Source organism: Dermochelys coriacea, chromosome 7, assembly GCF_009764565.3.
Source record: "Dermochelys coriacea isolate rDerCor1 chromosome 7, rDerCor1.pri.v4, whole genome shotgun sequence".
NCBI classification, from domain to species: domain Eukaryota; kingdom Metazoa; phylum Chordata; order Testudines; family Dermochelyidae; genus Dermochelys; species Dermochelys coriacea.
This window is the reverse complement of record NC_050074.1, coordinates 21,736,985-21,809,073: the sequence shown is the minus strand read 5'-3', so window position 1 is coordinate 21,809,073 and position 72,089 is coordinate 21,736,985. Positions and strand designations below refer to the sequence as shown.

The 72,089-nt window shown below is 42.4% G+C and overlaps 1 protein-coding gene across 2 annotated transcripts; it reads left to right on the top strand.

Moving 5' to 3' along the window:
- Positions 1–27,542: 27,542 nt before the first annotated feature.
- On the top strand, positions 27,543–61,494 carry TXNRD3 (thioredoxin reductase 3). 2 transcript variants are annotated; one of them, XM_043519691.1, is made up of 16 exons: positions 27,543–27,788; positions 36,123–36,183; positions 37,913–38,020; positions 38,628–38,744; positions 40,631–40,698; positions 41,808–41,927; positions 42,461–42,603; positions 46,285–46,400; positions 46,513–46,738; positions 47,012–47,104; positions 47,619–47,695; positions 49,055–49,211; positions 49,505–49,612; positions 54,923–55,018; positions 57,419–57,553; positions 57,924–61,494. In XM_043519691.1, the coding sequence occupies exons 4-16, from the start codon at positions 38,674–38,676 to the stop codon at positions 57,984–57,986; spliced, it is 1,473 nt and encodes a 490-aa protein (XP_043375626.1). In that variant the 5' UTR covers positions 27,543–27,788; positions 36,123–36,183; positions 37,913–38,020; positions 38,628–38,673; the 3' UTR covers positions 57,987–61,494. The 2 variants fall into 2 exon arrangements, with proteins under 2 accessions (XP_043375626.1, XP_043375627.1); XM_043519692.1 differs by lacking the exons at positions 27,543–27,788; positions 36,123–36,183; positions 37,913–38,020; positions 38,628–38,744; positions 40,631–40,698 and having other exon boundaries at positions 41,822–41,947.
- The last annotated feature ends 10,595 nt before the right edge of the window (positions 61,495–72,089 follow it).

The following is a 72,089-nucleotide window of genomic DNA, read 5'->3' as shown; positions in this document are numbered from 1 at the left end:
TTTTAATTTGGTGGGTGTCATTCCCTTTCTCTCCTCCCTGCCCCCATCCCCGACAGTCACAATAGCGTTGGACTTGAGCACATCAGTTTCTGCTTGATCAAGTGCAACCAGGTGCTGTATCACCATTCAGTGTGTGAAATCAATGGGGAAATGCAACCAGGAGTGTGAAATCCTTTACTCAGTAGATGAGTCATTTGCTGTTATTTTGGATAGGATCAAAATGTGAGCTGATGAGATATTGCGATAACTTTATAAGCTGCAATTTTTTTTCCTTTAGAAGATTTTCAAAGTATTTGCGGGAAGCGACAGAGGGGTGCTTATGTCAGAGACTATAGCACCCTTGCATGTTTCATTTTATGACATCCCAAGAATTGATATCCGTCTCTTGGCTCCAGGCCTATTGCACTGCACTCATGTCTGTGCTTACCCCTCCAGAAGTGTTGATTTGTGATAAACTGAGAGAAGTTGTTATCTACTGTAATAGCATTCACAAGTGTTTACTGTGAACAAAGTGTTATTGGCCCAAAATTTTATGTTATGGCTTGTAATGTGTGGCTGGTACGTTTGCAGTTTTCTTCATGCAATCACTTGCGTGTGCAAATAATAGAATTTACATATGCCAAAAATTTTCAAAAGCAGGAGCCTGACATCAGTCTCCTAAGTAGAGCTGGGTGATATTTTTTGTCCAAAATGTTTTTTGGGGGAAAAAATGCAGATTCAGCACCACCAAAACACAGTGCCAATTCATGTCAGTTGTGCCAAATTGTTTATGTTTAATTTTGTTTTTACTTCTCAAATCACCAAAATTTAAAAAAAAAAAATTTCAGTTTGACCCAACTCAATTTTTTTCAGCATTGCCAGTGAACAAAATACTCCATTCTTCACACAGCTCTACTCCGAAGTCCTTTTTAGGCATTTAAATAAGTGGCCTGATTTTCAAAAGTGCTGAGCCCTCAGCATTTCCAATGCAAAACGAAGAACTGGATTTCACATCTGCCTGCAAAAGTATGAAGGTGATCAGACCTGGGAGCTTTGTTCAGCTTAGCACAGAAATAGGGGCAGCTGTGAGATTTGAATCCAGATCCAGGTTAAGATTCCAAACTCCCACCCACCAAAGTTTAGGGGTGTTTCTTCCAGAGTTTTGGTTTAGCCTTTCTCTAATATACAGATGCACAAACATAGCATAGGTACCTTCACTAGAAAACTAGATCAACTCCCCAATGTCACTAAGGCATGTGAAAAATCCATACCTCTGAGCAATGTAGATTAGCCAACCTAAGTCCCTGTGTAGACAGTGCTAAGTCAACAGAAGAATTCTTCCGTCGACCTAGCTACTGCCTCTCAGGGAGGTAGATTACCTGTGCCAGTGGGAGAACCCCTCCTCATCTAAAACTTTAGACAATTGGCTAAGTGAAACTAGTAGGTGGCCTATTCTCCTTTCCCAGGATCATCAGGCATATTGTAAGTTACTACCAGACAAGATGGACCGGTGATACGATCTGGTGTGGTCAGAGGCAGGGTATTGTACACTGGTATGTTCCCATATGGCAGCTCCTATGGTTAAGGCTACATTTTAGTCATGGGTATTTTTAGTAAAAGTCATGGACAGGTCACGGGCAGTAAACAAAAATTAACAGCCCATGACCTGTGCATGATTTGTACTATATACCCCTGATTAAAACCTGTGGGGGTGACCCAGAGGTGCTGCGAGTGCTGGGGAGGCAGCGGGTGGTCAGGATGGCCCAAGGGTGCCACGGGTGCTTGTGGGGGGAGCAGCCTGGGACCCCCACTGGTGCCTGGGTGGGCAAGCGGTGGCGCGTGGCCCAGGACCCCGCTGGTGCTGGGGGAAAGGTTGCCGGGGCTGGCAGGCTCCCTTATCTGGCTCCACGCGCTGCCTCCATCCTGAGCACCAGCTCCGCACTCCCACTGGCCAGGAACCGCAGCCAATGGGAGTTGCGGGGGCAGTGCCTGCAGGCAGAGGCAGCGCACGGAGCCGTCTGCTAGGAGCTGATAGAGGAGGATGTCACTGCTTCTGGGGAGCCCCCCAAGGTAAGCACCACCCAGAGCCTTCACCCCTCCCACACCCCACCCCCTGCCCTGAGCCCCCTCCCATACCCAAATTCCTGCTGTTCCTGGGGCATGGGGGGTGCAGTGGCCCAAGTCTGCCCCAGCCGCTACCGGTGCAGCTGGCCCAGGGACTGCCTGTGCTGCTCAGGTGGCCCCTGGGCCAGCCGCACTGGCCACTGCAGAAGTACCGGAGGTCCCGGAAAGTCCCGGAATCCGTGACCTCCATGAGAAACTCGCAGCCTTGCCTATGATCCATCCTATTCAGAGGTGAACTCCTTGCTGTGCATATTCCTCACTGGTTTCCTCCTTTCTCTTCTCTCAAGTACATTACAACCTCATAGAATGGGGTGCCTGTCCTAACATCCTTTTGCTTAAGAGCTATATTAGGTAATATAAGCTATATAAAAACTAGGTATTATTAATTATTATTATAATTCAGTTTGTCTTATCTTGCTTGCAGTAACTATGGCCCTTTAATAATGTATCTTGTTCACCACTGGCAGTGACGCCATGCATTTCTCTGTTACAGATGTTGTGGGATATTTATTATGAATGAGCTTCCAAGAGCTCAGATATTTAATTTGTAACTACCGTGGTTATTGATGATTAAAATCCTCTTGTCTTTGCAGTGTTACTTGTTCAGATATTAAGAGAAAATGCTTCCCATCCGATTATGTTAAGCTATGATACACAATGCGATTCCAGGGAAACTGCTGAGAAAGAATTTGAACGTGGCCATATATAGATATAGAGAGACACACACAGAGAAGACGGAGAGAGAGAGAGAGAGAGAGAGAAATATATATATACACACACACATACAGCTACAAGAACTATAACTAAAATTTAAATAACTAAAATTTACAAACAAACAAACAAACAAACCTGTTATATACTACAACTGCTTCATTAATTTATAACATATGGCAGCAAAACACTATAAAAACTGTAAACTATAAAGAGGGTTACACAGTTCTGTTCATTTATCAGTTACAATGAGTAATTTGTGCACCAGGCAGGAAAAAGAAAACCCACACAGTTGGAGAGTGCATATGTATTTCTGAGGTTCACAGTAGAGAGCCTTTTATAAAGCATACACATGATTTGAATTCCAAATTGAAAGCACTGAGCGGCAATATGCAGGGTAGTATTATTATAATGGTGCATCCAGAAAGCAGTGATTGGAGCCTAGGTCAGTTCAGGATGGGAGGACTTCAGAAGGGTCATAGGTTCAGTTCAGTGATGCATAAGTTTGGAAGCTGATGTGAACTAGCTTGAACATTGAGTCTGCAAATAAAAAATCTCTCTCAACAGACTCTTCAGTACTGTGAGACACTGTGAAAGAAGGGGGTGGGGGGCCTTGTGGTTAAGACACAGCCCTGAGAGAGAGCAGACCTGGAATCTATTTCCAGTTCTGCAAGTGACTTGCTGCATGACCTAGGACAAGTCACTTCATCCCTCTGTTTCGCCAATCTCCCCAGCTGTACAATGAAGACAATAAAACTAAGTCACTGCACAGGTCAGTGGGGTGACTCCATTTCTGAATGGTGCGATGAGGTACAAAAATCCCACACTGGACAACATGGGGTTGAAGAGCTCGTATGGGCTCAGCTGGCTCTGCCCTGTTGCACCTGTGAGAAATGTCGGGATTGGAGGGAGGAGCTTAAGAGGGATACCCCAGCTCAGTGGATGCCAGACCAGAGAGGAGAGCAGGCTTTCAGCACTCAGCTCCTGAAAAGAGGGCTGGCTGAAGGCAGGAGCTCCCCAGCCAAACTCCGTCCGACAGCCCCTCCCAAAGGAAAGGGAGTGCCAGACACTGACTCACCTCAAGCGGAGGAGGCCACTTCCCACAATTACTGGTGATTTCAGTTTATTTGGACTCATTCCCCTTGTTTTTGTTTGCTGACTACACCGGAAGGGGAGAGACTTTAAAGTGACCTGGCCGGAGGGCAGGAAGATACAGACCACTTCAGGCCCAAAGCAACCATTGGCAGGAGGTACGTGACAGGGTATTCCATGCCTGACCACAAGGATGCATTAAGAGTGAGTCAAACCCTTCACAATAGCTTGTGGTGAATTTTACTCTAATCCCTGTATTAAATACAGATTATATGAAAGGTAATTGTGAATTAAAGGACTATATTTCTGTTGAGGGGTTCTGGCCAGTTTAGCCTCTGTCATGGTTTATTATGAAACCACCAGAAACCTCTGGATGGAAATATAGCCCCAAATTCACAATAGCCTGTTTCTGATTTGACTTTTTTTTAATTTCTTTATTTATTGGAATGCATGTTTCTGAAGCATATAACACCAGCCATGTGCTATATCTGGAAAACAGATTATTTTTCCCAGTAGGGAAAGCACCACCACCATGTCCCAGTGCAAATGGTTCAGATCTTTTTGTTTCAGCAAATGCCCTGTGGAGCACTCGAGCTGGGTTTAGGCCTTAGGGTCATTGCTAAGCAGTTTCTCTTTCATCCCCTTTAGCATCAGCAGACGCAGCTTGAAACATGTGTACAAGGCACTGCTTTACAGCATCCCTTTTTCACCAGCACCTTGGAGACTTCAGTTCATTGAAAGTAATAAAACCAGATCATCAAAAAGAATTCTTTTGAACAGGCTTTGGGCTCTGCTGTGCTACTCGGTTACGGATATTCATCTTCCTAGAAACTGCTGTTTGATACAGCACAGCAGCATGAAAGCACCAGCCACCTCCCTGATGCATTAACCTCTCAAGTGTTGAAATCACACTCCCTGAATAGCAAAATATCTATCATTTTATAATTGCTTTAGGGTGAAGCAGACCTCATTCTTCAGGACATAAGCACATTGCACATGGGTCAAGGGAATCCCTGTCACACCCCAAGGGCCCATCCTTCAGGGGGTCCACTGGAGGAGGCAGATCAGCATTGTATATGCATTGTATATTGCTAACGCTGTTGCAAGCATCGCAGGGAAGTTTGGGAAGGGTCAAAGGTGTGACTGGGAAGTGGAAGATTCTTTTGCAGGCTGCGAGAGGCCAAAGGGGAAAGGAGAAAGAGAGCAGAGAACTCAACACTGCAGCTAGCAAGCTCAGTCCGACGATAAGACGCTGGCCCCAGTCCAAGGTCACAGCGCTAGAGGAAAAGTCTGAAGTTGCGTTTATCTCTCACCGAGCCACAGCCAGCCATGAAAAAAGAAAAAGTACACTGAACCAGGACTGCAGAAATGGAAAACACCAGCGAGACATCAAGTGGGGGAGCAGAGCTTCGCGTCCCTGGAGCCGTTGTGTTTTGGGAAAGCAGAGAAGACCACAGAAAGCCAGTTTGGACTGGCACAAAGAGGACCAGGAACAGAGGTCATGGAATGGAACACCCCCAAAGGAACCCAGGACTTAAAACCCTCCTGAGAGCTGGAGCAATTCGGAGATCAGCAGCAGACCCTGGATGACCCGTGCACACAGGACAGAACTCCCGTCCACCCTTCCCCCTCTTCTTCTTACGTTACACCCAGGCCTGGCTGGCCTCAGGTAGTGAGTGTGTGAGTATGAAAGTAGGTTAGAGGTTGAAGCACTAACGCTTTCTTCCTTCCTCTGAGTGACGTGGGGAGCACCCATCACTCTCTGCTGTTATTTTATTATTTTATCAATAAAGCTTTAAAACTTAGACACTTGGTGTGTTCCGTCATCTCCTCCCTTAACGATCCTGTGGCCTGAGCCTGATCACCTGACGCCTCAGGCAGATTGGTAACAGAAATCTGTCACATCTCCACCCCCACCCCATTCCAAGAATGCAGTCTTATACAATTGCCCATGCAGAAAACTGGAGGAGAGATCCAACTGAACCATCCAACCTTGGCAACAGCTAGAGACAGGATTCCAAAGGGGATGGAAAATTTGTCCTTTCCTGTAAGGTGACTCACAGAGTTACCATATGTATAGGAACTCTCCCAAACTGAAACTATTGATGCTGATGGCCCTGATGCTGGGGGTTTGGATGAAAAGGGACTTAAAGCCAAACCAGCTCAGGTTTGGATTTGACAGAACAAAACCCTGACTTCTTGTTTCCCTCCCACTCCCACAAATTCAAACCATCCCTCTCTCTGTCTGCCTCTATTAGAAAGAGAGATGAATCCAAATTGGAACTACAGGCCTGATTCTTGGATCCCAAGCCATCTCTGCTCTGCTCTGGCAACAAAGTGGAGCTACATAGCCAATTTATTTGCAAAATACTTTTCCCCAGTCCCCACCCCAGATCTCCTAGCCACAAAATTCTCCCTTCATATTCCAGAAAGCCCTAGCCAAAACAAAGGTCAGAGAAGAGAACTTTGCCCTCATTTACCTCCTACATATGTATGCCACTTCCCTTGTGATCCACAATGGTGTAACAACACATGGTGCCATGACTTGTGAGACAAATTCCCAAAGGTGGCACCTAAAGAATAAACGGACAGAGGAGAATCCACGCTCTTTCAGGAGAGAGAGAGGAAGTGAGGAAGAGGTAGTTTTCCTTTCAGGTAGCTAAGGAACTGGTTGCAGGCTCTACTTTCACTAGTCAGGATATAAGCTACATGAGGCAAGAGTTTAGACGAGGGCTGAAGTTGAAGTGACCCCTTCTAAAGCTATTTACCTGCTCCTGTGCTTGGTCACTTACTGTTTCATGCCTTAGAGACTAACAAATTTATTAGAGCATAAGCTTTCGTGAGCTACAGCTCACTTCATCGGCTCACGAAAGCTTATGCTCTAATAAATTTGTTAGTCTCTAAGGTGCCACAAGTACTCCTTTTCTTTTTGCGAATACAGACTAACACGGCTGCTACTCTGAAACCTGTTTCATGCCTGTGTACCCTGAAGAGCCCATACTGTCACTGGAGCGGCAGCTGGATTCTTTTTCAGGTCATGTATCAACAGCATCATCAGCTATGTTCCGATTCCACAACATTCACTAACAGTGGTGCTATTTGAAACAGACGGAACATGGCTGAAGGTTCAGATCAGTTGAGAGACGATCAATATGGACTCTCTTGAGGTCATTGTACAGTCACTCTACTGGCTCTGACTAGAAAAGTAGATGGAGCAGTAGGTACCTAAACACAAAAGCCAGTGTTGATCATATCTGTTAATGTTTAAAAGTTATCAGTAGGGACATTTGAGAAGGAAAACGGGTAGACGCCTTTTAGTCTTATTGAAGTCCGTTGGACTAGGATAGGTTTTTTGGAAGGACAGAATGAAAAAATGGATCAAAATTGTCTAATAATTAGATCTGAAGATCAATGCCTAGAAGGCAACTCCTACTGTGTGTACGAGTACATAGGGGTATGCATGTCTATGCACATGTATGTATGTACATACATCTCTCCACATGTGTGTCTGTGGGCATGATTTTTTCTGTGTATATATGTGTTTGTCTATGTCCATTTGTTTTGCATCTGTGCATGAGTGTGTGTCTGTATTCATGTGATTTGCATCTGAGTGTTCAAATGTATGTGTGGGTGTGAATGCATGTACATAGGCCTGCATGTCACTACACAAGCATGTCTGTATTTGTGATTGTACACATCCCAAACACTAAAAAGGGCATTGAGGAGGACTGGTTTGTTTGCAAAGAGCCAAAGCTAAAGGGGTACTCTGCAGAACAGCTCATAAACTATTGCAGTGTTAGCTGAGAAAGCAACATCTCTTTATAAAGCCTCATGTAAGCTCTACATCAAAAACAGTACAAAACAACTCAAAACCTCCAGGCTACTTTGGGATTATATAGTGGGTGAAATACTTTATCTAGCCTTAAAACCTGTCTTTGACTTTCTGCCTGGGGCCATTTAGACAGCCCAGACTACCAACTATATAACACAAAAGTTGAGCTTGCAGCCATATCCATGAAGGCAAAATGTGGAGGTTCAAGTTCTCTCCTAAGAGAGGGGATGATGGGATTATATTAACCTCCTTATTTGCTATCAGAATGGTTCAGTGGAGAATTAGCTGCTGTTAGAACAGATCTGTTGTTTGGTTGCAGAAGAAAGAAAACCAAGAATCTCAGGACTCCTGTGACCAAGTCGATATAAGGGCATTGGGAGCTGACATCATGCATCAAATACCTGGACACAAGAGGACTACTCCTTAACAATAAAGAACCCAGGAACTCTTACCTTATTTCCAATAAAGTCTTTGAATGGAACTGCAAGTAGATTTTTCTGTTTTAGCCATTTCAGACATACCATTCTCAGCCTCTTGTTATTGTTTCTGTTTAGCCAGTCAAGCTTCTAATGGGATCTCCTGTTGGACATTATCTCTGAGACACAATGCAGCTGAAATATGGGTAGCCTGTTACCTAGCCAATATATACAAAGCATCAGTCATCTTCCTGCCGTGGAGAGCCAAGAAGTGAGACATCTATATGCAAAAACTCATCCAAAGCACCATGTAGTTAGTCATCAACTCACAATGAGCTGCTTACATCTTCCATCCCAGAGTGGTGATAGACCCAGCCAGTCCTGCATGACTCAACTTTATTGGCATGTATGTTTGGTCTTATACATGGGCACTCTTGCCTGCCCATCCCCTTCCCTGTCTCTTTCATTCTCATCTGGGATCCTAGAGAGATGGCTCAGATGTCCAAGGAGGGCGAGGCAGCCTCCGTTAGCCTATCAGCAGTTTAACCAAGTGACAAGACCCAGAAGTGAATCCAAAGCTTACAGCACAACTCATTCCAGCTTTCCCCGGCCAAGCAGCTGGTTGCATCAGTGGGACAAAATGTCTTCCGTGGACCTTGGCATCTGAAAGCCTTCAGTCAACATTAGAAATGTTCACGGGGGAGCTGCTGGGGTTTTTTTAAAGTGAGGGATGGTTTCAATCCAGGTCCTATTTGATGTAAATTGCTAAAGCTGGGTGGCATTCTGTGGGAAAGGTGGGGTGCTGTATAGCACTGCATGGAAGAGGGGGCTTCATCCAGGCATTTGGCTTTAGCTTTTTCTTTGTGGACTATAATGATAATGTGGCTTATTTGCCATTAGCTTGGGGCAGCATGAAGGCAGATGGATTAGACAGTATCTGTCAGGGTTCCCTCCCCACTCTGAACTATGGAGTACAGATGTGGGGACCCGCATGAAAGACCCCCTAAGCTTATTTCTACCATCTTAGGTTAAAAACTTCCCCAAGGCACAAATTCTTCCTTGTCCTTGGACAGTATTGCTGCCACCACCAAGTGAGTTAGGCAAAGATTCAGGAAAAGGACAACTTGGAGTTCCTGTTCCCCAAAATATCCCCCCAAACCCTTTCACCCCCTTTCCTGGGGAGGCTTTAGAATAATATACCAACCAATAGGTTAACCAACTGAGCACAGACCAGACCCTTGGGTTTTTAGGACTCTAAAAACCAATCAGGTTCTTAAAAGCAGAACTTTATTATAAAGAAAAAAGTAAAAGAAGCACCTCTGTAAAATCAGGATGGAAGATAATTTTACAGGGTAATAAGATTTAAAACACAGAGGATTCCCCTCTAAGCAAAACTTCAAAGTTACTAAAAACAGAAATAAACCTCCCCCTTAGAATTGGGAAAATTCTCAAGCTAAAACAAAAGATAATCTAATGCATTTCCTTGTTTTACTTACAGTTTTTGTAATCTTAGATGTTTATTTCTGGTAGGGTTTTAGGACAGGTTTTTTTCCTGCCTGGTCCCTCTCTCTGTCCCGAGAGAGCACAACAAAGAGAGCACAAACAAAACCTCCCCCTACAGATTTGAAAGTATTTTCTTCCCTTATTGGTCCTTTTGGTCAGGTCCCAACCAGGTTATTTGAACTTCTTAATCCCTTACAGGTAAAGGAGGGATTTTATGCTATCTTTAGCTGTATATTTACAACATTTTTCTGCTAATGGCTGCAGTGAAGGCAGTTCAGCAACATCTTCCTTTCCTTATGTATTTATATGGGTCCCATTACTCTACTATCTGGGTACCTGACAATGTATTTGTCCCTACCACACCCCTGTGAGACAGGGCAGTGCTATGATCCTCCATTGCACAGATGGGGAACTGAGGCACAGAGAAACTAGGTGACTTACCTCAGCTCACACAGGGACGCTGTGGCAGAGCAGGGGATTGAACCCACAGCTCAGTACTAGGCTAAGCTCCTAACCATTCCATCACTGCAGTCGTGTAAAGATTTCCCTTTGCAACGACATCCTTGGCCCTCACACCACCATATCTTGGAGGCTAATTATTTTTATTATTATGGGAGATGCACAAAAATTGGAGTCTAGCTACTGCTCCCTACTGGGTGGCAGATTAACTGGCACCATGTAATGTACTAGCTGATGTGTATGTATCATCTGCTGCCTCTACTGGGCAGAATCGAAACTTGTCAAAGTGTTTGTGATCATATTGCCCTCTAGTGGCTGGGGACGTGCAAAGACAGTAAGCCTTAACACTGCTACTGACAGGCAATGGAGATTCTCCAGTAGCCTATGTGTTATTGCTGGAGCTGAGATTCCTGTATTTGCTTCAGTATGGATATGTATGTGTGCAGTTGGCCACTATGGTGTCTCTGTTCTTGTGACCTGGGATTCATTATAACCACTGAGACAGCTAATATGTCTGTGTTAACATACGCAGGGGCAGATTCATTGTCAGTCATAAGAAAAGACAACAATTGGGAACTCAAACCGGGGAGAAAGAATTATGGGAAGAAAATTCATTAATTTCCTCTATGCAATGAGCATGTGCATTCCACTCACTTTTTTCAAATGACATTTTACCTGCTATTAGTTTACTGTGAGCATCATCAGCACAACCTTCCCACCTCCACAATCCAGTTCCTGCAAGAGCAAAATTAAATTTAAGCTACTAAAGTCGGACCTTTCTGAAGCAAAGAGAATCTTTAGAAATGGATTTTTTTAAAGGTCATTTTGAACTGTATGTGAGCACACAGGGAGACCCAGGTAACTCAGCTAAATAATGCCACCAACAAGCATGGTCACTGTTATTAGGATAATCTCATCATTACCTGAAAAGTGTGTCGGGGGAAACTCTCTCTCTCTCTTTCCTTCTTTTTTGGAGACTTCAGTGTTGTTTGTTTTTGTGGCTGCCTCTGCATTTCCTGTTTCCAGCTGGGGCCAGAAGGAGAAGTGCTGAAATTATGTTGAAAACAGCAAGGGGCATAGTCATAGAATCATAGAATATCAGGGTTGGACGGGACCTCAGGAGGTCATCTAGTCCAACCCCCTGCTCAAAGCAGGACTAATCCCCTTGTAGGACATCCAACCCTTGACCAGAACTAGGAAGAACTGGAATTCTCTGTTCTTGTCAGATCAAGCCCAGTTTAACAGACTCTACAAGTTTATACATGGCCCAATCCAGCGGAGCTCTTAAGCACGCGCTCAGCTTTGAGTAGGCCCCTTGACTTCAATGAGACCATGCATGGGTTTAAAGTTAAACACATGCTTAAGTGCTTTGTTGGACTGGGGCCACTGTTCAGAGAAGGTTCAGAGATGCATGGTGCTTATCTCACCAGACTTCCTAACCATTTGAGATTCTCCCATCACTGTACTGAGGCCTTCATTAACCATTTTAATGAAGCTCTCCTAGTGGTAAAGGCCAGCAAGGGGAGATGGCTTTGTGGTCTAAGCCTCAGGTCTCAATTAATAGACTTCCTAAAACCACTGGCTTGGTTCCCCGCAGCAGCAAATCCATTCTTCTAAAGAAAGTAAACTGGTTTTCATGCAGCTTACTGTCTGGTGATAGATACTATGGCAACTGGTGTGTTATAAATACCTTAGGTTATTTGCAGACGGAGGTCCTTCTGAACCAAACCATGCTTGTTGAACAAAGACATTAAAAAAGCCTATAACACATTTTCTATGACTAGGGATTTGCTGCAGTGTCATCAGCCATAATGTCACCTCCCACCCCATTACTGTGCAGTGCACAGTGTGCCAATAGGTTACTCCCCCACCACAGAGCCAGCTGCATTTCCTTGCATACATATCTAATATGGGATCCTTCAGATTTAAAAATGCTATATACAGTAATTGATAAAACATTACATTATTATAGGAGCCAGCCTGCTTTATGCCATCTGTGTTCCATGATCCCTTTTTAATGAGGCTGCCTTTGAGAACCATACATACTAGAAAAAGAAACTGATGGTAGCACTTTCCTATGACTATAAAAATTAATGCAGCCAAGTCATTACAACATAAAGAAGACTGCTTTTTAAACTCTGAAACCCTCATGTTTTGTGGAAGTGGTTTTAATTTTCTGTTATTTTGTTCTACAGGCACTAAAATGAGCCCAGCTTCCATCCAGGCAGCATAATTCAGTCAACATTCCCCTAAAACCTAACAATACACTGCCCTCTGCTGCATTTTTCTCTGACATGTTAAAAAGGAAAAGGAAAAGGAAAAGAAAATAGTCCCCTGCTTTGCTGCCTATTTCAAACTGAAATAAGCAGATGGTTTGTTAGCTCTCATCAATGAGTCAGTAACATCCAAGATAAAACAATTTTGTTGGCGAGGAGTCAAAATAACAAAATGGATTCCGTAAAAGGGACAGTAAAAGCAATTGCAAAAACTAGTAGTGAGTGTCCACGTGCCAGGAGTTCCTATGCCTTGGCCCTGCTGTCTCTCAGCTCGTATCAGAGTTTCAAAACCAATTAGGTAACTTAAATAGGTAGTTACTATGGTGCCTTCTCGGGGGGGGGGGCAGTTCTCCCCAGTTTAAGGCTACAAAACGTTGCACAGGAGCACAAGACCCAACATGAGACAAAACTGCATGAACTTGCAGTGCACTCTAAACTTTTTCTGCCAAAGGGCCACACTGGCTACCTGCCCGGACCCCCAGGCCATGCCTAATTTGCATAAAATGGAGTTGATGGCAGCCATCCTCACCTTATGATAGAGGTATGACCTGGGGAGAATTCAGGTCACAACATTCAATGCTTCCTCTTGATTGAGGTACTAGAGCATGGCATGCTGGGACCAGTAGTCCCTTTGGACCATTGTTAAAGAGAAGAGTGGACAAAAGGTCCCATTGTAGAATGCTGTGGGCTTCATTTAGCCCACAAGTTGCATGTTGCTCCTTGCCCAAGGCTGCTTGCATTTGATTCTGCTTGACTGAAATCAGAAAGTGCATTTGCTTAGATTTAGATTTTTAGATTTGGTCTCACTGTAGAGCACTTAGATTCATCTCGATAGATAAAGAATAAAATAAATTAGAGAGGTTATGAGAAACCCTCATGGAGATGGGATGTGCTTCTGAACATGCAGGCCCCAAGAAGTACAGACAGTATCCAGGAGGCAGTACTTCCTTTGCTTTGGAGATGCATCAAGATAATTAATTCAAATTGCACTCAAGCAATAGGATTCAGCTCTTGAGCTGGATTGCAAAAACCTCAACATGCAGGGATGTTTGGATGTGGATTTTTGGTTTAACACACTAGAGGAGTGGGGAACCAGGTACAAACTCTGAATCAGAGCCAGGATCAGATGCCAAACTCTAAAATTTCAAGGGTTCAGTATTGCCAACCCCAAACATACAAAAATCATGTCAGCCCCCGCACAATCATAAGATGGGCCTGAAAATCATGAGATTTTTAAAAATAAAAAAAGTTTGGTTCTCTGTATTTACCATTTGGGTGGTTGTGCCTTTAAGGGTTCATGTCTTCAAGTTTTTCTCTGCAACCAGAAGGGCTACAAACTTAATTTTCTAAACAATGAAATTAAGATTCTCAAATAATCTCCTGACTCCAGAAGCTGGAGCTTGAAGAAAAAAAAGAAATACTGTAAGCATCATGATAAAATTGTGAGAATTGGTGACACTTGTATCTGGGGTTTGTGATAATTAACAGGGCCAGTCAACGCAGTTCAAAATAAATGAGAATCTACCTGAACCTTCACTCAAACTTGAACTGTGAAATCTTTCTGAGTTTGGAGAAAGTTCAAGTAATGTCATTTCCCGCCCTCCCCACTATTTCCCTTTTTGTGCTTCTTCTGCATGCCTCAGTTCTGGCCGGGCCTGGAAGTGCCAAATAACCACAAGAAAGGCTGATCTTGTGGGATTGCCACCCTGAAGCAGGAGATACTGGCAACCTCATAAGCAAGCCTGTTCTTACTGGAGATCCAACCCCACTTGGCAGACTTGAGAGATTCAGAAAAACATTCAGAATTTGAGGTGCTTATCCAAACCTCTGATCCTTTGAACTTTTACCCTCACTACTGAGCGATTTATTTAACTCAACTGGGGAAAGTCACAGAACGGTGGCCTTCTTTAGTGTCTGTGATTCGCACTCCTGGATCTTTGGCCTGTTTAGCAGCCAGCACTGCGTGAATAAGTAGTACCTGGAGAAGGATGTATCTCACTTTCTTTACCAAGGGTTGTGTGAAGTCTGTCTGTTGGTCCACAGAACTCCAAGAGAACGAAGCTGCAGGGGGCATGGAGAAGTTGGATGGGAAAATAAATCCATGAGACAATCTCTCTTTGATACAGTTTTCCACAGGATGAAAAGTTGGGAGAACCCCTGCTCTGTACAGAATAGCATTTAATTGCCTAAAGGAAAAGCCATGTAAGTACACTTTAAGAGACAAACTGCTAATAAATCTGTGACAAAAGACAATGTATAAATCTGTGCTTTTGAATTTACGAGCCAGCCCTCCCCGTTGTGCATTCTTATGCTGCAGCAGAATAAAATAAATTGATCTAGCTACAGGAACGGCAGGAAACGTGAATATTCTCTTCCCTGTAATATTGACCTTTGATGCTACTGACCTTCTCTCCCTCGAGTTGAGTGGCATAGTCACTGAGGACGGATAAAGAAATTCACGGAAAGCAAGGAATGCAACTGGGAGTAGAACCCAGGGCCGTGACTGCAGCATTGCTAGTGTGTCTGAGCTACCTCACCCATGACTGACTGGAATAAAAAAACCACTCCTGGGAAATGTGCAGAATCTGACTTCTTAAAGGAACTGCGATTGCTTAGAACTATAGCCAAATTCCCGTATTTCTAAAAGATTAAAGACCTTTCTATTCTTTCTTTTTTTCTTTTTTAAGAAGCTCTTGTAAGAAACTTAGCATAAGAAGGTGACTTTGGGGTGTAGGAGATGGAAATAATATAGTTTTTATAACATAGATAGGTTAGGGACCGATCCTGAGAAGTGTTGAGCACCTACAGCTTCTGTTGACTTCAGTGGGAATTGTAGATTTAATCATCTATCAAGATTAAGCCCTAAGGCCCAGATCCTCAAAGTTATCTAGGCACCTAACTGCAAGGCCCCTAAATACCTTTGAAGATCTAGGTCCCAACCTCTTATTCTGCAAAAGAATCCATGCGAGTGGGTTCTTAGACCCAGATGGAATCCCCTGGACTTCAGTGGAACTTCCCATGGGCATAAGAATCCACACATTTTGCCTTATCCTTGATTTCTGGCAATTCCTTTGCTTTGCGGGATTGGGCACTTAAACTGTAACCATCTGAGGGAGGAGTCCTGCCAAATTGTAAATTATTAGGATAAAATTATAAAATATATGCAAAGTTGTAAATGTACATGCTGCTGTAATGGGGCATACAAACCTCACACTAGCATGAAAGGGGCTTAGGTGCTGCTTTGAGCTAGGGTGGTCCTGCCCCTCCACATCTGCATCTCATACCAGGATTGGAGGAAGAGTTAAATGGAGGGAACTCCACTCAGAAGAGGGGCAAGGGCAACCCCGAGAAGAAAACTGGCTCCCCAGCTCCCGGAGAGAGAGCTGACAGCAAAGATAGCCCCTGCCCTTGTAGAAAGGAGAACACAGACCCTCTGGGGCTCAGGGGAAAAGAAGACTGAGACTTATACTGGAGACCCAGTAAACTCTGAGGTGCACTATGATACTGCCAAGGCCCCTCTGGAGTAAAAGAGGCCAATATCTTCACAGAAGCCACTTACAGGTTTTCTTTCTTTTCCTTTATGCTTTGATTTCATCTCATTTGGTGACTGGGGATTGTTTTGTTTCTTTCACCTGGGGCCCTAAGAGGAGAAGAAACTGTAAACTTGTATTGAGGGTTGAGCACCCACCCTGCTAAACTGAGAGGCCCTGAAGCACCCATGGGAGTGGGATAATCAGATATGCACGCTTGTGATCCCCACATAGCTCCTGAAGGGGGCACTCTGCCAAGCACAGATTCATGACAGCTCTCCTACACATACAGAAAGAGATGCATTCCCTGAGCCAAAGAGCTAACAATCAAAACATGGAGAATCTGTAAAGCACCACGTGCATTTCTGGCATGGTATGATTTCATTGTTAAAGAGACACTAGTCATATCATTTAGACCTACAATGTGAACGGCTTCCATACTGTAATATTTGGGGAGGCATATTCCACTTTGAGGGCCAAACATTAAAACACAGGCAGAGACACTATGTCTGCATTAAAGTGCAAGTACATCTGCTCCTCATTTGCATGCACAAGACCCATTCCGGATGTACTGCACAAAGGTAAGTTTTGTGTGTGCAATGCATGCACTTGTATTGTTGACAGATGCAGCTTAGCTGCCCCCATTTGAAAAGCATCCCTCCATCTTTTTTTTTCTCTTTTGTCACATCACTTAAAAAAAAACAACAGCATCTCATTGTCCATCTGTGACCTCGCAAAAATAATGCTTGGTAACTCTTGAGCTTCCCCTACTCCCTGCTCAGCAACAATTAACTCACAAGCCCTCTCTCCACAGCTGTGATGCTGTCCATGCTCTACTACAGGGGTGGCCAACCTGTGGCTCCGGAGCCACATGCGGCTCTTCAGAGGTTAATTTGCGGCTCCTTGCTGGAGCTACACATACTAACTTTCCAATGTGCCAGGGAGTGCTCACTGCTCAACCCCCTGCTCTGCCACCACTCAACCCCTTCCGCCAAGGCCCCTGCCCCTGCCCCTTCCCCTGAGCCTGGGCATGCGAAACAGCTGATTGCTGAAGGCATGGGGAGTGAGGGGGAGGTGCTGATTGGTGGGGCTGCCGGTGGGTGGGAGGCACTGGGAGTTGGGGGGGGGAGCTGGTGGGGGGTTACTGACGTATTACTGTGGCTCTTTGGCAATGTACATTGGTAAATTCTGGCTCCTTCTCAGGCTCAGGTTGGCCATCCCTGCTCTACTAGATTGAAAATTGAACTCTCTCAATTTGGTATATGATTATGTTGGCATCTAGTGGTCAAAAGCTCACAGAGTTGATAAACCCTACTACTACTACAACTAGAGAGACTAATTAATTTACACCCAGCAAAATTAATTATACAGCGGACAGGAACAATCACAGAACTAGAAAGAGATTATACAGTCAACAACGCAGCCATAAACTGGGAAGCGACCAACCGGTCACCTCCTTACATTCCAAACTAGTCACATTGAAATAAGGTGCTATGGCTGCTAAGAATACAATCCTGTCCTGATAATGCCTATCGTCATCAGAGAAAGGAAGTGCCTAGAAGATGTAAAAGGAAACTTAATTTGATAGCATCCTGTCTGGCAAGAACTCACTTATCAATAGCGGGATGTGAAATCCTCACTTCTGTATTGTGTTTGTCATTATAGTTCCCACTTGCTATTGTTTGTCTGCATAATCTCTGTCTGGTTTGTGCATTGTTCCTGTCTGCTGTATAATTAACTTTGCTGGGTGTAAACTAATTACGATGGGTGGATATAATTGGTTACATAATCATGCTATGATATGTTAGGATTGGTTAGTAAATTTCAGGAAAATGATTGGTTAAGGTATAGCTAAGCTGAACGCAAGTTTTACAATATAGTCTGCAGTGAATCAGGAAGTGGGTGTGGGAAATGGGAACAGGGAAAGTTGGAATCATGTTTTGCTAAAGGGGGAAATTGGAATCGTAGAATATGAGGGTTGGAAGGGACCTCAGAAGTTCATCTAGTCCAACCCCCTGCTCAAAGCAGGACGAATCTCCAATTTTTGCCGCAGATCCCTAAATAGCCCCCCCTCAAGGATTGAATTCACAACCCTGGGTTTAGCAAGCCAATGCTCAAACCACTGAGCTATCCATGATGTTGGCTAAGGGAGGAATGGAACAGGGTCACAAGTGTAAGGCTCTGTGGTGTCAGAGCTGGGAAGGGGGACACTAAGGAAGGAAACTGGAATCATGCTTGCTGGAAGTTCACCCCAATAAACATCGAATTGTTTGCACCTTTGGACTTCGGGTATTGTTGCTCTCTGTTCATGCGAGAAGGACTAGGGAAGTAAGTGGGTGAAGGAATAAGCCCCCTAACACTACCTTCTGGCAAAACTAACAGCGATGTGTTATTCAATAAATTAGTCAAAAGATAGTGCTCATCCCCCAGAGCTTTCCATAATGCACCTCATCTTTCCTGGGCTGCAGAGTAAGTGCCAAGTGTCTGGGTTTCCTGGGTGGAGTACAGTTGCAAGATTGAACCCAGCCCTCATGATGAGTATTCACAGCAAGCTTTGGCAGTTTTAGGCAACAGAACAATGTTGTGCCTTGGATGTCTAAGTTACTGCCCTTCTGGCCATGCCACTCAGTGCATTAGTGGAACTAAGGTACAGAGTGTTGCACGTAACTCCATGGAGCCAAAGATGTCAGGTGATAGTGAGATCCCTGACAAGTAACTCTGAAGTGTCAGTCAGAGTCATTCATGGCCCAAATCAGATAGTTGTGCATTATTTTTCTTGAAGCTATGCTGGGTAAAATAGTGCATAGTATGTATGCACTGTGCACAATGTACAGACAGTATTTATTTCTTAGCTCACCATACCATGGATGTCTCTATAAAATGCTCTACTTCTGTAAAAATACATATCACTAATAAAGCCCTGTGCAAAAATTAATGAATTAATCCGTGCAACACTCCAAGTCAATATTATCTCCATTTCACTGATAGCAAAACAGAAGCGGAGTTTAAGAAATGTTCACAATGCCACGTAAGAAGTCGGTGACAGAACTTGGGAGCTCCTGGCTTCCGACGCCGAGATGAAATCCACGAGACACTGCTCTCTCTATGTACAATCCCTATGTGTATCCATCTTGGAAGTGTAAAACAGCCATTACAAAAAATACTAGTTAGATAGTCAGTTTCCCACCCCAAACACCATCAATAAGCTTCTGTTAAATTAAGCATTAATAAATATATATTGTACTTCATCCTAAAGGTGACCAAACTTTGATTTTAGGAAACAGAAGATGGGGACTAGTTCCAGAGATCAGGTCACTTGAGCAAAGTATGACTTGTTGTCCGATTCTGCAGACAGACAGCTGATCATAACTGCCACTCTGGGACATGGGTCTCCGAGGCTCCTGGGTTGCGGCCATTTTGGGCTATAGAGATAATAAATTTGCTTGGCTTAGGACACCATCAACCTCTTGAGTTGTCTTTAAAATAGCCCCAAGTAAAGAATATTGTATCTAATCCAATCTGTCTAGTATCAAGAGAATGCTCACCATGTATTAGATCACTCTACCTCTACGTGACAGTTACAGATGACCGTGATGAGCATATCTTGTCCTGTCTGTATATTATGTTTTTTTATTACAGATGGGCTTCGGGTCCAGTTTCAAACTTTTCCAAGGTTCAGGGGTGTTTGGATCCATCCTTGCTCTAATTTCAGGTAGAACTTGATGTGCTTTACTGGGAAGCACATACATCACTTTTATATGTTGTTGTAATGATGATAGAATGAGAAAGTATACGTTCTGACACAGGGGTCATTTGGCAATTTCCTCCTGCTTTTTAGCCTCCTTTAAAACACTAGTGGCAATATCTGGTCCTGGCAGCATATAACTTCCCATGCTTCTGTCCCTAGGTAACCGGTGCAAATACCGTATACTACACTGGCATATACTTGTACTACTAGGGCTGACCTTAAGGGCTTTCAAAATATTCAAGAAGGTGGACGACATGCTCAAAGAAGTAAATGTCCCCGGGTTTGACTCCACATAGGACCCTAGTAGCCTTTCTTGACTTGAGACACCAGAAACTTTGAAAGTCAGCCCTGAATTCATTCCACACTTGGAGCCCTGCACACATTTTCAGTGAGTTCAGTGCCGTTGACAGGAACTGGATTGACAGTCTGGGAGACTCAAGTCTGCTTATCCATAGAACAGATACAGAACTGGAAGCAGTAAGGAAATTTCTTCCACGTTGCCCTGCTGATGTGTCTCAGCCCCATTCAGGGGTCCCTCTCTAGTGGTGAGAGGAGGTAGTTCAGACTCCCTGATCTATTCAGTCTCTGATGTGTCTGGTAATCACCATTAATTATATGCACTCCCTCCAAGCCCTGGCACCTCCTGTCCATAGCCTAACCCTTCCCTACACACAGATCCCTGGGCCTGTGGAGAGATGGAGTTGGAGAGAGTGCCTGTGGAGTGGGCAGACCCTTTGCCTCTCCCGAGTGAAATCTAAGTCCCATCTGACATATATCCTTTTAAAGTACCTGTATACCAAAGCCAGCTAAGCTGTCCCCCTCCCCCTTCCTGCTGGTAATAGCTCATCTTAAGTGATCACTCTCCTTACAGTGTGTATGATTAAAACACATTGTTTCATGTTCTCTGGGTGTGTATATAATCTCCCCACTGTATTTTCCACTGAATGCATCGATGAAGTGAGCTGTAGCTCATGAAAGCTTATGCTCAAATAAATTTGTTAGTCTCTAAGGTACCACAAGTACTCCTTTTCTTTTTGCGAATACAGACTAACTCGGCTGCTACTCTGAAACCTGTCTGGGGAGTTCTGCTTCTTAGCTAAAGAGCTTTTTTTCCCATCTCATCAGCGTATGGAGGTTCAGCCCTATGCCAAAGTCTCTCAGGGCTTGTCTACACTACTGCGTAAGTTGATGTAAGTTACGTTGCTTAGGGGTGTGAAAATGCCACCCCTCTGAGTGATGTAACTTACATCGTCTTAAAGTGGTGTCCACACTGTGCTCTGTCGGCAGGAGACACTCTCCCACTGACATAGCTTCCGCCTTTTATTGAGGTGGAGTAATTATGCCGACGGGAGAGCGCTCTCCCATTGGCATAGTGCATCAGCTGTGCTGATGTAGCGCAGTAGTCTAGACAAGCCCTCACTGTCTGAAAGCCTTTCAAATCCCATCCTAGTCCCTAGCTTGGAGTGCGTGGTTATTATGCGAATCACACGCTGTCGCAGTCAATGATAATTTACTTAATGGTGCCAAAATCTGTGAACTTGCCTAAAGGCTTTTGACATTATTTGCCACGAACATTAGTCAATAAATTCTGGGATGGAGGCAATTTGCATGTCACCCAAATGACTAGATATCAAATTAGGCTTTTGACGGGATCCAGAATGGCGCTCTCCTATCAACATTAATCTTAACAAAGGGGGGCCCAAGGCCCTGGATAGGGACCTGAGCTGTTTCCTTACATATGACTGATTGATGTGGCAATCTAGGTTGGCCAGTTATCATCCATTTTGAAGAAGGCACCGACTTTCTATTTCTGCCTTCAGCTACAAAGCTGCAGTGTGATTTGGAGGCACTGGGGGCTGATCACACATAACAGCACATGTAGTTTGTTTTCCTGTGAAATGTTAATGCTAAAAATCCCATGTGCCCTATTCCCCTCCTATAGGACTGGCAACTTCCACGGAAGTCAATGAGGGTTATTGGCACACTTGTGTGGCAGGAGAATAGGGCCCCATTAGGACTTTTGTACTGCTCTGTCTTACTCTCTTTCATATTAGAGAGACAAGGTGGGTGAAATAATAGCTTTTATTGGACCAGCTTCAGTTGGTGAGAGAGACAAGTTTTTGAGTTTACAGAGAGCTCTTCTTCAGGACTGGAAAACTTACTCAGAGTGCAATAAAAAATATTGCCTTACCCACTGTGTCTCTCTAATATCCTGGGATCAACACAGCTATAAAACCCCTTTCTTATTCACTTATTCTTATTGGGGAAACTCTCTGTTCTGTCCCAGCACTATACACCACTCTGATAGCATGAATGGAGCAGAGATTATCATTTTTATTACCATAATGCCTAGGAGCCCTTAGTCATGGAGCAGGACCCTATTGTGCTAGGTGCTATACAGAATGTCTTCTTCAGGAATATCCCTGGCTGTCAGGAGCTATGGGCCTCAGTCCCTCAGCGGAACCTGGGGCTAGCTGGCCTCAGGCCTTATTGGAAATCTTGGGAGGTGGGTGGGCCCACCCACATCTAAAGACCCCTCCCCCAGCTTTGCGGGAGGGACCACTGGACCTGGAACCAAATGAAGATGAGGGACAACTAAGGAATAACAGGGTCAGGAGTGAGGGTCACAGGTTCAAAACTAGGGATCCAGAGAGAGACACTGAGCAGAGAACCACAGACAGCACCCACTGCTCTTCAAAGCTATCTAGGGAACCAGCAGATACTGCCCAGAGGAACTCTGGCCAGATGCGTGAGACCAGGGAGGAGTGGAAATAGGCCCCACAATGACAGAGCACCCCTCGTCTCACATCCTCCTCCTGGCTACTTGTTGTAGATGGCTACTTTGGCCAGGGCCAGGAGGAGGTTGATGAGGAGGTCTTGCAGTTTGATGGGGCCATGGACAGGGTGTGCAAATATAAACAGGTGTGGGGAAAAGTGCAGCCAGAACCTCAGCAGGAGGTGCTGAAGGAGCCGGAATAGGAGCAGCAACCTGGCGCATTCGAGATAAGCATGAGCCAGGTTCTCCCTCTCGCCGCAAAAGGGGCAAGGGTCAGGGATGGGGCTGAACTGCGCCACCGGCCAATTAATGAGCCCAGCTGAGCTGCGGTAGAATCACCTGATCAGCCAGCCTGCCCAACTGGGTGCAAGGTGCCTACAAGTCTGCATTTAAGATCAACAGCAGCATGTTGCTGGTTACTTAGTACTTATAGCTTATATCTGCCTTGTTCTAGTCTGCTCCACCCCTGTGCCCTTGTTTGGTTTGTGACTCCAGCTCTGACCCTTGGCTTGTCTCCTCACTCCAGCTCTGACCCTTGGCTTTGACTCCTTGTTCCCATCTGCTGGGCCAGGCAATCTGGTAACAATCTCTGATATTAAAATCTGGTTACATTAATCTCTTTTAGAGCGAGAGAGAGAGAGAGAGAGAAATTTACTCACAGAGAGGAACCAAACAGGCAATTCTGGATAGTTGTGAGGAAGGGTACGGTGGATAGTTTTAGTACCTGCACCTTGTATCAGAAACCCATAGGTTTCAGGGATTGTATCTGTCTGTGTTCATAGCTAACTTGAAATGGAGGCTCCATGAGAGTCAGCAAAATTTAAACCAAGGGATATTTTTTTCTTTGTGATGTGGCTAGAAACATTCTCAATCTAGGACCCTTCCATTATTAAGACTAAAATAAAAATAATAGACAAATCCCATTTTTCAAGGCTCCTGGGACAGCAATGATATATACATATAGTCAAAGAGAAATAAAATCACTCATGTCAGATGTCTCCCATAGGTCCATTTCCATCAGTGGTGGGATTACTGCTCTTGCGATTATTTTTTAACATTCTTAAATAAGAGTAAGGATGGTCTTGTGCTTAAAACATGGGACTGAGAGTTGGGCTGTATTATCAGCTATGCTACAAACTTCCTGGGAGTCCTTGGGCAAGTCACTTCACCCCTCTCTGTGCCTCAGTTTCCCCATCTGCAAAATGGGGATAATATCTATCATACAGGGATGTTACGAGGCTTGATGCATTAATAGCTGCAAAGTGTTATCAATTTTTATATAAAACTGTCAACATACACAATGGTGGGCAGTTGATGAATGTGCTGAGCCAATAATAGTAACTGCCCCAAAGAGCTTATAGCTTAAAAGCACAACTGGGCGCAATAAAGAAAAATGCAGAAGGCCCAATCTTGTTTCAGATTAAGACAACAGCTAAACTACTTGTGGGAGCAAAATCAGACCGACAGTATATTGGCTATGATCCCTGAGCTTTATACCTTTGGTGCTTCAAGGAAAAGGAGGGAGGGCACTTAGCAGACTCTGCCTGGGGACTGTTCTAAGTGTAAGGGTAGAATGAATGATGCTCAGAGGCATGTGTGGATAAAAGAAAGAGTCAGAAGACAATCCTGGATGGAAAATAAGATCAGGAGAGATACTGGAAATAGAAGAAGCCCTCCAGGGCCTAGCAGAATCTTTTTTCTAGGATCCAAGAAAAATAATTGAGAATTATTGGAAACCTCTCCACACAGACTAAGCCTGATAAGTTTATGGAGGGGATGGTATGATCGGATTGCCTAATTTTGGCAATTAATTGATCTGTGACTATTAGTGGTAAATATGCCCAATGGCCTGTGATGGGATGTTAGATGTGGTGGGATCTGAGTTACTACAGAGAATTCTTTCCTGGGTGTCTAGCTGGTGAGTCTTGCCCACATGCTCAGGGTTTAGCTGATCATCATATTTGGGGTCAGGAAGGAATTTTCCTCCAGGGCAGATTGGCAGAGGTCCTGGGGGTGTTTTGCCTTCCTCTGTAGCGTGGGGCACGGGTCTCTTGCTGGAGGATTCTCTGCACCTTGAAGTCTCTAAACCATGATTTGAGGACTTTGATAGCTCAGACATAGGTTAGGGGTTTGTTACAGGAGTGGGTGGGTGAGATTCTGTGGCCTGCGTTGTACAGGAGGTCAGACTAGATGATCATAATGGTCCCTTCTGACCTTAAAGTCTATGATTCTGTAATATAAACAAGATTCAAACAAGAGATGCCAATGCAGTTTTGGGCTGAGCATGCAGAGGCATCAGATCAGTCTGGAGGGAGAAAACAGCCCCTACTTTTTCATCTTGGCCATTACTACAGAAGAGACTGCAGATAGGAGTGTAAGCAGTTCAGAAAGAGAATTATTATTTTAGGTGGTGGGATGAAGACAGTAGTGAAACTTGCTCCTTCCCATTTTCCAATTTTGACTTCAAGTTAAATTGTCATTCTCTTTAAACATGAATGGGAAGCAAGAGAGTCAGCAAGAATTTCCAGTCATAGGGATCTTCCCACCAAAACACAAGTCACCTTTCCATTTTCGGAGCTCTTTGCCTGTTGAGGGAAGATGTGGGTTCTTGAGATTATATTGGGGCATTGCCACTTATCAGAAAACTATCCACCAAAGGTGAGGATATAACCAGACTCTGCATTGGGTGCTTCTTGCTGTTCTAGGGTCATCAGCTTTTATTCTTAGCAACACGGGAATTGCTATTATTCTTGAACAGACCGATAGTCAATTTAGTTGAGTCTGGGATCCTGTGCCCAACAGTGGCCAAGGCTAGATGCTTCAGGGTAAGATGTAACTACTCTGCCTCTTTGTGCACCTAATTATGCAATAGTATCCAGGAAAGAGAAGGGGAATTTCTTCCTGAGTCCAGCTGGAAATCAACTTATGCCCTGAATAATGAATATTGATAGCACTGGTAATTATATCCTAGTGCTCTCATGTATCTGCAAATTGCTATTCTTATTCAGAACAATGTTTAATCCTTGTTTGAAACTTAGTGGAGCCTCCCAGCTCTGCCCTCACTTGGTTACACAGCAATACCGATAGAACAAAGAATTATAAGTTTAAAAAAAAAAAAAAAGCAACGCTCCACCTTGAACTATCACTGCCAGAATTAGGCAAAAAACCCATTTGTAGCTATGAAGAATGAAAAGGTTTTTGAATCATCTATCATCTTAATTTATCAATAATATAGGACAAAGTATATAATATTTATGACAGTCATTCTCAAACTTTTCCATACATGCTACAACAGACATATGTTTCAGAATACTCCTCCCATGAATTTTAGGATCTCTCCCCATCAAGTCATAACACATAGGAGAGTGTTTGCGACACCTCTGGGTGGGGGAGTCATCATTTGCAGGTTGAGACCCCATGATTAACAATGTATAAGGGAGCTACTTTGAGCCTATCTTCATATAACCTCAGAGTTATGTATGCAAGTCTTTTACTCCCATTTTCCAAATGATAGATTAAAGGCAATGATGATATGCAAAGATTTTTCAGTTTAGGTTTATACCCTATTTTGTTTGTGATGTATAAAGAGAACATGAAAGGTTTCTTTGTGGGGGAATGTATTTTCCTGTCTGTTTTTTACTTTAGAGAGACAATGTGGGTGAGGTAATATCTTTTATTGGACCAACTTCTGTTGGTACGAAAGAAAGCTTGTCTCTCCCACCAGCAGAAGTTGGTCCAATAAAAGATATTGCCCCACCCACCTTATCTTTCCTGGGACCAACACAGCTATAACAACACTGTTTTTACTTTATCAAGAATGTCAAGTCTGGTCTTGACTGGAGGACTTCTTAGAAGTCTCAGATGTGTGTTGTGAGCTCTCACATCTTAATTGCAGAGACATGTGGGAGTATATATATTTAACAATGATGTCCTTTACTCCAAGTGTTCATTAGGCATCAGAATCAAATGAGTGCTAACAAATACTATAAATGTTTAAACAGTCTTAGCAAATATCTTCCTCTCTCAATGTTCAGTTATCACTTGTTTGATTCTTGTTATTAGCCTTCGTTAGTTTTCCAATTTACCACAAAGTCTTCCAGGGTAGGTAAGACCTGAATTCCTTAGATAGAAAACAAGCGGGGCCTTCTTTACACATCCTAAGTAAACCCATTTTCCCCCTCAGTGGGTCATCTTTAAGAAACATGACCAATACCACAGAGTAACCAGAGTTCCTGGCTCTAAGCCTCCAGCTCATTCTATCAGACTCCCTATCCATTAATAAACAACATAAAAATGATTTCACAAGTTTTGCCTGGCCACAGGAGTGTTTTTACAGGATTTGGCTGTTTTAAAATGTGTTTTTATATAAGGGCTTTGACTGTAAAGAGGTCAAACACACGTCCTGTATACAAGCTGCTTTCTTCAATCCATCTGCAGGATTTGTCCATTTCCCCTTACTTTCCCCTTCACTCTTCCTCAGGCCCAATCTTTTTAATGACAGGTTTCAGAGTAGCAGCCGTGTTAGTCTGTATTCGCAAAAAGAAAAGGAGTACTTGTGGCACCTTAGAGGCTAACAAATTTATTAGAGCACAAGCTTTCGTGAGCCACAGCTCACTTCATCGGATGCATTTTAAGTGAGCTGTAGCTCACGAAAGCTTGTGCTCTAATAAATTTGTTAGCCTCTAAGGTGCCACAAGTAGGCCTGTTTTATTTGCGGATACAGACTAACACGGCTGCTACTCTGAAACAGACAGAAAAAGCGCCCAGGAGTCCTTCCTCTCTGGTTCAAATCACTAGAGCCCATTCGCTTCCCAGAGCTGGGACTAGAACTCACGAGCCCTAAGGACAGAAGCTACAAGGTTTGCAGGTGAGGACACCACCCAAACAACTGGAGGAGCCTGCCGCGTGTGCGCATGCTCTCCCTTCTTGGGCTGTCCCAAGTTTTCCTAGCGGGGCGAGGCGGGGCTGATGTTGGACTCTCCCTCCCAGGTTCAGTCCATTGGTCAGTATGTGGCAGGCGCAGGTTAACGCACACCCCGGCCGCATCCCGAGTAGACTCTTCCAGCCTCCTTCTTCCTCCCCTCCGCCCTCTCTGGAAGGAAAGAGGCGGGGCTAAAGGGCAACTAAGTACCGGTGTCTGCGCGTGTCGGCTGGTGCGAGTGGAGCGCGCGGAGCTGCCTTTTATTCACTCTGCTGCTGCCGCTGCCGCTGCCGCTGCCATGCCGCCCCCGGGCCAGGTCCGGCTGCCGGACTGGGATGCGCTGCGGCTCCGTGTCCGGACTCTGATCCGCTCTCACCGGGTCGCGATCTTCAGCAAGAGCTACTGCCCCTGCAGCACCAAGGTGTGGCGCGCGGGCGCCCGGGGTGGGCCTTGCCGCGCACACGCGCCGCGGGAGGAGGCCTCCCGGCAGTTGCCCCCGCGGGGGCTCGCGCTCTGCCGCTGGGGGCGGGGGAGGGGCCCTAATCACCAGTTCTGGGGCGGGCGGGTTCCCTCCGGGCGACCTGAGGCGGGCTCTAGGCCCGGTGCAGCTGGCCGGTGCGAGGGTTTGCACTGAGCTCCCCACGCCTTTTGCTGAGCGCGGCCGGGAGCCTGGAGGCCCAGTGTCTCCCTCCCGCCCTCTCGGAGGGCAGGTATTCGTCACAGGCTGCCATTCCAACAGAGCTCGCGCTCCAGAGCCCGGACCTGGCTCCCGACTTACGCTGGCGCGAGGAACCGGCCAACTGCAAACGGGAGCTCGCGCTTCTTGCCTTAGCTGAGACCAAATGGGCAGAAGTGGGCAAATGCCCCCCCAGTGCACTGGTTCGTGGATTACCGCCCAATCGTAAAGCCACTATTCAGGGAAATGGGGTTGGGGGGGGGGGGTTGGTTGTGCTCCTCAAATGCTCCAGCAGAGGGCATCTCTTTAGTAACCAATCTGGATGAAGCTAAGCTGTCAGCAAGCTTGAGCTTCCTGTCCCCTTTGAGCTGTTGGCAAGGCAGACTTATCACTGACTTGCTCTTATGTTGTTGAATGGTAATTCTGTATTATGTCAATACTGACAGGTTTCAGAGTAGCAGCCGTGTTAGTCTGTATTCGCAAAAAGAAAAGGAGTCCTTGTGGCGTTAGTCTCTAAGGTGCCACAAGTCCTCGTTTTCTTCATGTCAATGCTGTAATCGGTGTTATAATAAACAAAAAAGTTGCTAACCATTGCAGTGGCCAGAACAAGGATTTTTATTTTGGCACTACTTGGTAATACATACCTATGTCTTTCTAGGTCTAGTCTGCTTCGCTAGCTGACAAAGCTAAGCTTGAACTGGAGAACCAAAGTAGCTACAAAAAAACAAACCTGCAAGGCCTTCCCTAGGCATCATAAACAATTGCCTGTCAAATTCTAACTGCAGAATCTTGGTGCAGATTTATGCACATCTTGATTGATTCTCAAATACTTGTTGAATTTTCACTTAAAAGTGAAACCTTTTTTAAAACTCAAAAATCTTATGTGGTGAGGAAAAGCAAAGTTGGAATATTAGGCAGTACTTCTAGTAGCATTTTTCTAACTATATTTTACATTGAAATTTGGTTCCCTGGTAGTCATTCCTCTGTTTTCATACCCTGAACTTGGATCTGTGTGTGTAAATGGGATGTTACAATGGAGTCTTGTAATATTACTGTAGAAAGAAGAATCCCAATGATTGTGTTTTTGTTCTAGTTGACATAAAATTACATTTAGACCTAATTCAGGTCCAAGCTAAAATGTCAGAATGTAGGAGGTACTTCAGATAAGAACATCATCTTGGTTCCTGAAAATATCATCATCTGTTGCTAAGTGTTATGTAGACTTTCAAAAATCTTTCTAATAGTCTTTTTACAGAATTTTGAGCAAGTGAAGTGACGTAGGGTGGTAGATGAAATCTCTTTTTAGGCATAGCAAAGTTTTTTTTCTAGAGAGGATTCTTTTTCTTGGTGAGTCTGTATTGGAAATACCCACTAAGAGAGGAATCCAACAATTGATGCTCATCTGCCTCACTTTGTCTACTGCTTAGCAGTTCTGTTTGGTCTATCAACAGTTGCAATATTAGTTGTAGAGTGTTAGCACCCTTTTTTAGCAATGTCTTGGAGTCCAGTTAGATGGCATTGTCATATTTTAAAAATTTTTTTGTAAACACTTTCTTTTTTTTCTACCTTACACTTCACCTGTTGCTGGTGCTCCAAGAGCTATTCCAGTTGAGGGGAAATGGCTGTCGATTAATCACAGTTAACTCATGCGATGAACTCAAACTTAATCATGATTTAAAAAAAAAAATTAATTGCAGTTTTAATTGCACTGTTAACCAATAGAATAACAAATATGTAATAAATTTCAATGGATATGTTTCTACATGTTTCCAATATATTGATGTCATTTACAACACAGAATACAAAGTGTACAATGCTCAATTTATATTATTTTGATTACAAATATTTGCACTGTAAAAATAAGCAAAAGAAATAGTATTTTTCAATTCAACTCATACAAGTAGTGGAGTGTAATACCGTTGTCTTGAAAGTGCAACTTATAAATGTATATTGTGTTGTTGTTGTTACATAACTGCACTCAAAAACAAAACAATGTAGGCTCTGAAGTTTTACAAGTCCACTCATTCCTAGTTCTTGCTCAGACAAACAAGTTTGTTTACATTTGTAGGAGATAATGCTATCCCTTCTTATTTACAATGTCACCTGAAAGTGAAAAGAAAAGGAGTACTTGTGGCACCTTAGAGACTAAGGTTGCCACAAGTACTCCTTTTCTTTTGCGAATACAGACTAACACGGCTGCTACTCTGAAACCTGAAAGTGAGAACAGGTGTTCACCTGGCACTTTGTAGCCGCATTGCAAGGTATGTACGTGCCAGATATACTAAACATTCGTATGCCCCTTCATGTTTTGGCTACCATTCCAGAGGATGTGCTTCCATGCTGATGATGCTTATTTAAAAAAAAAAAAATGTGTTAATTAAATTTGTGACTGTCTCTGCTCTGTTTTACCCACGTTCTGCCGTATATTTCATGTTATAGCAGTCTTGGATGATGACCCAGCACATGTTGTTCTTTTAAGAACACTTTCACTACAGATTTGACAAAACACAAAGAAGGGTCCAATGTGAGATTTCTAAAGATAGCTACAGCACTCACCCAAGGTTTAACAATCTGAAGTGCCTTCCAAAATCTGAGTGGAACAAGGTGTGGAGCATGCTTTCAGAAGTCTTAAAAGAGCAACACTGGTGCAAAAACTACAGAGCCCAAATCACCAAAAAAAGAAAATCGAGCTTCTGTGGTGGCATACGACTCGGATGGTGAAAATGAATATGCATTGGTCTGCACTGCTTTGGATTGTTGTTGAGTATAACCTGTCATCAGCATGGATGCGTGTCCTCCGGAATGGTGGATGAAGCATGAAGGGACATACGAATTTTTAGCGCACCTAGTACGAAAATATCTTGCGACCAGTGCCATGCAAACATCCATTCTCACTTTTAGGTGACATTGTAAACAAGAAGCAGGCAGCATTATCTCCTGCAAATGTAAACAAACTCGATTGGCTAAACAAGAAGCAAGACTGAGTCGACTTGTAGGCTCTAAGTTTTGCATTATGTTGTGTTTGAGTGCAGTTTTTTGTACATAATTCTAAATTTGTAATTCAACTTTCATTATGTAGAGTATAAAGTATAAAGCACTATGGTACTTGTGTGAGGTGAATTGAAAAAATACTTTCCTTTTTTTATTACAAATATTTGCACTGTAAAAAAACACAACACAGAATACAAAGTATATAGTGCTTAAACTGAAATCAATATACTTGAAAATGTAGAAAACATCCAAACATATTTAAATAAATGGTATTCTATTATTGTTTAAGCGCACGACTAATCACAATTTTTTTAATTGCTTGACAGCCCTACTACTAATCTATGTGGAGTCATTCGAGACTCTGTGCTCATTAGTGTTCCTTCCTGCTGCTGCTGAGGCAGAGATTCCCTTGTAGGTAGGCTTTTTGGCTCCATGGAAACAGCCAGCTCTGGGAGCACTATATTTACTGTCCCAGAGAGAGGAAGGGCAAGTACTGCTGCAGGTAGGCTGGGGAGCAATGTTGACTCTGGGCTTAGTGGGGGAAGAGAAGAAGGGAACGTGCATGGAGCTGGATTAAGGGACAGGTGGTAAATCTGGAGCAAGGAAAGATGCTTGAGGAAATTTAGTGGAATAAGGGTCCCTAGTGTGTGTGTTTTCCCTTTGCAGAGGAAGAAGGAAAGAGAGGCGGAGGGTGGAGAGAGTATGTTGAAGAGAACAAATGAGGTCAAGAAAATGCATCTTCTATTTGCCCTTTGGCTCTTTTAGGAGACTAGATAGGAGCAGGAATAAGAAACAGTGACCCATTGCAGGGGAAAATCCATAATGGTAAGATGAGAAGGAAGTTGGTAGACAGTGCACGAATGGAGTTGTCAGAATTTAATTTTCTTGCAGTTACTGCCAGTCAAGAATAACTTGCATGTATTTTAAATTCTTGCAACCATGGAGAAATTGATACTGGATGAGATGGAAAAACTTACAAATGCTAGCAGTCTCTATACTGATACGTAGAAGCAACTTGATACACAGAATAACCACTACTTCACATGACTGCTGATTATGATATGCCCTCAGCTAGTATATTATGCATCCGTACAAATGCATAATGACTTTGTTAAAGAATGCTAATTGACTTATGAAACACCAGACCCAGGACACTGCTTATTAGCTAACTCCACCTTATGGGGTTTAAAGTAGCTAAACAGGTTGAAGTAATGAGAGCGAATGCTGCCAGGAAAAGTTTTAAAAAGTGCATTGTCATACCATAGTGTTTTTGTTCCAAGTTATTTTCCATATAAAACTTAGTGTTAAGCAACTCGCTAGTAATGTTTGTCCCCTAATGGTTTGTTGTTTTGTTTTTCTTGTGTAAGAATTTTAAGGAATTCTTGTCTGTGTACAAATGCTTTAGTTGAATTCAAGTGTGATGCATATTTGTATGCTACAAATCAATATACAGACTGCAAATATCGTCTTTCTGTACAGTTTAGTTAGATCTTATAGGAAAAGTACCCTATGGCTGAGAATAAAGATGGCAAGGTTAGAAAGTCTTAAAATTAAAATCTAAAATGTTAAAGGACAAATGTACTCTCCCTTCTTGAGTGTAACTATTTGAAAGCTCTTCTGTCTCTGTTCTTGCCTCTCTCTCCTAAAGAACTGTTCTTGCTACTCTTTAGCAGTAGAGCCGTTCAGTGGTGCCTTGTGCCGCTGCCACACTTGAACTATTCGTTCTACAGTAGAACCTCAGAGAAACGAACTGATCAGTCAACCACACACCTCATTTGGAACTGGAAGTACCTAATCAGGCAGCAGCAGAGACCCAAAAAAGCAAATATAGTATAGTACTGTGCTAAACGTAAACTACTTTCTTTTTTTTTAAAGGAAAGCAGTATTTTTCTTCTGCATAGTAAAGTTTCAAGGCTGTATTGAGTCAATGTTCAGTTGTAAACTTCTTTGAAAGAACAGCCATAACATTTTGTTCAAAGTTGCAAACATTTCATTTACGAACAACCTCCATTTTTGAGGTGTTTGTAACTCTGAGGGTCTACTGTATTTATTTCATAAAAAAGGTGTCTGTCTCCTGTAGGCTGCTTTAATACAAATTTAAAGTAAAACAGCAGCTAAGCAGTTATAACTCACTGGCATCCCCCAAAAGACTAAGGCCCCTACTCCATAAATATTAGTCCCATCAAGCTCCACTTTTCCAAAAGTTACATAAACAGCCCTTTTGGAGTGCCCAAATACGTTGGTTCCAAAGGAGCATGAGTAACAAAATTGAGAAATTCTCGTAGAGAAATCTGCGATCAGCACCCTTTCTTAAATCAAAGGTATCTGCTCCCTAATTGCCATCTCCCCATCTTCCCTTCCAAGCAGTCAGAAGTTTAGGGTTTGCCGTGGGTATGGGTTGGCATCCCTGATCATCTTGGCTAATAGCTATTGATGGACCTATCCTTTATATAGTTATTGAATGAACCAGTTTACTTTTGGCCATCAACATCCAATGGCAATGAGTTCCACAGTTTAACTTGCCATTGTGTGGCAAAAGTAGTACTATTTGTATTAAACCTGATGCCTATTTTAAAAAAAAAAAATTGCCTCTCCTTTGTTCCATGCTGTCATTGTTGGCAATCTCTCAGATAATGCAGCTACCTAGCCATGTATGATTTTATAGGTCAAAACCAGGAATCTTCAGTTCTTTTAATTTTTTTGCATGCATTTAAAAAAAAAATAAAACTGTTCAGTAAAAGAAAATGTCCGTCATTTTAGGGTCACTGTTGACCATTTCCAAGTCTGAAGATTGAGAGATGGTAAATTTTGTGTTCCTAATCCTGGTGTGGGTTGTCAGCCATGGATCTAGTAATTTTCTGTGCAGTTAAATGGTGAAAGTACACTTCTAGATTTCAAACCTAATTTGCTACTTAATAGCTTCCTCACAAAACTTTCCCATCCCCAAAGACTCTTTGGCCATATGTGTATATCTGTTTACTAAATGACCCTTGGTTTTCTATCCTCTACACCTACTTCAAAGCGGCTACCTCAGATGTCTTGGTCTGGTTACTTCTGACACGATATAAGGGGTTAAAAAACAATCTCTGCTACTAAGTTTGTTTGTTTGTTTGTTTGTTTTTTTTTTTTGTAGACAAAGTTCTCCCATCTCCTTCAGGAGAACATGGGTTGGATACCAAAGTCTGAATCCTGTGTGATACCTAAACATACTTCTACACCGAAAATGAACATATGATTGTAGTGCTGGTATTGCTTTAATCCAGCTAGTGCAGCCAAACTTCATTGTAGGTGAACCATCTCAGGAAGCTTGCCAGGGACCCTGTACTTGGGTTACTAACAAGCGGTAAAGTGCAGGCTTCCATGGCTTTGCTCTGTTTGTTCCCGCAATGGCTAGATTAAAGCAGGACAGGCGCCTACTGCACTAGTCAAACTATGTTTGTAGTGTTTCAAAGTAGCAGCCTGTTAGTCTGTATCGCAAAAAGAAAAGGAGTACCCGTGGCACTTAGAGACTACATTTTAGAGCATAAGCTTTCGTGGCTACAGCTCACCATCGGATGCATTGGGGAAAAAGAGGTTGAGAGGTTTTAGTTCATTCAGATGACAGAGCCGAAGAGTACCCAGAAGTCACCTACTACAGGACGGCCCAACAAAGAAAACAACAGAACGCCACTAGCCATCACCGCCCACAACTAAAACCTCTCCAACGCATCATCAGGATCTACAACCTATCCTGAAGGACGAGCCATCGCTCTCCTCAGATCTTGGGAGACAAGACCAGTCCTTCTTACAGACCCCCCCACTGAAGCAAATACTCACCAGCAACCACACCACACACAGAACCACTAACCCAGGAACCTATCCTTGCAACAAAGCCCGTTGCCAACTCTGTCCACATATCTATTCAGGGGATACCATCATAGGGCTAATCACATCAGCACACTATCAGAGGCTCGTTCACCTGCGCATCTACCAATGTGATATATGCCATCATGTGCCAGCAATGCCCCTCTGCCATGTACATTGGCCAAACTGGACAGTCTCTACGTAAAAGAATGAATGGACACAAATCAGACGTCAAGAATTATACATTCAAAACCAGTTGGAGAACACTTCCATCTCTCTGGTCACTCGATCACAGACCTAAGAGTGGCTATCCTTCAACAAAAAACTTCAAAAACAGACTCCAACGGGAGACTGCGAATTGGAATTATTTGCAAACTGGATACCGTTAACTTAGGCTTGAATAGAGACTGGGAATGGATGAGTCATTACACAAAGTAAAACTATTTCCCCATGGTATTTCCCTCCCACCCCACCCCCCACTGTTCCTCTGATATTCTTGTTAACTGCTGGAATTAGCCTACTTGTTGCTTGTCACCATGAAAGGTTTTCCTCCTTTCCCCCCCCCTGCTGCTGGTGATGGCTCATCTTAAGTGATCACCTCCTACAGTGTGTTATGAAAACCCATTGTTTCATGTTCTCTGTGTGTGTGGTATATAAATCTCTCCTCTGCTTTTTCCACAAATGCCCTCCGATGAAGGAGCTGTAGCTCACGAAAGCTTAGGCTCTAATAAATTTGTTAGTCTCTAAGGTGCCACGTACCTCTTTTCTTTTGCGAATACAGACTAACACGGCTGCTACTCTGAAACCTTCCCTCAGTGGTATGATAACCCAGGGTTCATGTTCTCGTGTGTGTGGTGGTGTGTGTGGTGTATAAATCTCTCCTCTGCTTTTTCCACCAATGCATCCGATGAGTGAGCTGTAGCTCACGAACACGTAGCTTTAATATGTTAGTTCTCTAAGGTGCCACGGACTCCTTTTCTTTTATGGTTTGTAGTGTGAATGTACCACCTGTGGTGGTGAAATCACATGAGATAGCAAAGGGGCTGCTTCTGAAAATTACTTGGAAGTAATGACTTAGTATCTGCATAACTCAGTGTCTTAAAACAGTGTATCTAATGTAATCATGTTCAATAGCAGATCTTGGTCCTAAACTACATCTAAATATCAAATCTTTGACTTGGGAAAATGCAGTGCCCTTGTGTTCCAATAGTAGATATCAAATGAAACTATTCTGGTTTGTTACAGGTGAAAGAACTTTTTAATTCTATGGGAGTAGACTACTATGCTTTGGAACTGGATTTAACTGGTAAGTAAAAATGACAGCTCGTGTTGAGCATGGATATATATATTTCATCCCTTAATCTACTCTCTTCCTATAAACTGTCTTGTACTGATCAGAAACACTAATTCTCTCTTGAATGATGCCTCGTTTGGTGCAAGTTACAACAGCATTTAAAATACATGCTAAACTCTTATATTACAAGGCACTTTAAAAAAAACAAACAAAACCTGATTTATTTAATCAAATAGAAGTTTGATGGCGGTGTCAGGAATTACCCACTGTTCTGTCTTGCAGGAAAAGTCAAGCTTTCCCCAAGTTACTTTTTTTTGTTTCCTAGATGAACTGTTAATCTTTTATTTGACTTAGAAGTGACCTTTGTGAAGAAATTTGCTGAGTCATTGGAGTTTGGGCGGGGAGACGAACGACTAAATTTCATTGCTCAGGCTGTAGCCAGTGCCAGCTTTTATTAAAGCTAGGAGTTCTGAGGTTACAGTACAGTCTTGTATTAAAATTACTTTAGTTCTTGAGAAAACAGTTAGGAATTTACTGGGCATTAATTGATTGTAAGATTCTGAATATATATAGAAACTTCAGTGGTCATATTTGATTTAAAACTTTGCTACTTATACCGTTTACCAATTTATACTTCATAATGTCAAAAAAACATTGTGTTGAATAGTTTTAAAATGTACTGACTGACTCGCACTGAAGTTTCCCCTTTTGGTTTAGCATTCTCTCTATGCTAGAGAGGTTCCCGCACAGTAAATGGATCCTAGTCTGGCAAAGGGAACTGTAATAACATATGGATTTGCTGAGTCCATCTTGCGTTTTTGGATGGTGATTGTGTGTTAAGGGTTTCTAATTATGGCTATGCTCCATTTTCAGCTCCTGAGATTATTGGCGCTGTCTTGAGTGGATTAACATACAAAAGTGTATATTCCCACAATTAATCACACCCATTTCTGTACTGGCTGGACTATATTTAGATTTCATAAAGCCACCAAGAAGATGCCTATCCCGAGCATGTTCCATGTTGACAGTTGTTTAAAAGGACAACTATTGTCAAAACCAGCAGTAATTGAAGCTTCGAAAGAAATACTCGCCTTCCCTAAAACTAATCTGAAGTAACATCTGGTCTCCAAAAGACCCTATGAAATTAGTGTAGTAATGTGCCCAGAAGGTCTATGAATTCTGGGTATTTCCAACAAAGGGTGAACAAGTTCCAAAGTCCAAGGGGCCTAATGAAGAGCACCCTGCCAGCAGTTTGTGGTGGGGTTTTTTTTTTTTTGTTTTTTGTTTTTTGTATTGAGTTAGCTCAAATGCCTCCACTGATATGACTGTGACAATATACATAGGCAGGGAGGTAGTCTCTCTCAAATAGGCAAATCTCAAGCAACATGTGGCTTCCTTGTGAACTCAGTGACTTAAACACTACCTGGAAACCATCTCACATTTAGGTTTGTGAAGCTTTAGTTCATTCCATCCATCTAGACGCATACTCTTGTGGGGAGGTACAACCTTTGAAAAATCTTCTTTTGTTTCAAAGCTTGTGCTTTTGAAGAATGTGTCTACAAATTAGCCATGTCTGAAACAAATACGTTGATTTTATGGAGGGTTTATGTGTTTTTTCAACAAACTGCATTTCAGTTCTAGTTTTTAAAAAACCCATACATTTTAAGTGCACTTTCAGTGAGGATTGTTTCAAACTCTTAGTGGTGTATGTGTTTTTGTTTTTTTTTTTTTTAATCCTTAGATGATGGACCCAATATTCAGCAAGTGTTAGTAGAATGACTAGCCAGAGGACTGTGCCCAATGTGTTTGTGAATGAAACACACATAGGTGGATATGATAAAACTTTCAGGTAATCTTGCTTTTCTTGAGTTTGAAATTAGCTGTGACTAGAAATGAACTGACTAGGTAACTTGTCTTCATTTTTAAATACAGTCCAGTCACTTGATATCTCTTTTGCAACCACTGGTTTCAAAGTACGCTAGTGAACTAACTTAAAGCATACTTACTGCAGTCCCATAATGTCAAGAAGGAAACTAAATAAAAAATTCAGTATTAAAAGGAGAGACAGTTGTTCCATCCTTCTACAACCTTTTTTAATTCCTGCCTTCTTGATGTTCTATATAATGGGTAGAATTACAAATGGAGTGAGCAATGGGTAATGATTTCTTGACTTGGTTTTTTTGGTATGTAGCTTTTGCTGTGTGACTTAAACATAACTTTAGAAGCAGAAAATGAGAACACAGTCCTGTGAAAGTTTTATAATTGTGAAATTTAAGTATCATGTGAGAACTCCCTTTCTAGCCTCCAGATTTGAAAACACTGTGCTAATGATCCTCTTTAATAAAGAATCCAAAATTAGGGTAGGAGCATCAGACATGATGAGCTAGGTCATGAAAAAGCTGTGTAATTCACACTTGAACATATAGGTATGTGAGTAACCCATATGTTTGTTACAGGCTTACCAGAGTGGCTCATTGCAGAATGTGCTAGGGAATTGCAGAGATGATGCAGAAGTTTATGATTACGATCTTATTGTTGTTGGTGGTGGCTCTGGCGGACTTGCATGTTCCAAGGTATGCACTTGGGTTTGCACTTGTACACTGAATTTCGCCTATATATCAACTGTACATACAAGATTTCTCCTGAAACTGTTCTGTGCACCTGTTGTTCTAATGCAATATGGTCTATATTTCAATGAGTCTTCCCATTCCTTTGAAATTTAATGGGTTGAACACTGATGTAACTGTAGTGTAACATGCACTCCTTCAGGAGCTCATATTTCAGAACTTTGGGCCAGATTCTTTCCCATAATATAGTCACTTTTTGCTTCAGTCTTTCAACTTTGTTGACTTCCTCCTGGACGAGTAAAAATAAGGAACTTAAGGAAATAGCAGCCTTTGTTTCGGTAGCTCGTTCAGAAGGGTTGAAGGTTCAAAGTATTGATACTACTTTTGGCTGGGCAGTGGAGGATGGGGATGACTAACATATGCATAACATTCCCTTTAGATAATTACTGTTGACAGTGCAGGCTGATATATAGGGTTGCTTCTAGATATTTCTTCTCCACGTGTGATACATATCTTCAGATGGTTGGAAGTGAAAATCCGGCTGCTCTGCTCCTCTGCAGCTTCTGATTGAGTTAGGTGCTGTCATAGATTCTCAGTCTGGTCTATGCCCCAGCCTATAACCAGTCTCTTCGAAGTAGCCCTTTAGTGCCAGACCCAAAGGCCCACAGCCTCCATGATTCCGAAGCTGGTACCTGTAGGCCCAGTTATTTGTGGTTCCCTTCAATAAGTCCAGCCAAGCCAGACTCCTGTGGGAGACTTGTTCCTACCCCTTCCGAGCATAAAATATCTGCAGAAACAGTAAGAAGCCTTTTTAAAACAAGATACCAATTTTAATACCTGGAATACAGAATCTAAAAGTCTTTAGGTTAGCATGAGATGGAGGCTTAGGATATGATTCCTGTTGATAGGAGCTAGGGCTCTGCCAGGTCCTGCTCCCCTGAGCTTATCCTGGCCCTCTGTCCCCTTTTTGTTCTTGGCACGTCTACATGTACAGCGACACAGCTGTGCTGATGCAGCCACTCTGCTGCAGTGCATCTGGTGAAGACATTCTATGCTGACAGGAGAGAGCTTTCCCATCAGCATAATAAAACCACCTCCATGAATGGCAGAAGCTATGGTTCTCCCACCAACATAATGCTGTTTAAGGGGGTTTATTCACACTCTAAGTGACCTAAGTTATGCTGACATAAACTGTAGTTTCAGAGTAGCAACCGTATTGGTCTGTATTTGCAAAAAGTAAAGGAATACTTGTGGCACCTTAGAGACTAACAAATTTATTTGAGCATAAGCTTTCATGAGCTACAGCTCACTTCGTCTGATGCATTCAGTAGAAACTGTAGTGTAGACATACTGTTAGTCTCCAGGTTCCTCCTGTCTGTGTATCCAGCTCTATCAGACATTTGACACCTTCACACATTCTTCATCTCTGCCTTTGCTGTGCTTACCTGCAGAGAGGTGGGGGCGGAGGAGAATCTCCTCCTCTTGGCTATAGATTGCTAGGTGTGACAGTCCCAGCCATTGAGGTTTTCACGGTTTCTTCCAGATCCTCCATTCACATGCATAGGCTCTATTCAGTTCATTAATTATTCTGGTCTCTTACCAAGCAGCCACATGAGTCTAACACAGAGTCCCTTTCCTCTAAAGGTAATACAAAGCACAGGGGAACTGAGGTGCACAAGAATATTGTAAAAGTATTACCAAAATTCCCACACTTATCACAAGCACTGATGGCATTACTGAGAGAAGGGTAAGTGGTACTAAGACGGTCATCAGAAATGCCTTCCATCTGACAAGCACGTTGGAGGACATGCGTCAATGATCAGGGAAAGCTTTTAGCATGAAAAAGCAATGGAGAAGTTCATCAGTTCGTGTCTGACTTCTTTTTTTTTAAGGAAGCTGCTTAGGAAAAAAGGTCATGGTGCTAGATATATTGTACCAACACCTTCGGGTACTTCATGGGGTAAGCGGTCCTAGCCTCAAATCACAATATATATGCATAGATTAAAATGCTGATGTCAAGCATTGCTTAAATTATTTAGTTTCAAGGTTTTGCATTCCTGTAGTATGCTAGTTGTATGGACATGAGGCTGTGTGATCCTACAACATAAATGATGGAGGAAATAAACCTCACTCAACCTGCCTGTTTTAGATGAATTTTTCTATCCAGCCTGTATTTCATTATTTACTTCAATTTCTTATTAACAACTCTTGGATTTCATGTTTTCACTAAATTCTTTGCTACGTAACCTTCCCTTTTTAAATCTTAAACATTTTAATCACTTATAGGGAAGCTGATACATGCTCAAGCACATTTTGAGCTCCTTAGATGAAAATGTTAGTTTGAATTGGCTTCACATGTGAGAGTGGCTGAATTACAGTATCATCTCTTATTATTTTAGCTGAAGTGCTTAGCACTGAGATACATTCCTCACTTTCTCTTGACCTTGCTCTTTGCTGTTTTCACATTTTTTGATCCTGGCTCCTATAGAACAGATCAGTGGTCATCCTTTCCATAAGTAAACTCTGTTGTGTAGAGAAGTGTTATTCTCTTGTTCTGAAGAAAGCACATGTTGAATTTCTTACAATCATTCGTAAGAGGAATGTTTGCCCTTTGTTTGTTTTTTGAAATTTAGCTCTGTCTCTGACTCCATAGAATAGGCGTAGTTAACACTGCAGACTGGTCTCTTGCACTACTTAGGTGTCATGAAAGTGTTATTCTGTTCTGTCTGACTACAGAATAAGTGGCGGTGAATTAGTCCAGAACTACTTTATATATGTGAATGTGTTGGGCCTATGCTTAAAGCTTTACTTATGTAACCTGCTTGGTGTTGGAGTTAAAGTTAAAATGTTATTGCTTAAGTAAAAAAATGTCACTTGTCCAATTACATACTGCATTGGAAGGTATGTAGTTGTAAAGGAAGTTCTCCATCCATTGCTTGCATGTGTACAGAAAGTAATACTAATGGATGGATAGACAGTGGAGTACATAAACCATGTTGTAAAAGGCAGAAGTGCACATCTAAAGTTAATGCTGATAATAATATTAAACTTTCTTTCTTTCCATCACAGGACTTGGTGGCACTTGTGTAAATGTAGGCTGTATTCCTAAGAAACTCATGCATCAAGCTGCACTTCTGGGACAGGCACTTCAAGATTCAAGGAAATTTGGCTGGGAGTATGATGAGCAAGGTCAATAACACTGAACACTGGTGGGGAAGGATGCAAATCAGAACTTTTGTTTGAGCTTACATAAGAATGCTTTTAGTATTGAAGTGACTAAATAGAATTCAGTTTGCCACTTGAACAACTTTTCCCTCCCTCTCCCCCAAAATCTCTTTATGAAGGCACTTAAACCTGTTTTGAGGCTTCATTCCACCATAACTTGTATAACCTAGCTTGTTGGGTTACTTGTAGTTTGGGTTTCATAAACCCAGATAACTTTGCAAATAGTGCTAAGAGAGACGAGCCATTTTTATGTCTGATAGATATTAAAGTTTTTCTAGGGATACTTTATATATTACTTATTACATGAAATGTGTATTTAAATCAGCAAGCACAAGTAGTATACAATGTGGCATTGCTTAACCTATAGTATTGCCATCATTTGAGTTATGACTAATTAGCAACTATTTACAATTTACTGTAAGCTTCTATTGATGTTGATGAAGTTAGTGTGTTTATACTTCAGTTTCTTTTTAACTGTAAGCTTGTTTCTATTTTAGTTAAACACAACTGGGAGACTATGGTAGAAGCAATTCAGAACTACATAGGCTCTTTAACTTGGGGTTACAGGGTGTCCTTGAGAGAGAAGACTGTGACATACATCAATGCCTATGCAGAGTTCATCGAACCACACAAAATAAAGGTACCTGTTAAGAATCGCTCACCATGTGTCCTAAAACTGCTCTTTAGTTGAAACCTAGTATATAAAAAGGTTTCAGCTTAATACAGTAACTCCTCGCTTAACATTGTAGTTATGTTCCTGAAAAATGCAACTTTATGTGAAACTATGTGAAGTGAATCCATTTCCGTAAGAATTAATGTAAATGGGGAGGGGAGGAGGAAGGAAGATGTTAGGTTCCAGTGAAAAAATTTTTGACAGACAAAAGGCATTATATACATTTTAAACAAGCAATTTAATACAGGTATAAGTTTTTTAAACAACTTTAAACTAAGGGGTCTTGTGGTTTTCTTGCTGCTACTGGTACTGCTACTGCTAGGCACTCCACTATCACTTGCTGGACGTTTTTGACTCATGATGCTGGGTGATGGATGCGTGTCCAGAGGAGCATGTGCTACTCTTCACTCCCTTCAGCCTGGAGTGGCCGGGGTCATGCAGCAACAGTCAACTGATGCTGGAGGTCAGACTAGATGATCAGAATGGTCTCTTCTGACCTTAGTATCTATGAATCTAAAACTATTGCAAGAGACAGAATTTGGAAAACCCATGTCATTTCTCCATGGTAATTTGCTCCCCTTTTGGAAGCCCTGTGAGTTTAGGCTAGGACTAGTTTATGGAGGTTCTTACTTTCACAGGAGCCGTGCTGAAGGACCAAAGGCCTCTCTTCCAGGGTGCCCTGGAAAAGTGGCCCTGCTGTATCTCCCCTAGTAACCATGCACTCAGGACCCGGGCAGCATTGTATCCAATGTAGTAAGAGGAGGAAAATAACACTTGCTCCAGGGCTGTGCCCCTCTCTGCTGTGTGCATGCAGGGGCAGAGACATGCAGCTAGCATTAAAGTGAATGGCAAAGCTCCTGTGCGTTTCACATGCTTTCAAGGGAGCAGGGCCAGGTTCTGTGCAGCTCTACACCGCTTGTCCCCCTTGCTACAGCGAAGCAGGCGCTGGAATGCTATTCCCGTAACTTGCTTGGGGGGACTACCACCCCCTGTGTTCTTATCTCCCTCCAGCAAAGAGGGGGGAGCAGATAAAATATTTATTCTGCAGCAAGGCAGGGCCTCTGCTGTGCACCACCTGCAGCTGCTTTGCAGGCAGCTGGTGGCCTCACAAGCACTTGGTGTAGAGCCCTATTCCCAAGCAGGGCCGTTGGGTCTTAAAGCAACAGTGAATCGTTGCACGGGAGTAGTTGCATGTACTGTGTGCTTACAAGCGTACAGTACAGTACTATAGTTGTAAGGTGCCCCTACCTTACCCTGCACAGGCACAGCCACTGGCACTGGAGATGAGGGCAGACAAGGAGGTTGAAGGTGCTGTAGGCTAGGAGAAGCATGTTGCGCAGCAGTGGCAGCAGCTTCCCTACTCTGCAAGCACCAGGGGCTGGGGGCTCAACCCTCAGCCCCGCCCACTCCACTCCTTCCTCCAAGCCCCCACACTTGACCTGCCTCTCTCTCCCTCCCTCCCTTTTACTTCACAGGCTGCATCCTTGTCCTCGCTCCTCCTGGCCAGGGCAATCAATCAGCTGGCTTGTTGCATTTACGGGGGAGCAAGGACTTGGCACGCATGCTCTCCCTTTCTCTCCCCTGCCTCCTGCCCGGGGCAATCAGCTGGTTTGCGGTGTTCAGGAGGGATGCAGGAGCCTGTGCGCTAAGTCCTTGCTGCACTCCCCCCCTAATGCTGCAAGCCAGCTGATTGCCCCCGGCAGGAGGGGGAAGGTGCTGATTTGTGGGGTCTGCCAGGGGGCGGGAGGCACTTTGGGGGGGGAGGGGGAGAGTAGGGAGGCTGCCAGCTGTGGAGAAAGCCGGCAGCCAAACAACGTAATAGTGGAGCATGCACAACTTTAAATGAGCATGTTCCCTAATTGATCAGCAACGAAACAACGTTAAACCAGGACGACTCTAAGTGAGGAGTTACTGTATGATCTTTACTTATCTCGCTTAAAGAATTAAAATTACAGGAATAATTTACTGATTTAAGTAGAATTTATACTCCAGTAACCACTGTCATAATACTTGCATACTAATACCAGTTATGTAGAAGTAATGCGGGGATCTGCAAATAGAGAATCTTGCATAAGTAGAGAGGTAGAGCTTGAGTATGTAACAAACTGTGACTCAATTCCAAAATTTTAAATGAAAAGCTATGAAACATAACTATTAAATTGCCTTAATGTTTATAGATAATCGGTGTAACTTAAATCTATAGCATTTAAGAATCCGGAGTTTACTGTATCTTTCATTCAAAATCCCTGGATAGTTGAATCAAGTTAAAACTTGCTTTCTATTTGTAACTTGCCTCTTGCCTCATAACGTCACTGAAATGGAATCTTAATCTCGGTGAGTAACTATGAATAATACTGCATACTGAGCCAAGAAAGCATTAAAATTAGTTTGGAAGAGGAGTGTTCATTTTAGAAAACGCACAAATGGCTTACCGATCAAAAGCTTTTTTGTTAAAAACATGAAGGAGGATAGGGGAATTCTCTAAATAAAGAGCCATATCCAAAACCTTGCTTGTTCCTCAAGTTCAGATCCCTTCCATGATATGATGGAGTTGGAATAGTATTCTGTGTATGGCATAGAAATGAAGCCACAAGACAAGTATACACTTAATTTGTACTGCACAGCAGGTATTATCAGATTGGACCAGGGTTTTATCCAGTTAGGGATGCAGCAATGAATACAATTTTACATCATGTAGGTTCACTGGGTACATCTGCCTGACCATGATGTAGGTAGTTTGATTTGGTCCAGCCTCCACACAATTTAAATCCAGAAGGTTGCACTGAATGAGGAGTAAACTAGTTGGCTTATTTTTTACCAATGTTATAGAAGAAATTCAATTTCCAGGTGTTCATTTAATACAAGTTTGGTACTGAGCTGGGCCATCAATACAGGAAAGTAGAGCAGACCTTTTTTTTTTTTTTTTTTTTTTTTTTTTTTTTTAAAGCCGCTACTTGCAGGAAGACAAATCTGACATTCCTTTTCCCACAGGTTGATTTGTAGTTTCTCAAACCCCTTTCAAAAAGAGGATTTTGCAATATGAAGTCCCAAAGACTGACTGCCTTAGAGTTGAGGGAAACTTAAAATAAACCATCCTTTGTTTCTTCCCACCTGAGGTATTGGCCTGTCTTAAAGTACTTTTCTAGTCTACTCCTACACAAGCCTCAAAATTATTGGATAAAATCTGTTTTGCCGCTAGCATCAACATCGAACTCTTATTTCAAGTTCTTTAAGAAACTTTCAGTCTTTCTCCTTATTAAATGTAAAATCTAAGTTATTAGCTTGAACCTTCTGAGCCCTGCCCAAGTCAGCTGATAACTTTGTTATTCAGTGCAGCTAGTGTGGGGAATGTAGTCTTGTGTATTTTCCCCATGTAAATCCATTAACAATGGATGTAACTCTTAAGAAATCCTTTTTACTGAACTACATGGTAGCTCTACAGTATAATGGCTTTTCACTTGGCTCCATCTGTTATCAAGACTCCTTTCTAAATCCTATTGCATTTATCAGCTGCTTGATAAAGTTGACGTTTTTATTGTTGCAGGTAGGCCTTGTGACACACAAGTTATTCCTGGCATCTAAGAATACAGTAGTTCTATAATTGTGTTTGTGTTTTTTGTTTTGTTTTGTTTTTCCCCTGTTTCTCAGGCAACCACCAGGAAAGGACAGGAAACTTTTCACACAGCACAGACATTTGTCCTAGCAACAGGGGAAAGGCCCCGATATTTGGGTATCCCTGGGGATAAAGAATACTGCATTACTAGGTGAGATGAGATGTTAGTCTCAGTTAATAAGTCTTCCCTTCTGTCTACTTTTGCACATGCAAATTGAAACAAAGCTTAATTGTAAAATGGTGTTTTCTGTGATTCTTTTCAGCGATGACCTCTTCTCCTTGCCTTACTGCCCTGGAAAAACTCTAATTGTAGGTGCCTCCTATGTGGCTCTGGAGTGTGCAGGATTTCTTGCTGGCATTGGTTTGGATGTCACAGTTATGGTGCGCTCCATCCTTCTTCGAGGCTTTGACCAAGAAATGGCAGAGAGAGCAGGTGCCTACATGGAAACTCATGGTGTTAAATTCATCAGGAAATTTGTACCTACTCGGGCAAGTACTTTCACTTGTTTCTCTTCTTTCTTGCATTCTGGCTAATCCTTCCCTTTCAGGCTGCTATTTAGCAAGTATCTTGTGATAACATGTCTTCCAGAAAAAGAGTCAGCTCTGTAGCAGATAAGCTGAAAATTCTGTATGGCCAAGCTTTTATGTTAAAAGCATTTATTGCTGAACATTCAGCAAGGTGTGTAGTGTATATGTAGTGTAATGCAATAAGGCTCTGCTGGTTAGGGTAACTTGACTAAGATTATTAATTCTTTCCCACAGATTGAAAGGTTGGAGGAAGGCACGCCTAGAAAACTAAAAGTAGTAGCACAGTCTACTGAGGGACCAGACGTTGTTGAAGGAGAATATAATACTGTAAGCAATTTTGTACTACAAATATATCCCTGATATCAGGCACTAAATGATGCCCACAAATATGTATTTGTATCAAAGTAAAATATTTGTTAATTATCATTAAAGCTCTTAAATCATTTGTACTATTTGAAACGAAGGGAGGTACAATAAGAAATTAAATAATTTTGGCAACCTGCCAGCATTGTCAACATCCCATAGAAAAATAACAAGATTTTGATATTCTGTCCTGTTGCAACTCTGTTCACAGAATAGCTGAAACTTTAATCTGCTACGAGGGGGTTGACTGTTTGTAGATGGTGTCATGTTATCAGTTATCTGTTCTGATTATTATTCTAGTGTCAAGGTCATCTTTTTGCTGCTAACTACTGACGCCTTCACATTTTAAGCAACTTTAGGAAATGTGGCTTCAGTTGTTCACTTTCAATTTTGCAATGAAAACTAAGCAACAGAATACTCAGAATAACATTGATAGAAAGGAGTTCTTGATAGCTTCTTTTTTTGTTACTTTTTGTAGGTTTTGATAGCTGTTGGTCGTGATGCCTGTACCAGAAACATTGGTTTAGATAAGATTGGTGTCAAAATCAATGAAAAGTGAGTATCTTAATTTGTCTGGCATGTTCACTTCAGAATTGCTCTCAGCTTCTTTATCCTACCAGTAACTATTGATACTGACTTTTGAAATTCCTGCTTATGATACTTGAGCATGGAGATTTTCAATAGCTTTGTCCCAAGAAAGGGAGCATGAGTGTTACCTTTAAAGTGATATCCTTTTCTAGAAACCACTATTTTAGTGTGTGTGTGTGTGTGTGTGTGTGTGTGTGTGTGTGCGCGCGCGCGCTCCTGTAAAACTGGACTTTGAAGCACATATTAAGTTTTTTTTTAAATGATAGAACTACAAGCAACTACTTTTACTTCAGTTACTCTGATGTAGTAGTCATAATGCTTTTGCTTCACTGACCTATGAGTAGGCTTGGAAAACTTGATTAATATTATCTGGCAAAATCATAAAAATGTGTATGGGTTTTGAACATTTTTTAATGTGTGGGGTTTTTTTTTTTTCAGTGTGGGAAATTACAGGGTGTCAGACAGTGGGGTGTTTGTTTAATGACAGAAGTTGAGATTCAAAAAGTTACACCAGTTAAAAGATATTGTCAACATCACATTTTTAAAATATATGGAGTAAACATCCATAAATCAGACTAAGTTCTCGGGCAGCTTTTCTTACTTTGCTAATTGTCAATAGAAATATTTTTTTTTTTTCATCCATTTGTGTGTGTACGGTTGAATTGCTGATTACCAGCATTTACTGATTAAAAATCTTAGCCTGTGTATGAGATATTTAGCAGGAATACACCCATTAAACTGAGGCTTTACATCTGCATTTCTTAGAGAGGGCCCTTAAAATATTAAAATGGTTTAATAACCTACTTGTATAAGGCTGACTCATGTTTTATTTTTCTGATTGATGAACCTCATTAAATTCAGTTTTCTGCTTTAACCAGATTAAGTTAGCATTATGAACAAAGCAACAGTGCCCATTGACTAAATAGCTCTTAATACTTTGCTTGTCATCTGTGCTGATAGATTAGACTTTTGCTTAGGAGGGAGATGTCTATTATTTCAGCAAGCTATATAATAATCAAATAGAAGGACAGATCCTGATTTCTCTCCAATGTCAGTGGTGGTGGTCAGACTTACACTTGTGTGCAGAGGTGAAAATCTGGCCCCTTAAGTACTGACTGTTTGGCATTGTATGGGAGGGAAAAGGCAGTAGTCTGTGGCCCAAGGAGTTTACAGTCTAACTAGAGCTGGCATAAATACTTTCTTTTCTTCTCTTAGAGCAATGCCTGAAAGTATTCTCTTGTCTCCATGTAGTAGAATAGGTCTTTAACTGAATTGAGAAAGTAAGGTCAGAGTACTGATCTAGACTTCGTTGGTATTTTTCAAAAGGAATGGGAAAATACCTGTAAATGACGAGGAACAAACCAATGTGCCTCATGTCTATGCTATTGGAGATATCGTGGACGGAAAACTTGAACTTACCCCAGTTGCAATTCAGGCAGGCAAGCTTCTAGCTCGCAGACTTTTTGGGGGTAGCCTTATAAAGGTAAGATCATATTCTGTGACAATATGAACGTCAGTCTCACCATGGTATTTACCTCAAGAGATTAGCAGGTGCTGGCTGAGAGTTGGGTGTTGTGCGACTATGACTATGACTGTTTGTAACCAAACAAGATTTGGTGGTGCAGCTTGTTCTCCTTTTTTTTTTTTTTTTTTTTTTCTTTTGTGTGTGTGTGTGTGTGTGTGTGTGTGTGTGTGTGTCTCTCTCTCTCTCTCTCTCTCTCTACGCAGGCATATGAATATGTAAATATAAAGAAAACTGAATTCTTTTAATTTTAGTGTGACTATGTCAATGTACCAACTACAGTGTTTACTCCTTTGGAGTATGGCTGTTGTGGATTACCTGAAGAGAGAGCCAATGAAGAATATGGAAAGGAAAACGTAGAGGTGAGAAGCTGAAGTCTTCATTTCATAGCTGCCTGTTTAAATGTGCTATTGTATCTTCTCAACAGGCTACTGGTCTAAATGAGCACTACAAGTATCGAGGAGATTCCTATTTAAACACTTCGGTGTAATCTTATAGCATTAGTCAAGTATTTTATTTGATGGCTGACAATTTCCAAAGCTTGTCTCTCACCAGCAGAAGTTGGTCTGATTCAAAGATTTTTCTCACACACCTGATGTCTGAAAAATCCAGAAGCATTTAACTTTAGGTATATAGTTCCATGTGGCTCTTGGAGTTCTGGGAAATCCAAATTGGATGAGGGAAGGTAATTTCACTTCACTGGAACAGTGACTGTAAAGTTCTTTGAACCAGTACTCCAAAAAGTTATTCATCCCCTTGTGTACCACAAGCCTTTGCACGTTCATTTTAGGTGATGAGGTCCTGAGTCGTCCCCTGTTTTCTGTTCACTCTTATTTGCTCTGTTCCTTTGTAAACTGTTTCACTTTTCCTCCCTGGCCAATTCTTGGGCTGCTGGCATGGGCTTTAGACTCTGATTTAATCTTCATTCCAGTTCCTTATGTCTCCCTCCTCCTAGTAAGGTTTTCACAAATGTATGTGAATAAATTGTTTTTGTAGACTCAACTCTGTAATTTAGGCTTGTAATGCCAAATGTTTCCCTCTGATCTATAGAGTCATAGAACTGGAAGGGACCTCGAGAGGTCATCTAGTCCAGTCCCCTGCACTGATGGCAGGGCTGATTATGTAGACCATTCCTGGCAGGTATTTGTCTAATCTGCTCTTGAAAATCTCCAATGATGGAGATTCTGCAACCTCCCTAGGCAATTTATTCCAGTGTTTAACCACCCTGATAATTAGGACATTTTTCCTACTGTCCAACCTAAACCTCCCTTCTTGCAATTAAAGCCCATTGCTTCTTGTCCTATCCTCAAAGGTTAAGAAAAACAATTTTTCTTCCTCCTCCTTGTAACAATCTTGAAAACTGTTTTCATGTCCCCTCTTCTCTTTTTTCCAGATTAAACAATCCCAATTTTTTTCAATCTTCCTTCATAGGTCATGTTTTCGAGACCTTTAATCATTGTTGTTACTCGTCCCTGGACTCCAGTTTGTCCACATCCTTTCTGAAATGTGGTGCCCAGAAGTGGACACAATACTACAGTTGAGGCCTTAGTAGAGTGGAAGAATCACTTGCAACACTCTTGCTTAATACATCCCAGAATGTTTTGTTTACTTTTTTTTTTTTTGCAACAGCATTACAGTGTTGACTCCTATTTAGCTTGTGGTCCACTATTATGCCCCAGATCGCTTTTCACAGGTACTCCTTCCTATGCAGTCATTTCCCATTTTTTTTAAGCATGCAACTGATTTTTTCTTCCTAAAATGGAGTACTTTGCATTTTGTTCTTATTGAATTTCATCCTGTTTACTTCAGACCATTTCTTCAGTATGTCCAGATCATTTTGAACTTTAATCCTATCCTCCAAAGCACTTGCAACCCCTCCCAGCTTGGTGGTATTCACAAACTTGATAAGTGTACTCTGTATGCCATTATCTAAATCATTGATGAAGATACTGAACAGAACCAGACTCAGAACTGATCCCTGTAGGACCCCACTCGTTATACCCTTCTAGCATGATTCAACCACTGATTACTACTCTCTGGTAGATGTTTTGCACCCACCTTATACTCTCCATTTGGAGCTGCCATGTGGCATTTTCTACTTTCACTAGTTTCGGTTTTACAGTTCAGCACTAACTTGGAAGTTACTATAATTTTAGTGCCAGCTGCCTAAAATACTTAGGATGCTGCATATGCAATTCTCACGCGCACACAATTTGAGAGAGAGAGAGAGAGAGAGAGAGAGAGCACTCTAAAGGAGGGTGGCAAGCTCAGGATCTACTTGATGGGGGCTGTGAGGGCATACATGGTAATAAGATCAGAGAGGGATGGGCCCCTCTTTATTCACAGTGATGGGAGTGCCCTCACAACATATCAGTTTGATACAGTTTTAAAATGGGGACTGGTGAGGTTGGGGCTCCCAGCACATGAATTTGGTTCCCACTCACTCAGGATCAGGACAGCAACAGCCGTGGCCCAGTTGGTCTGTGGGCTAGCGCAATTCAGGCAATGGTGCATTGGCATTATGAAGCATTCAAAACATATCTGAGAACCCAGGTAGGGAATAGGTATTAATTTTCCATTATTGTTTTCCTCTTCTCTTCTCCTTACCCCCCACCCCTGAAAAAAGGAGGGGGAAAAAAAAAGATAGTTAAGTCGCAGGCAGTCTGCGAAGAGCTACAAAATAATCTCTCAAAACTGGGTGACTGGACAACAAAATGGCAGATGAAATTCAGTGACAAATCCAAAGTAATATACATTGGAAAACATAATCCCAACTGTACATAGAAAATGATGTCATCTAAATTGGCTATTACCACTCAAGATCTTGGAGTCATTGTGGATAGTTCTCTGAAAACATCCACTCAATGTGCAGCAGCAGTCAAAAAAGCAAACAGAATGTTGGAAATCATTAAGAAAGGGATAGATAAGAAGACAGAAAATATCATATTGCCTCTATATAAATCCATCATATGCCCACATCTTGAATACTGCATGCAGATGTAGTTGCCCCATCTCAAAAAAGATATATTGGAAAAGGTTCAGAAAAGAACAACAAAAATTATTAGGGGCATGGAACAGCTTCCATATTAGGAGAGATTAATAAAACTGGACTCTTCAGCTTGGAAAAGAGACAACTAACGGGGGGGATATGATTTGAGGTCTATAAAATCATGACTGGTGTGGAGAAAGTAAATAAGCAAGTGCTATTTACTTCTCATAACACAAGAATTAGGAATCGCCAAATGAAATTAAAACAAACAAAAGGAAGTATTTCTTCACACAACACACAGTCAACCTGTGGAACTCTTTGTCAGAGGATGTTGTGAAGGCCAAGACTATAACAGGGTTCAAAAAAGAACTAGATAAGTTCATGGAGGATAGGTCCATCAATGGCTATTAGCCAGGATAGGCAGGGATGGTGTCCCTAGCCTCTGTTTGCCAGAACTTGGAAATGAGTAACAGGAATAGATCACTTGATTATCTGTTCTGTTCATTCCCTGTAGGGCACCTGGCATTGGCCACTGTGGGAAGACAGGATATTGGGCTAGATGGACCATTGATCTGACCATTATGGCTGTTAAGTAAAATAGTGTATTTTAATTGCATATGCAGCAACCAGAGCATCTTAGGCAGCTGGCACCAAACTGAAACTAGTGAAGATAAACTTACAAAACACCATAAAGTAAACTTATAACTGATTGTTTTTAATTGGAATGCTAAACAAAGCATCACAATGGCCAAGCTTATATTTTTTTATTACTCTTATTCTATGTTAAGAATATCAAGGTTTCACAATCAAGTGTTCAAAAGTTAAAAAATGCCAGAATTCGTTACTGTGCAACTATAATTCATCTCCTTTATCATGTATATGCAGTCTCGAAGTACGTGATCATGTACTTTTTCCACACAATCCCAGTCTTATTCAGTGTATAGATTGAATGGTTATGTGGAGCTGAATAAGGGTTATGTAGTGAAAGACTAGTCTGTAAGATCCCTGCCTCATTGGCGGCAACAGTTGGAATGTATATAGTGAGGGAAAAAAAAGGACTATACCACTGATCTCGGGCATAATGAGTTTATTTTCACAATGTGCGTGAAGCACTCACTATGGTGATGAGCACCATAGAAAAACTTACAAAGAAATTTAATAATTCAATCTTCAGAATAAGGTTTGAATAATGTGCAGTGAATGAGACATGGGGATATGCATTGAACAATGAAGATCAAATATTTAATAGCTGGTCATTAAGTGAGCAATAGCCATTACTGCACAGAATAAGCAGGAGTTCTGTGGGGAAAAATAGTCTTGAATTATATGATCAGACTATCATCATGCATATGTGTAAGGGTAGTGAATTTAAAGATACAGAGGCAGCCTTATTCTATTATTATTATTTTTATTATTATTATTATTTTAAGAGCTTGGCTTTGCAACTTCACTGTTCTTCTAAAGTAGTAGTTGGTTTTTTTTTTTTTTTTTACACAAAAGAATTCCTAGCCTCCTTAAAAGGAAAAATGAAAAAACTGAAATCCCATCATGTGCACCAAACCCACATGGTTCAGCAGCAGGATTGGAACCTATAGACCTCTGCCACTTGAGCTAACTGAGTAACTGATAGCAGTATTAGGTTATAATCCTCTGGACCAGCATTACAGAGGGGTGGGACACTTTGCCCATGGATTATACAGATATATACTGATAGTGCGACTTTGGGATATTGAGTTTCATTTGAGGCTCTGGAGGGCAGTGTGCTCTAGCAGGCGCCGTCTTCTGCCCTTTCCCTTCCAACCTGTTCTAGTCTTTTCCCCACCACTGGCTTCTGCTGTTAGTCTCCTTGCCCAATAAATCCTAATCTTGCTGCTCCAGATTGCCTGTCCCAGTTATTCCACACTCCCTGATTTGTCATTTGTCTCTTCTTCCCTCACCTCCTCTACCCCCCCTCCCAAAGCCTCTGGTTGCCCACTCATCTTTTCAGTCTCCACCTCTCCCAGTCCTAGTTTCCCTACACACCCATTGGTTTCCTGTTCTGCCCATCTTTCCTCCCCAGATCCCAGACCTTCCCTCCTTGCCCAGCCAGTTATAGTCTCTGCCTTGGTTCTTCCCCCATAATGTCATAAGTCCAGTTTTTGTGCCATCTGATTCAGAGACAGAGGGGACTTCCACACTGCCAGGGTGTCAGCCAGAGGGGGTCATTGAGAGCACAGAAGAGACAGACTCCCTGCATCCCTAACACATAGGCCATACTTACTCTAAAGCATGGGAAACCACTGGTTCTTTCCAAAGATACCCTTGTCCTCAGAAATGGATGAACTGGTTTAACTGACACTGTCCCAAAATGTTCAGCCTGAGGCTAACACCCAGCATGGAAAACTCCTGCCCAAATAGTTGGTTATAAGCAACTGGAAAACAGGATATTTTAGGAAATGTCAGGCAAACTCAATAGGTAATGCTATCAGCCCTGCATATAAACTCTTTGATTTGGAAGATGGGGAGTGGATGGAGCAGATCACTAAATCCAGTTAGAAATTGGAGAGTAGTGCCATCAAATATTAATGAGAAATGGGTAGCTAGTAGGTTAGAGGTTTGGTTACAAACTAGGAAGCTTATAAATAGACTAAATTAAAATTAATTTAAATTTAGTCTTAACACTACTTCCTCTTGCTCCCTGCAGGTGTATCACACTTTGTTTTGGCCTCTTGAATGGACAGTACCCAACAGAGACAACAATATGTGCTATGCGAAGATAATCTGCAATAAACATGACAATGTATGTATTACACATTTGGAATTTGTCTCCATTGTGAGCATGTGTTAACCTCAGAAGTAAAATTCTAGGCTACAGACTCAAGAACATATATTTTGTGACTGACTTGAGGCCAGAGTCTCAGTTTATGGCCAGTTCCAGACATGTTCTATTAATGCAGTATCCAAGTACATTTTATTAAGAACTTAAACTTGTTGTTTTGATCCACCAGGTAACATTTGGTTGTGTCTAGCAGATTGAGCAGTTGGTGGTTGGCTTCAGATTAATGCCTTATGAAACTTGTCTCAATTTGATAACATTCATTTGGGGGTGGATTGGTATAGTTGTGTTTGGATTTTTCTCTAGAGTGAGTTTTGGGAGGTGGTTGTGCCTTATTTCTAGTACTTCAGAAATTCACATGTTTCATTCAGTTCCAGTTACGTGACCTTTCAGAGTAGCAGCCGTGTTGGTCTGTATCTGCAAAAAGAAAAGGAGTACTTCTCACCTTAGAGACTAACACATTTATTTGAGCGTAAGCTTTTGTGAGCATCTGATGAAGTGAGCTGTAGCTCACAAAAGCTTATGCTCAAATAAATGTTAGTCTCTAAGATGCCACAAGTACTCCTTTTCTTTAAGTGACCTTGTGTTGCATGCATTTTTGCGCCGTGCTTAAGCTTGCATATTCTTAAGTCTCTAACTTTAAGGAAGTATACCCCTTTCTGTTCAGTTTCTATCTCTTTTTTTTTTTTTTTTTTTTTTTTTTTTTTTTGATGATAGAAAACTTGCTTCTGGGCTATAAAACTCTGTGCTGTACATTTTTAATAGGAAAAACAGGATTTTTGTCATATGCCCAATATGCTTTTAGCTGCAACAATACTTGGTACCTTCTAATACATAACAGACCCAATGCTGAAGATCTTTTTGGAGAAATATAAAATACTCAAGCGGGGAAGATAATTTGGCATAAAAATGACTGGTGGTTGGGAGCAGAAACACTGTTTCTAAATACTATATTGTATCTAGCTATATTGGAGGTGGCCAAATTATGGCCCGTGGGACCGTCCTGCCTGGCCCTTGAGCTCCTGGTCAGGGAGGCTAGCCACCAACCCCTCCCCTGCTGCCCCCCTGCCACCATGCAGGCAGCGCAGCTGGCTCCAACTGGGCAGCAGGGCTGCGAGCTCCCGCTGCTCTGAGCAGCATGGTAAGGTGGGGGCGGGGGGTTGGATAAGGGTAGGAGGTCCCAGGGGGCAGACAGGGAGCAGGGGGTGGTTGGATAGGGTGTGGGAGTCCCAGGGAGCCTGTTAGGGGGTGGGGCATTCTGGGGACAGGGGGCCGGGAGGGGAGTGGATGGGAGCAGGGTCCTGGGGTGGGGGGGTTGTCAGGGGAAAAGGAGCAGGGGGCGTTGGATGGGTCAGGGGTTTTGAGGGGGGCGGGAAGTGGGAGGGAAAAATGGGGGCAGGGGCCAGGCTGTTCAGGGAGGGTCAGGTAGGGAAGGCTGAACCTCCATACAGTTTCTCACCCCAATGTGGCCCTTGGGCCAAAAAGTTTGCCCACCCCTGAGCTATATGATTGAGGGGAAGTGATCTTTTATTTTTCTTATCCTCTTCCTGAAAGTATTCAATGAAGATCTAATCTGTTTATAAGACCGTATCACTGAGCATTAGAATTTTACTGTAGAAACTATATAAAAACACCTGGGGAAGGGAGTACCTAATGTAAATTTCAAATACCTCTTTTGAAACAAACGCAAAGTAAATGGATGTTCGTGTACAATTAATATTGTATTATGAGGTATTTAGTATCCTGCCTTAAGTATTGTAGCCAGACCCAGTGTGGCAATAACTGCTAACACTGACACTTCATGGGAAATTTACACAAACATTCTACTTTGAAACAATCCTGTTGCTGAGTCATTTATATTTAATAAAATACACAAGAGAAATTCATACAGAATTTCCCGAAAGACACAAGTTTTGTCGACAAGTGCCAGTTGAAAAGTGCTTTTTCGGCAGGAGAGCTCTCTCCTCCTGACAAACAGAAGCTACACTGCGCACCTTTTAGCGGCACAGCTGTAGCAATGCAGCCATGTTGCTAAAAGCTGCATGGTGTAGACATAGCCTTAGTATGTTTAATCTTGAGCTGTATTTCTGAATTATGATGCTTGATGTAATTCTAAAATACATTCTGTGTATTGCTAATGAATTCCCCCCTCCCCCCCGCCATGGTTAATTTGCCTGGAAATGAACTTGAAGCTTTCATTTACTGATGCTTATAGATGCTTCAGAGCATCTGTGCCAAGTGTACTGTTGACTCCATTCATTTCAAGAAATCTTAAGTGAACGGGAAGTCGCTCTTCAAATATGAATATGAAACTTTACCAGTAAAAATTGATTTTGCTCTGACCTAACTTTTTTTTCTTTAAAGAACCGTGTAGTAGGATTTCATGTTCTTGGACCCAATGCTGGAGAAATTACCCAAGGTTTTGGTGCAGCAATAAAATGTGGTCTCACGAAAGAATTACTTGATGAAACAATAGGTATACATCCAACATGTGCAGAGGTAAGGGGGATACTTCAACTTTTTCAAACCAAGAGTTAGTTAATACTTAATATTGAGGGAAGTTACCCATGTGCAGGAAGAGACTAGACCCAGGGTGACTTAAATCTAAAATGTCATCACATTAAACATTTTATTTTGTATTTTGATGGAAGTCCAATGTTTTGGCTTTTTAATATACAAAGTGTGACACTTCTTGTAAATAAGTAATTATACAGTCTACATCTTGTCTTCCTATTTAAACATTTGTAGAAGCCTAGCTTGTCATATACTATAAGGGGCAACCAACAGCCATTTAGACTATTGCACAAAGCATTAATAAATCCAAAAAGTCATTGTTTGTGTTTTTTGTTTTGTTTTGGTTTTTTTACAGGTGTTCACTACAATGGAAATTACAAAATCTTCTGGAAAAGATATCACTCAGGCAGGTTGCTGAGGTTAAACCCTGCTGTTTTTATCTTTCTCTTGCCATGTACGTTTCTCTTTGGAAGGCTTAAGAAGTATGAAATACACTTGAGTAAAATAAATGAAAGCAGCAGTAGCATCAAACCTATTGCAACTAGAAATGATGCATTTCTTAAGTTTCCTCAGTAGATAATGTTGGCAATGGAAAGAATACAACAGCAGGGAAAACGCTAATTATAAATCCCAACTTGCTTGGAAGTGGCATGTAAGTGCTTTTTTGAAGTTTTGGCTCAGAGCCCCATTCTGAGGTGAGCTACGACTGATGACTGACTTCGCAAACTTAGGGAAACCTCTTTGTATGGTCAGAAAACTGAGCTTCCTTCTGAAGGAGCTTTTGAGTTGCATAATTTAATTTAAAGTTAACTCATTGGGTTCCAGTGTTTTTTGTATGAATGCTTTAGACATAAGGATGACTGTATAATTGTATTACTCTTGCCACCAGCTCATTTTACAATTCATGTTGGGTCACTTCTTTGTGTTTGCAGTGACAAACATGGATTTTAATGCTGTTCTTGACTTAATTTTAAAAAAATGGTCATAAATCAAATACAGATGCTAGGCAGTGTAGCTAATGCACTCGCATTTAACTTCTAAAGACCTGGCTCAAGTACCAAATAAGTTACAGGTGAGAGAATTTTGTGATCTTTTTCTTGCTTCATAGTTGCTTTGCTACCATAACTAGTAATATCTTCCTGAATCACAGGATTTTAATAGTAGGAATCTTGTGGGTCAGAGCTGAAGTATATTGGAAAAAGCTCCTAAAACTTGTTTGTCCTTGACATGTCTGCACTGATTAGGCACACAGATTGCAAGTTTAGTTTCCACACCAATGTGTAAAATACTACATCATGTAAAAGTAATCTAACCTACAGTTCTGGCCTATCTATTAAAATTGGAGTCTCGATTACGGTTTTCTCTCCCCATGTTATCTGTTCCATTAATACAGTAGCTAGAGAAATGGCTACACCACTAGGAACTAGAATCCACTTTATGAACTTTAATGAACAATTTACTACTACTTATATTTTGCAGCAGAGAACCGTGACTTGTGCTGTCATGCCCTGTGTAGTTCCTGTATAGTCAGCAGCTTGAAACTGTTCCCCCTTGTTCTCATGTTAATTTGGGGAAGGGTGTGCTTGAATTTGGTGCTTCAGTTTTGTCCAAAGATGTTTTGAAAGACTATTTTGAACACTGTCTTATATAGTTTTTAACTATTTAATCTATGGTGTATCATGACATGTAAAGTTCAATAAATGAACAATTGCATATGATGTGTCATATACTTTGATCAAGATACATTACATTTATATGGCACTTGTCCTGAGTAGAAGGGGTTGTGTATCTTAAGCTTGTTTAGGAGCCAGTGAACTAGGTCTCTTGACACTTCTGGAAGATTTTTCTTAAGCAGTTACAGATGCAGTCATATTTATTACTCAGTCTGTGTACATGGAAGGACCTCTCTTTGCATACTAAAGTTTAGTGGAGAAGAACACAACACATCAATTTGGTACCAAGAACTGTATGCACTTCAGGAGGAAGAACTAAGCATAACTTTGGCAATTGAAAACTGCAGAAATGTTAGGTATATAAAATATATGCATAAGGAATTTGACCAGTTTTTTAGCATCAACGTTTGTTGCAAAAGGTGCTAGAATACTAACAGTTCTTGGTTTTCTTATCACTTGGGATTGACTGTGGGGATGGGAAGCACACTACAGTGCCCACAAATGCCATAAAGCGCTAGCTATTATTAATTCAAAAATAGGATGGTCTACTGAATTTAACAGTACCATCTTCCTGCAGAACTCTCTGGCCTTTCTTTTTCATTTCTCCCATATCAATATTGCCCAAGCCCAACCCTACTTGAAAGTTTAGATCACTGCTGAAGTGATGATTGCAAAGTATGTACTAGAAACATACTGAGCATAAGTCTTGTCTGGGCAGCCTTACATGGATAACACATATGCAGGGGTTATCCGTGCTTTGGATCACTCAGTTTTAACAACTTAAAAGGGGACCAATGAAATTATACATTGGTTTGTGTGGAGCATGTGCTTGGATGAATTGAGTGGCAATATAAATTCTAATTTACAACCAGACAGAAGATCTAAGAATGGAGGAGCAAGCAGAAGAAACAGATTCCAGAAGTTACTACTCTTAAATATCATGATTTGATAAGTAGTAAATGACAGCATAAATTGCTCGGGTCACATGTTACATTATGATTTTATTTATAGTTTTATAAAAGGTTAATTATTAATAGATGTATTGTCCTGGTGGACTCTAGTCATAAGCAACCTATTGTTAAGATCAAATGTACAAGCACGCTGTTTATAAACTCTTACCTATGTCTGTAACATACTTATCAATCTATTATAAACTATGGCCAATACTTGTATAGTTAGCCTCTACATATTAACTGAAGAGGTTGAGAAGTATACAATAAATAGTTTGCGCAAAGAGGAATGTTAAAAATGGTATCAATCTGCTCACAAGGAACATTCTGCTTGTAGCAGTTCATCAGTGGCACTTATCTTTAAAGCAGAGATCAGAATGGCAGCAAGTTTCATTGTAAGCAAAAGAGATCAGGCTTGCATCAAATGTGATTGTGTAAAAGAATTAGGATTTGAGAAATAAAAACTCGGTCATTTTGCTGAGCTTGGTGTTAATGGGCTTGTTGGTCTTCAACCTAATTATCACCAGAACTGGTGTACCATTCTCTGCCTCAGCATTTTCCTTTAACAAGCTTTGTTTTACTTTTCCTGGATGTTGCATGGCAGCTCCTGAGCCTCTGAGGAGAGGAAATATCAGACTGGTAGCAGCATAATATCCTCAGCAGGCCCTTCTTTCCAGCATCAGGATCCTCATCCCTCATAACCAGGATCTCTCAGGCATGCTGTCTGTTAGGAAGCATCATGAAAGACATGGCAAGTAGGGATTGTGAGTCACTGCACTATTGTCAAAATACTCTAGTGGCAGGTTTGGGAGCTTCACGTGTGCTCTGCTAGATTACAGAACTGCATCTGGAATGAATTAAAGGCTTTGATGAAGCCTGATTCCCTCAGAGAATTGAATTGGGTACCTGCTAAATCCTCCGCTTTTGTTGACATGTCTGTAGCTCCTATTCCTCTCAAGTACTAGGTATCCTACAATGGAATGCTGCACTTCACTGCTGGAGCATATCACAGATAAATTACAGACATGACTGCATTAATATGAGCAACCAAAGATTTCAGCATAGTCCGGGAATGTGGGTCAAATAGGCCTGTCTCTTCTCATGCCAGGTAAACAAAGGATTCTAAGTACTAGGTACTTTCTCTTTATATTCTGTGTAAGCACAGGATCTAAAAAGACTGTTTAACACCAGTGGCAAGTATTTTCCTTGTTTTGATGGCAGAAAAGCCTGTCCAGACAAGCCTCTATTCATGTTTGTGTCTTGAGGTTTCCTTTGGTAAGTTGATGATGGAGTCTGCTTTTTTAAAAATGTATGTGGTAGTCTCGTGTAATGGCAAAAAAATGAAATACGTTCATCAATTAAAATACTAGACACGACACCTCACCTCAGCCTGTAAACTTACCTGAGAAAGCATACTTATGTTCCAACTCGGTTGCAGTGGCAGCATTCATCCAACATATAAGGCTATACTGTGTCTGACCAAGGGTCTGTCTAGCCCAGTATCCTGTGTTCTGATCAGGGGCCATGCAATGTGCTTCAGAGGGCATGAAACACTAGCTAGGGCATCAAATTCTCTCTGGTGCTAAACCCTGCTCAACATACTCTGAAACATTTCAGTGACAATCTAAAAACTTAGTTCCCGTAATGTGGATTTAAACTTCCCTATATGAGCTCATGATTGTCTCTACCCTGGTCACTACAACTACCATCTCTTTAAGGAGAAATACCTGCTGTTCTAAGAGGCTATAGCAAAACGTTATAGTATTTTAATAGGGTAAATGGCTGAATGAACCTTGTTCTGGATTGTGATCTCACCATTATCCAAATAGAAATGACATTTCTAGACCCACTTTTCAAAATGGATGGAGTGAGATGAATTCTTCCCATTCCCTATTTGTAAAGAAAATACTAGCATTTAGCATCTTATGCTGCTTAGTTTCTATAGTTTGAGTTTTGTCCTAGTAGACATGAACAGAGCAGTCTAGTAATTGAGGGGATAAAAAAAATCTTAAAGTGAAATTTACAATCTTTATTTTTCTCATTAGAAAATTGTAGTTGGGGAAGTAGCATAGAATTCCAAGCCTGTTTTGGTAAACTAATCTAAGCAGTCATTCATGATATTAAGCCATGTCAAGATCTCTGCTAGTAGATTATTGGTATACTCATTCATGATGGCACTCTTGACCTTCAGCAGTAGTTCACAGGACGGTAACCCCCTTGTCTGGTTTGTTATATTTAAGTTTGATTTGCTTTGAAAATTGATCGAAAATCAACCTAGGCTACATCTGGCTTAGGGGTTGGTTATGGATGTTAATCACTGTAGTATCTGATTAAGTTCAGACACTATAGTATTGATAGTACTAGAGATGCATTTATTTCCTTATTAGACGCTTCTCAAAACATTTTCCTTTTAATATTGCACTTTCATATTAGTAAATTTACAAAGTTACTTGTAACTGGAAACAAATTCAACTATATTACTCAGTCTGCTGTTAACCAAAACAATATCTGGTCTGTGTCTGCTTTATAATTAAGGTTGTGTCTGTATGTGCATCATGTCTCTTGAAGCAGTGAATAAACACCAAAGCTGCACATTTTTACTAATAACTGGAAGAAACGTCTCCAAATGCAGGAATGGTAGTAATTATAGCAAATGTAAATATGAAAATAAATTAGTTTGTGCAACATAGTCTTTGACTTTGACTGTAATTACAGCTTGAGTATTGTAATTTGTTATTAGTAACACCTGAACAGGTAGTTAGTTACCTCTGTCATAGTTTCACAAGCTAAGTTGTGTTTGAGTCATGAGGAAAAGGCCAAGGTTTTTCAAACAGATACAGTTTGAAGTATCTTACTATGACTTTAAAAGGACAATTGTTTAAAAAAATATTGTCTGATATTTAAGTGGGACTGTGAAAAATTTCAGTCAAATTTTTAAATGGAAAACCTGTTTTGACAAGTTGCAAGTTCATGGAAAGTCTACTTGAACACTTCATATATTTTGTTTTGTGTTTTGTTTAAAAAAAAAAAAAAACTTTTGGCAACTGGCAAGGAATTTTTTTCATTCAAAATTGTTTTCCTTTTTTCTGCAAAACCCCCAAAAATTCCAACAGAAGATTTTGATTTAGAAACTGGATTTTTCATTTTGTCAGTGCTCTACTTGGGAGAGGGGACACACTTCTTGACCAGATGTACTTTTTACTTAGTGTTGCTACACATACAAGATCATCCAACTAAGAGTAGAGAATAAAATTCTCAGTTGGTAGCAGATGTGCTTGTTACTTTGGGATATGCCTGTTTTATAAGGGTTACTCTTCTGGGGAGGGTTTTGGTAATTCTATTGATGAACTGCTTGTGTTACTTGTGTGTTCATATGGAGCTCTACTTCTCCCTTCTGCAAGTACCCTCCCCCTGGAGCCATCCTGCAGGACCTAAGTTCCCCAGGGCTGGATTCCTCCAGTCCCAGAATCAGTTGAACCTACACTAACAGAGCAAGTCTGAGTGGACCGGGTCAATCAGCACTCTCAAGCTGACTCCCTTATATGCCCCTGGTCTCAATAGGCTAGGCCAAGTAGCACTTTCAAGCTGCCACCCTTATGTGCTAAAGGTTACTGCACTGAACTAGAATAAGCCTGGGCAGGCTGGGTTGAACAGCACTTCCAGGCTGCTACCCTTATGTGCGCATGGACTCAGTGGTCTGAGTTGAGAAGCACTTTCAAGCTGCCACCCTCATACGTCACAGGTTCAGCATGTCCCTATCCCCACTTTCACATCACAATTGTACTGGTAGTAACCCACTTGATGAGCAAACCCCATAGTATTTTTGGGTGCTATAGGGATCTTTTAGGTAAATGAAGTGTTGCTGCCGAGTAAATGGGGAAGCTAAGAACACGAAAGAGTAAATAGAGAGAGAAGCAACCAGCTTAACCATAAAAGTTATTTATTGAATAATAGTGATAACTACACAAGGAGAGCCTAAACCAACATAAGTTACATTATTAAAGGTTAATACCTGAGGCTTTAAAAAAAAAAAAGAGAGAGAAGAATCTCATGGCCCCCTGAAGCTTGAACTGGTTGGGGTTCCCAGGTGATGGTGGTAGCTCAGGGTCCCAAGTGCTAGAGACAGGCAGAGCCCCCAGCACAATCAGGAGAAGATGAAATCCCAGTGCAACTGATGCAGAGTTTTGATCCGTGCATCAGAATGCTTATTGGAGTGTGAGTAGGGCTTTTTGTAGGGAAAATACAATGGATCAAGGGAGGACACTAGATTTGTTTCAGGGTAAACTAATGACTTGGGTTTTCTTTAGCCTAGACAATAGGAGCTGATCACTCTTGGCTATGGATGATGTTTACAATGCAATTAGGCTGCTTCAGTATTTTGGATATCAATTAAGGATTCATTACTAGAATTGGTCTGATAACTGCTGAGCTGAGTGTGTGCAGGCATAGGTTCATTAACATCTGGAGCAGAGATTTCCCATGATAGAGTGCTTCCCTGCTTTTTTGGTCCCAGAGTTCAGTGCGGTTCTTTGTTCTCCATTCTGTATGCTACTGGAGATGCCTCCCTGTCCCATCTTCAATGCAGATGAGGCTAGAGGAGTTGCCTTAATCTTGTGACCCTTGTCAGGAGCAGTCTAGGTGTGTCTCCCCCAGCCCTTCACTGCTCTCTGCAAGTCTTTTTTCTGATCAGTTTTGGTTCAATTAGAGGCAGGGTGGGGGGTGTCTTTCATGAGTCAGACAGGCTGGATACTGTGTCCTTGTTCCCCAAGAATACAGAGCTAACTGGTAACACGATATATCTTTGTGAATTGGATAACACTGTGGGTAGTTGGTTTTATGCTTGTGGGTCTTTTACACAGCAAGAGAGAAGATAAGGTGAATTTCCAGTCATTCTGTTCAAAACTGCAATGCCTAATGAACACTTAAGAGAAAATATGATAACCTACACCCTTTCAAATAAGTCATGAGCACCTATAATCTACATATCTGAAACTAGCAAGAACTCTTCCAGAAAAGCTACGGAGTCCAGACTTAAAGAAAAAAAGAACTGCTGAGAAAGGGGAAAAAAAGTCACTTTTATATATGGCAAAGGATACAACTGCCATTTCTAAAGAATCTTTACATGTCATCTGTCAAGGTTCCTTCCCCACTCTGAACTCGAGGGTACAGATGTGGGGACCTGCATGAAAAACCCCCCAAGCTTATTTTTACCAGCTTAGATTAAAACTTCCCCAAGGTACAAACTATTTTACCTTTTGTCCCTGGACTTTTTTGCTGGCACCACCAAGCATCTAACAAATGTAACAGGGAAAGAGCCCACTTGGAAATGTCTTTCACCCCAAAATCCCCCCAAGCTCTACACCCCCTTTCCTGGGGAAGGCTTGATAAAAATCCTCATCAATTTGCATAGGTGAACACAGACCCAAACCCTTGGATCTTAAGAACAATGAAAAAGCAATCAGGTTCTTAAAAGAAGAATTTTAATTAAAGAAAAAGTAAAAGAATCACCTCTGTAAAATCAGGATGGTAAATACCTTATAGGGTAATCTGATTCAAAACAGAGAGAATCCCTCTAGGCTAAATCTTAAATTACAAAAACAGGAATATACATTCCATTCAGTACAATTTATTTTTTCAGTCATTTAAACAAAACAGAATCTAACTAAATTGCTTATTAGCCCTTTACAGGAGTTCTGACCTGCATTCCTGCTCTGGTCCCGGCAAAAACAACGAACAGACAGAGAGAAGCCTTTGTCCCCCCCCCCCAGCTTTGAAAGTATCTTGTCTCCTCATTGGTCATTTTGGTCAGGTGCCAGCGAGGTTGTCTTAGCTTCTTAACCCTTTACAGATGAAAGAGTTTTTCCTCTGGCCAAGAGGGATTTAAAGGTGTTTACCCTTCCCTTTATATTTATGACATCTTTTTAAAAAGTTATTTTAAAAAGATATTTGAAAATGTTTATTGTTTATAACAACTTTGATTACGCTGAGATTGGGTGGGGAAAATATTGTTTGGGCATTTGATATGACGATGGTGCAAAATACTGTTGCTGATCAATTGTACTTCCTGTTTTATCAACTAGCAGAACATCATATGTAAATTCCTCATCAGATTCTCTCTGCTAGATATTGTTTTCCAACAGCACTAAAGCTGAACATGGATAGGCATGAAGCAGACTTATTTAGGGAGGAAGGAAAGGAAGTTGAGACGTGAGTCTGAGCCTTTTTATTAGTGGCCTGCCTAAAAGGTCCTTAACTGTTAGTGAAAGAGAAGAAAGTCTTCCGAATCTTCTTTCATAGGCTTTAGAAAAATTAACAAACATCCCACAAATCACCCACAATAGTGATTTAAAAGAAATTCATTAGAAAATATTTTTGTAAATTAGTCAATTAATGCTTCTATTTAAAGGAACTCTGCAATAAAAGTGAATAAATCTGGCCCTACATTTAGATTTTGTAAAGAAGACTTGTAAAAAACTAGGTCTAGTAAAAATGTTTCACAGAAAAAAAAAATCACTTAAAGCGTCCAGTTGAAACAGCAGATTTTTAAACAAACACTCCTCTGCAGCATTTGCAGACCAAACCTCATGGCCATGAGAACCTGGAAACCAACATTGATTCTGAATGACCAAATGGGAAAAGTAAACAACAAGCCAAGAAAAAAGGAACTAGATTTTTAAAGTTTACAGTTTTAATGAACTAAACTGCCCATAAATCAGTTTAGCAATTTGATTAGATTTTGTCCTTTTAACTAGGAACGACTACTATTTTTTTTTCCAAAAGTACCTAGGCAAATTATTTGTCACACTGACTTTCAATAAGACTCAACCCTTTCAAAAAGTGTACTCCTACATATGTTAATTTAAGAGGATAAAATAGAAGAGTAATCTGTACATATTTGTGCCATGATCCTTGGTTACTTGTGACTTGGTAACTTACTTCATAAACTTACTTCAGTTTAGAAATACTTTGTATTTTGCCACAATTGTCCTATTCTGCAATATTTTTATAATCATACAAAAACTGCAGCAATATTTTCTTATTTGGCATAATTTCCCTTATGTTAAAAATATTATAAAATATAATGGACACTTTTTGGTGTGGCATTTGAAAACCTCTCTTTATCTACATTGATCTGTTTTAAATAATTTTGAACACGCTAAGGGTGAAGGAATTAATACATTAGAAAGATGCTATAAATTCTCCCTAATGTCAGGATAGACTATTTTGATTAAAATTAAGTTAAACTATATCTCATTTGCCAGGTCAGGAGCAGTAAAAATTTTCTTTGCTGCTTTATGGACAGGCAAGCAACATTTGAGCTTGTGCTGGCACCTTTTCATGACAATACACTATTGCAGTGCTTCTGTACTTGCATGTATGTTAATCAGAGAAACAGGTGTTTGCATAGAAATGGCAGCTGCTACAACCTGTTCAAGATTAATTTAAGAAAATCAGTTGCACAGTAGTTTTTAAAAGGGGATGGAATTGGCAAGGAATTCTCTGTGTAAACTAGAGGATCTTACTGTCACAGAAGTTGATGGCTTATAAGGAAAGCCTTATCTCCTTACTCTTTTGCCCCACTACAAAAAAAACCCCACCTGTGCATGTAGAGCACATTTAGGGCTGAATCATGTCAAGAGTCATGTAAGTGACCTTTATTCACTTAAGTAGTTCTGCTGACTTCAAAGGGGATCTCAGGAATGAAGGTACTATATGCCTGTGCTGGGGCAGGACTGGGCTCTTAAAATACAAAGTTGGAGAGATGAAGAAAGATCCTGTGCTTGTATTTAGGGTCCCCTGTTAAAAAATAAAATATTTTAAAAATAAATTGAAAACCCTCCTTAAAAAAAGTTTCAATAGGATTCTGAAAGTGGCATCTTGCCCTAGGGTCCTCAGGAGCAGAGGGGTAGCAGGGATGTTGTCTGGAAATAGCTTACAGCAGTGGTTTTCAGCCCTTTTTTAAAATTTGCAGACCCCTACAAATTTTCAAGTGGAGGTGCAGGCCCTTTTGGAAATCTTAGACAGTCCACAAACACCCCAGGTTGAAAACCACTGGCTTACAATGAGCATCCAGCAACTCATTGGCTGGAGAGTCCTCACTGCCATAGAAACAGCCTAATCAATCTGTTTGTTGCCTTGTGAAATAAGGCTCTTAAATTCACACCTAACCGTTTACGTAAATCTGGTGTGTCAGTATCACTCCCTGCTAGGCCAGTGGGGTCTCTGAGGAGAGGAGGGATAAGGGGGGGTCTCATAACGGTGAGGGATTGTGGTGGGGAAGATTTGGGGGGATCTGCTGGAGGGGGTGAGGGGAGGTTTTGGGCAGATCAGTGATGGAGGGGGTGGAAGGAAGTTTGGGGGATCTGTGTTGGAGAGGAGGTTGGTGGGGTACACGGGCAGTGAGTTATATCTCCACGTGGTGCCTTAGCACCAGCAATATTCAGATCCCAGGGGCCCACCAATATTTGGGGCCGGGGGTCCCCCCCCGCCCCATCTGCCACCACCTCCGCGCCTCCCCCAGCCCCCTCTTGCTGCCTCCGCCTCTTCCGTGCAGCTCCATGCTGCCTCCCTGCCGCCACTGGGTCCTAGTGCCCCCCATCTCCACTGCCAGGGCAGACCTTTCCCTTTTCTGGTGGGACCCTCCACCAGCACAGGGCCCCCCGCCCCGCCTGCAGTCACCGCTCCTGCCCATGCTGGGCAAGGAGGCAGCCCCATCCCTCGCCCCCAGTGAGGCTACAGTCAGGGGCAGCAGCAGGGGAGGAGGCCACGCAGCGCCCCCCAGCACCCCCCGCGTGGGAGGTGAGGGAGATTCCTGGAGCTGAGAGGGGCCCTCGAAGCACATGCAGTGACAGCGGTGGGGGTGAGTGTGCTGCCCGGGGGGCGGGGAAGGGGGGCTCCTCCCCCAGAGCTCGCTGCTACCAGCAGGGAAAGGGCTGGGGGGATCCTCCTCTCTGGCCCCTGTCCCGGAGCAGCCTGCCTGCACCCCAAACTCATCCCTAGCCCTGCCCCACCCCCGAGCCCACACCCCCAGCCAGAGCTTTCACCCCCCCCCCCGCCGCCGCACCCTCAACCCTCTGCCCTAGCCCTGAGCCTCTCTAACCCCCCCAAACCCCCCAGCCCTAGACAGAACCCTCACCCCCTACACCCCTACTCTCACCCTGAGCCCCTCCCATACCCCAAAACCCTCATCTGCAGCCACACCCCACAGCCCTCACCCTGCACCCCCTCCCATCCCCAAACTCCCTCCCAGAACCTGCACCCCAATCCCCTGCCCCAGCCTAGGGCCTCCTCCCCCACCCAAACTCCCTCCCAGAACCTTAGGCAGGTCGGGGGTGGAATTTGGGCAGGGGCGGGTTCTGGGCACCACTACCACCATTTCTACAAACCTGCCACCCCTGGGGGGGGGATCTGTGCTGGAGGGGGTGGGCAAGGTTTGGTGGGATCCGCTGGAGAGAGTGTGGGGAGGTTTTGGGAGGGATCTGTGCTGGAGGGGAGGGGAGTATCTGCACTGGTATCTGTGCTGGGAGAATGGGGAGAAGTTTGGGGGGGGATCTGTGCTGGGGAAATGGGGGATCTGTGGGGGGGGTTGGGAGGTTTCAGGGGGTCTGTGCTGCTGTGGGAGGTTTGAGGGGATCTGTGCTGAGGGAATGGGGGAATTTGGGGGATTTGTGGGGGGGATCGGAGGTTTGGGGGATCTGTGCTGGTGCAGGAGGTTGGGGGGGGATCTGTGGTGGGAGACCGGGGGGAGGTTTGGGGGATCTGTGCTGCTGGAGGAGGCTTGACTGTTGGTCTGTGGGAGGCAGAGGGATCGTGACGGTTGCTGGGGAATCTCTCCCCCCAACAGAAGCTTCCCCCCACCACCACTGCGGGGCGGGGAAGCGCCCAGGGCCGCAGGCCGGCCAGGGCTCCTTACCAGGTAACGCAGCTGCTCCTCCCGGGCCAGGCTGCCGCGGCGAGACCCCATTCTTGGCAAGGACGCGGAGGCCGGGGGCGCCGCTCGCACCCTGCTGCAGCTGCATCCGCAGGCGAGAGGGTCGGGGCGCAACTGCTGGCTCCCGCCAGGAGCAGGCCCAGCCCCCCTCTAATCATCCCCCCGATTAAATACAGCGCGTCTCCCACCACCTGCCCCCGGACCAAAATTAGCGCTCCCCTCCCCCTTAAAAGATCCCCAGCCTCCCACCTGCCTAACCCCCTCCAGAGCCTCCCATCTACTCCCCCGCATCCCCCTCTGGCCTCCCGTCTGCCTACCCCCAGCCCCCTCCGGAGCCTCTTGCCCCTCCGACCTCCCGTCTGCCTACCCCGCAGCCCCCTCCGGAGCCTCTTGCCCCTCCAGCCTGCCACCTGTCTAGCTCCCTCCCCACCTCCTCTGGAGCCTCCCATCTACTCCCCCGCATCCCCCTCTGGCCTCCCGTCTGCCTACCCCCCAGCCCCCCCGGAGCCTCTTGCCCCTCCGGCCTCCCGTCTGCCTACCCCGCAGCCCCCTCCGGAGCCTCTTGCCCCTCCAGCCTGCCACCTGTCTAGCTCCCTCCCCACCTCCTCTGGAGCCTCCCATCTACTCATCCCCATCCTCCTTTGGAACCTATTGCCCCTCCAGCCTCCCATTTGCTTACGCCCTCCAGAGCCCCCTGCCCCTCCAGCTGCCCCAGCTATCCTCACTCCCTCCAGAGCTAGAACGTCTCTGCCCTTCCAGTTCCAGAATCCCATCTACCTTCCCCCATTCCTTCAGAGCAACAGCCCCCAGCTTCCCTTCTCCCCATCCTCCCTAAATCTCCTTCCTGCTTCTCCAGTTTCCTGTCCATTTTAGCAGAGTCCCCCAGCAAGGACAACCCTTCCTCCCATCTACCTAATCCCCACTGCCAATACCAGAGAAAGCACCTCCCTCTTCTTCAAATACATCTCTGAATCTCTGTTTCCTTCCCCCTTTTCCACTGCTGCTTCCAGACCTCTCATTACAGCCACCATTGCTCTATTATATTTTTTCACTCTTTTAAAGTTTAATTTAATTGATGTTTGATGATCCCCCTCCCAGCTGGAGGGAGAAGGATTATCCAAGTCACTCCTTTATTACTTAGAGTGGCAGCTTCTTTGCATTCCAGATCCTTGCTGGCCTGGGGAGAAGGAGACTGGAAAATGAAAGTTGGATTGCAAAGTATTTACTATCAGGCTATTCTATTCCTTCCCCCCCCCCCATCTTTAGCAGAGTAATAAAATGGTCAAGAGCAATAAATCGGGGATTTCTCTGTGCCTGAATTTGCCATTGATTGGCTGGGTGACTTTAGGGAAGTCATTTCACCTCTCTGGGGATAATGATACTATCCTAACTCATAAGAGTGTTGAGATGATTATTTAATGTTTGCACAACACTCCTAAGATTTCAATGGTGTATAAGTGTTAAGAGCCCTATGTAATTGAAAACAATTGCTTGGTGATAGCCAGAAACTAATTTACATTAGTATTATGTGAGATCCTGTTTAAAGGCTTTTGAGAAATTACAGTATCTTTTTCCTGGATTTTTCTTTTAAGATGAGAAACAGAACTTAAAAGGAGTGAAAGAATCTTAAACAGGAATGACTAAAGCCTTAGTCCCACTAGCTGATCTTTGCAGAGTGTCCATTCAGGTCAAGAGAGTTCAACCTGGACAGAGAGGTTGGCCCATATGGTCAGACTACAGGATGTGGAGTTGGGGAGAGGAGAATGGTCTGGTTAAGGCACAGGACTCAGGTCAGGTACCTCATTTTTGTGTTCAGCTCTGGCACAGACTTCTTGTGTACCATTGAGCAAGTCACTTGCAGTCTCACTTTTTAAATAGGCCATTGATTTTGAGTGCCGGGTTTGGGGCTTGATTTTTCAAAGTTGCTGAGCACCTCTAGCTGCCATGTATTTGCTACTGCAATAGAA

Coding starts and splice junctions, on each gene's coding strand:
- TXNRD3 (XM_043519691.1), top strand. CDS start 38,674: ATGATGCAGAAGTTTATGATTACGATCTTATTGTTGTTGGTGGTGGCT. Junction 47,105..47,618: donor TTGAAGGAGAATATAATACT/GTAAGCAATTTT, acceptor TACTTTTTGTAG/GTTTTGATAGCTGTTGGTCG. Junction 57,554..57,923: donor TACATCCAACATGTGCAGAG/GTAAGGGGGATA, acceptor GTTTTTTTACAG/GTGTTCACTACAATGGAAAT.